The sequence below is a fragment of the Ascidiella aspersa genome, chromosome 6 (assembly GCF_963924565.1).
Source record: "Ascidiella aspersa chromosome 6, kaAscAspe10.2, whole genome shotgun sequence".
Classification (NCBI taxonomy): Eukaryota; Metazoa; Chordata; class Ascidiacea; order Phlebobranchia; family Ascidiidae; genus Ascidiella; species Ascidiella aspersa.
The window spans coordinates 18,403,296-18,475,384 of NC_139452.1; the positions used below are offsets into that span (position 1 = coordinate 18,403,296).

General features: G+C 36.3%; 2 protein-coding genes across 2 annotated transcripts; both read left to right on the forward strand.

Annotated features, from left to right (window-relative positions):
• Positions 1–3,683: 3,683 nt before the first annotated feature.
• LOC146140600 (E3 ubiquitin-protein ligase BRE1A-like) lies at positions 3,684–49,611 on the forward strand. The gene is made up of 22 exons (XM_083392024.1): positions 3,684–3,890; positions 13,793–13,960; positions 18,245–18,341; positions 18,427–18,568; positions 18,728–18,830; positions 23,110–23,249; positions 26,158–26,263; positions 31,849–31,959; positions 32,043–32,216; positions 34,510–34,578; positions 34,655–34,843; positions 38,817–38,958; positions 39,392–39,500; positions 39,609–39,687; positions 39,795–40,043; positions 40,798–40,980; positions 41,150–41,233; positions 41,371–41,496; positions 42,456–42,596; positions 42,797–42,898; positions 48,275–48,369; positions 48,569–49,611. Exons 1-22 carry the CDS (start codon positions 3,777–3,779, stop codon positions 48,648–48,650), a joined length of 2,805 nt encoding a protein of 934 aa, XP_083248150.1. The 5' UTR covers positions 3,684–3,776; the 3' UTR covers positions 48,651–49,611.
• Positions 49,612–61,920: 12,309 nt separating this feature from the next.
• Positions 61,921–62,676, forward strand: LOC146140601 (uncharacterized). The gene has a single exon (XM_083392663.1). The coding sequence runs from the start codon at positions 61,921–61,923 to the stop codon at positions 62,674–62,676; it is 756 nt and encodes a 251-aa protein (XP_083248789.1).
• The last annotated feature ends 9,413 nt before the right edge of the window (positions 62,677–72,089 follow it).

Below are 72,089 nucleotides of genomic sequence, written 5' to 3' on the forward strand. Positions count from 1 at the left end.
AATTTTGTTATGTTACTCTGAAAAAAATGTGTTAGGATTGTAGACAAGTTCCGAAAGAAACTAAGGTGGGCTAAATAATTTTAAAATTGGGTAAGATTCAAACATAAAGGCAATTTCCATGGTTTTGCAGTAAAATTTGCCAGGTGTTGCACCCTAAGGTTGAAAATCACAACCTGGCATGAATTTGACGATCCTGAGATTTTCTAAATGTAATATATCCGGAGGTTATGCCACTACTAAGCTAAAATTCCCATACAAACCTTGTATCCAGCACACACACATTTTTGGCGAAAATATTATTATTCGTAAAGTTTACTGGGGTCAACTTACAGTAAATAGTAAATACCTCTCCTGTGCAAATTGATGGAACAGTTAATTTAACTTTCTGAAATTTTAGCCAACCTTACTACGGCCTTTGGAATTTCAAATTTGTTAATCAGCTTTCCAACTTTATCTAAAAAGGAGTAGTATAATTCTAGATTAGTGCTGTAAACTTGAGCAAAATGTTTTTTTGTAACTAGCTGGTTCACAGAAACAGTAAAAGGCCACTACCCACTAGGGCAGGGATGGCGAACCACTGACCCGCGGGTCACATAGTGACCCACCACTGCCTTCTCAGTGACCCACTTGAGGTTAAAAAAATGTTAACAAATATGTAAGTGAATAAACTTTTGTATTTGTAAATATGTCCAGTTTTAGACGTTTATGAATTCAGAAACATTTTAAACGTTTATGACTTCACAAACGTATTTATGACGTTTTGTGTTTAGTAGCCAGTTTATACCTCATTTAGCACTGAGCACAGTTAAAAATAGTTACTGGTGTTAACCTTTCAGGCAAGTCTAAATTAGATCATAGCATTCAGCTAATTTTTACTGTAAATTATTTTACAAGTAGTGAAACTGGTGGCAAGCAAGAAAATTTGAACCTGAAGTGAGTATTGGTGGCAGGTTGTTTTATGATGAGTGGACTAGTAAATTTGGTGTAATCAAACAGAAAGACAAAGCCTTATGTTATATTTGCAAAAAACTTATTATTGCACGTTTGTACAATATCAACCGTTATTTCGAGAGCAATCATGATAGTTTGTGCTCTATGAAAGAGAATGAAAAGTTTGAAGTGATTCAGAGAGTAGTAAAGCAACATAAACAGCAAACCAGTAGCTTTAAGAAGATCTTCAAGTCAACATCTTTGCTGCTTGTTTCCACGTGTCCCATACTATTGCTTTGCATCGAAAACCACTTTCTGACGGTGCTTACAAGCTTTTTAAATATGTTCAGAGATGCTATTTGAGGATTTTCCAAATAAAACTGATATTATCAAAAGAATTGATGAGCTAACTGTGGCAAGAAACACAGTAAAGGATAGAATAATTGCATTGAACGAAGATGTTACTGACCAGATGTTACTAGATTTAAGGAATGCAGGAATGTTCTCAATTTGTTTGGATGAGAGTACAGATGTTACCTCATCTTCCCGTTTAGCAGTTATCACAAGATTTCGAGCTGGAAATATAATAAAGAAGATCTCATTAAACTAATGACCTTATCTAAGAAAACAAGAGGTCAAGATGTAATGACTGAACTAAAGCAAGAATTTGCTAAGCTAGGGATAGACATGCAAAATATTGTATCGATAAAGAGTGATGGGGCGCCCAGCATGATTGGGAAACATATTGGATTTGTCCAGTTACTAAAACAAGAGTTAAAGCACAGCTTTGTTAAGTTTCACTGCATCATACATTAAGAAGCCCTTTGCGCTAAATCCCTGAAATTTCTTAAAAACGTTATAACTGTTGTAACAAAAATAGTGAACTATATTGCAGCTCATGCTCTTAATAAACGCCAGTTTGCAAATTTGTTAAACTGGTGTGATAGTGAATTTTCTGGATTACTGATGTACAATGATGTAAGGTGGTTGAGTTGTGGCAATGTATTAAGCTGATTTGTTGAGTTGTTGGAAGCAGTAACACTATTTTTAGCTGAAAAAAATCAAAATTATCCCGAATTAAGAGAAACTATGTGGTTGACCGATTTGCATTTCTTTGCTGATTTTACAGTGCATTACAATATTTTAAATACTAAATTGCAAGGTTGTGGAAACACTGCATTGTCGATGTTTGGGCATGTTAAAGCATTTGAAAAGAAACTCGCTGTATTTTCTGCAGACCTTGAACAAAGTAAGCTAAAATATTTTCCACAGCTACAGAAGCACTTTGCCAGCACCGATTTAGCTCACGACCAAACGAAAAGTGCCCTCAACAAGAATGTTTTGCTGACAAAACAGGCCAAAGATGTAATGTCAGAAAGATTTGCCCAGTTCCGAGAGCTAGATTCTACATTGCAGTTTATTCTTTCCCATAATACAATTCAATTTGAAAATCTTCAATTGTCGAAGTTTGAATGGCTTCGTCTGTCCAACTTGGAAATGGAAATGATAGACTGCAATTTGGAAAACAAAAATTATAGATTTGAATTACCACCTACAAAAAACTGAAGCACAAGCGGAATTGGATGGCAGCCGAGTTATTGCAATTGAACGCCGTGCGGAAAATATAATCCTTACGTGGACTTCCCCACCAAACTCGTTTGAAAACATGAAACGATTTGCGGTAGCTTTGTTAACAATTCTCGATTCCACATATTTGTGTGAGTCTTTGTTTTCACACACGAATTTCATAAAATCGAGTACCAGAAATCGTCTCACCTCAGATATAAGTGCTGCACGTGTTAAGTTGAAAACTACACATTACCGGCCTAGGATTACAAGACTTGCAGAGAAGATGCAGCAACAAGTTTCTCATTGATATCATTAAATCTGTTACCCACTTTGCTTTTTTTCAGGATTAAGATCTTGTCTATGCCCCATTCACTTTAAAAGGTTCGCCATCCCTGCACTAGGGGATGCCGATTGAAAAAAGGCTGACATTAAAACCATGATCCTAATCCATTTAAATTACCTGTTGGCCAGCCACCGGTAAATAGCCTACTCGGGAAGTGGTATTCGTCTATTAAATTAGTTATGGAGTTATGGAAAGTTTGGTATCGATGGAAAGGTTTGATGAATGTATTTTTGAAAATATGGGTTTAAACTAAGGCACTAAGCAAAATCTAATCATTTAGGCCAGATGTTGCTAGGATGAAAGTTTGCTAATTTAGGGAACAACTAGGGATGTTCAGAGCAGAATATGGAATTCTTAGATTCAAATTCAAATGAGGTTCGTATTCAATTCTGCCATTTATTTTGGGTAATTGAAACCAATATAATTTGATAAAAATAATTGCGCTAGTTATGAACAATAATATTTGACGTTTAAAACCCTTTTCCCCCAATAAAAGTTTAAATGTCACATATTTTGAAGTTTTAATATCACATATTTTCTTGTGCAACCCTAAGTTTTAGTTAAAATTTTGGATAAATCAATTTTTTTCTTTTAATTGCAAATATTCATTGAATAATTATATCAAAAATATTTTTTTATGTTATTTGTCAATCATAGACTATTTTTAGTATTGTAGTAAAACTTATTTTTGAAAAAATTTAACATAAATTTGTTTATTATAATGCCATTATAAAAAAAAACAGCATATTAAAAAAATTGTGTGCTGTACATACACCCAGGGTCATCGTCATTTATTAATTTTTATACATTAATTTTAAACTTCTTTTTTTGGCAGGTTAAATGACCCTTTCTTCTAAACTTAATTTGTTTGTTAGATATTTTTATATACTGTGGAAAAAAACTGTTGTTAAAAGGCAAGGCATAGAACTACGCAATGACGACGAAGCGTCAACTAGATGCTAGTGGAACTTCAGACCATGATGAACCTCAAGCCAAACGTACAAGTGCAATTTTACCAGCCTTTGCTTTGGGCTCAATATCGTCTTTGGTAACTCAACTTTTTTATATGAAACTAATATTTTTGACTTTGTCAAATCCAGTGCAGAAACTATTTAGCATGGATAGTTATATCCTTTGGGCCGAAAATATATTTTCGGTACATATCTTGTTTTCGCCGTTATACTTTTTTGGTTTGCTTGGTATGTTTCAGACCGATTTTTGTCTGGAGCTTTATAGAAAAAGTGTACATTGTCGAACTTTCAAATTTTCAGACATGACGTAGAATGGTATGTAGGTGCTCTGTAGAGGTTTATGAGGCTGCACCCTCAGGGGCGTTTGATTGGGGGACAAAATTCAATAATGTGATGTCATCGTTTTAGTTCGCTGTAGCTATCGACTCGCCAACTAGCAGTTGAAAAACTTCAATACAGAAGTCCATCCATAATCGCTTGCTTTGTTAAACTCGCGAAGTGACGAAGCCACCTGGCACCATGTTGTGTGTTTTATTGTCTCTTGGGAAATAAGCCGCGCACGCGACTTGCCTTTTAGAAAGAACCTTCTCTTCATATAAAAACTTATTGCTCTTACAACACAACATATTTTGCCCCCGCAAATTTAAATGCGAAATCTGGAGGCAGTGTACGCCTCTCTGTTAGCACCTGTTGTACCTGTTGCTCCAATCAACACCAGGCCTAAATAAGTAAAAATTGTACAAGGGCCGCAAAAAGCAAAATGCTAAATTTGAATGCATATTTAGCGACGACGTTAAGCGTCATAACATGGCTTCATACAAAATTAAATCTTTAAATACACTGCGTTTATTTAGTTTAAATTCGCAAAACTTACGATTTAATAGTTAACAATATTAGGCACATAAAAGTGTTTCGGCATATTTCTCGAAACAACAGATTCAAAGTATGTTTTTAGAGTGATTACACAGACCAAGGCATGGTAAAAATTTGCCAAGTGAAATCTGCAAAAGTATGGAAAACCATAGACGTTAAATTATTTTGAGAGAATGATTATATTTGCTTTTTAAAAATGTCACCTGGCTTAAATTTAATAACATGGCGATACGCATTATCTACGTAAATTCTATATGACGTTCGTGAACTATGTTGCCAGTTTGGATCATAAGGTAAAAAAGCCTGCAAATTTCTCGAAGGTAACCTTTCAGGCGTCAAGTGCCAGTTTGTCACTGTCTCTGGGAATGGGATATTTGTTTTGAAGCGGCAAAAAACAATAAATAAATGAATAAAATATTTTGATTGCAAAACGATTCTAAAATTAATTTTGCATAGTCTTTACCAAACCAACGTATAAGAAAATGAAACCCTGGCAACTACCCCTTCCCATCTAAAGCATAAGTTTTTCGGCCCATATCTGTTTTTGCTTGCAGAAACAAGTTGGGGAAACTATAGAACAGGCAACGTTTATACTAAACCACAAACCAAAGTCAAATAATAATATTTGAAAGCAATCCTAATAAGTAACGCTATTTATAAGAACGGTCCACAACCCCCTCCCACCTCCCCCCCAAAAAATTGAAAATATACACCAAACCAGGGGCGGGCAAATAAGCTAACGAATTTGTTATTACGCTGAAGTTGTGCCAAAATGTGCAATTTGAGCCGAATGTAAAAAAAGCCAACTAGACCTTGCGCAAAGCGCGAAAAAATTGGGACTATATTTGTATGAAAATGCAAACTTCAATTTTAATTTAATAATTTATTACAAAAAAATCGTGTTTTTAAAGCTTTAAGTTATCAATATGTTACTTGCGGTTAGGGATGTTCAAAGTAGAATCCCAAGGTATTCTAGAATAATATAATAGGTTTCGAATCTAGAATAACGAATCCTAGTATATTTTTATTAAATTATCTAACCTTGGTTTTGTTTGGGGAAGGGATTAATCTTAATCTAACCTACAGGTCCTACAATCACAGCAATAAATCGCCCAAACAATTTGCTAACATGTGCACATTATTATAAAAATATCTCTCATATGTTTAACATTCTTAACAACTGTCATTTTGAAGCAGTTCTGTAAACTGTATTATGTCAACTGTCCAGGTTGTTGACTAAACTTACATTTTTGCCAATAGTGGGTACAATGAAACACTGCACACAGAAGTCTTAAGCAATTCGGTCCTGTTTTTTAAAGCATTGTTGGGTTTTAGTGCTTCGGTTTTACTAACGTGATCTGTTATGCAGTCAAAGAATGTACTGCAAAGAATACAAAGTTACTATTGACATAACGAATTCTTGACAATTATGCTGTGCATAACTGCATAACCTCGCTGAATATTGGCCTAAAGTTGACCTTAAGTAACCCTATAGCGCATTTTGTAGACGGCCAGCACGTTTTACAACGTAATATTACTTTTGCAACGCATTTAGGGCAATTGCGAACTCCACACCAGACATTACACGTTAGTCGCTCGCCCAATAACGCTTGATTGACACTTAATTATTAGACGAACGTTATCGCGAGACGCGGTAATTGGTCGCCCGAAAAAACGCTGACACTGCACTACCAGGTTACATTTAAAGCAAGCACTATAAATTGGTCGCCGCAGCGACAGGCCAACTTACCACAAGCGTTACAATTAGGCGCAACAATCCGCGGTAAAACATTTAATTATATCGGTTCCAATTACCCGAAATAAACGGCAGAATTGGATTCGAATCTCATCTGGATTCGAATCCAAGGATTCAATATTCTACTTTGAACATCCCTACTTGCGGTACAACGGTCATATTGCTAAGACGATCTTAAATTTTATTTCATGAATACCTTTAATGGAAAGAGAATTTGAGTAAAAAAAAACATTTTTTATGATTACATTATACTCCGAATTTGCACCTGTTTAAAATATTTTTAGCAACTAATTTCTCCCTGGTAAATTAAAACTGTGCCTTTCAACAGTTAGCACTGGTCATCAGTGGTATTTCTAGGTCCCAGAAGAAGTACCTCAACAACATGAGTTTTTAGATTTGTGGGCCAGTCTGAAGACAACCTGGAATTATTAGCTTTTTCTTATTTTTTATGAAGAAAATTGCTAAGTTGCCTTTATTTCATCCTCATCATTACAAAAAACATTCATATCTCTCCCCTATGTTATGGGACAAGTCTAAAATACTTGCTCAAGTCTACCTCTGTGATCTGCACTTGTTTAGGTTCTGGACCACTTGTTATGTTTACTGAAAATGAAGTTTCTACTTTTTCTACTAGGTAAATTTATAGAAGTTAACATCTCAAGCTAATTGCTTCCTACTGTTAAGGCAAATTTTGATCAATTAACCTGAAGAGAATAACTTTAGAAGTTTCAATTTAATCTATTTTTCCTGTTTGAGCATAATATTACCTTCATGTGGTATTGATTTGGATCGCGATACACTTTGTTGAAAATATCGGGTATCGGTATCAGAATAAAAGTCCCTTTTCATGACTGATTGATTTCTTCAAATGTTTTTTTTTTCTTTTGGCTCTAATGTTACCTGGTATTCATTCATTTTGATGCATAGCTTTAAATTTTCTGAATAAAACTAAAAAGTTTGGTTATTTTACCCAAAGTACATGCCTATTAGTTGTCTACCTTAGTGTTTTTAGCTCATGGTCTACAAATAAGCCTCATTATGTAGCTTTGGTATTGGTACATATTGGCTAGGAATATTTAGTTTACTTAAAAATTACAAAATAAAATTATGGGGTAAAAAAAATTACATTGGGGTAATAAAAAACACTGTTGTTTTTTACCCCGTTACCATAGAATCATTCGGAGTAAAAAAAACAACAAAATATCTGAAAAACTAAAACAGCTAGGAAAGTAAGGTATTTTTTGTTTAATAGATCAATGTTATGACACAACACAGAATAAAGGCCATTGCCACAAACTTGGTTGTATAGGAATTACACAAACGTTTCTAATGGTCTTACAAACCTTTTTAAGATACGAATTTAACAACTGTTGTTTAAACCAGCATAACTTTACTCAGAGAAAAAAAATTAAAATGGTTGAGGGCTTATTGGTTAGTCCAAGAATGTATTTTTTACCTGAAAAAAAAATTATATATACTTTAGGTGTGATGACATTGTTTTTTTTACCCCAGCAAAAATTTTTTTTACCTCAAGTTACTATATTTCGTTCATATTTTAAAGACGGAATACTTTCAACACGCAATAAATATATAAATATCAGACTAAGCTTGTTAAACTTTTGTTGGAGAGAGTGCCACAGTGCAGAGGACTCCATTTGTCTGTAAAATTGAAAAAAATCATGTGGAACATATGAGAAAGACAGAAGAGTTTGCGCGAAGCGTGAAAATTTAGGCCAAAAATCAATTTTGTCGGGGTCTTGAATAGTTTTCACTTAGCCTATGAATTTTAAGGAAAATAAGCCTTGGGCCGGATTAAACTACTTCGCGGGCCGTATGTTGCCCAGGTCTGCACTAAACCCTGAAAATATACCCCCCCCGCAAAAAAAAATACATACAACAGCCACAGACCGATTTTTGTCCGAAGCTTTATAGAAAAAGTAGTCATCGTGGAACTTTCAAATTTTCAGAAATGACGGAAAATGTGTAGGTGTGCTGTAGAGGTTTTAGAGTCTGCACCTCAAAAGAGCCTTTGATTGGGGTACAAAAACCAATAGAAAAAAAGCTCACTAAAAAATAATGATTTATAAAGATCGATTAAAGTCACAGATAAAAACCCTAATCCTCAACATACCAGGATCACTCTCGCTTTCAGTGATCCAAATGTTTAAAGTCGACTTTAAAGGGAGCCATAAGAAATTATCCCAATTTCTGTCAACTTTAACACATTAGAAAGACAACGAAAAACACTGCGAAACGAAAACATCTAAAGTTAACAAATTAGAAGACACCGAAAAACACTGCGAAATGAAAACATCTACAGCACATCCACACGATTTATAGTATATACCGTTACATCATTCAGTTAGGGCGCTCAAAAAGTCTGTACCAACGTTATCCACACCCTTAATACATTTGTATTTAATACGATAATTTTGCAGGAATATTGCCTATCTTATAACGCGATCATTTGCAAATTTTGATCTTTCCAAATGTACCAATGGTTGATGGTCTGTCTGGAGAACAAAGCCAGCACCATGCAGGTTTTTTGTATGTGCAGTGAGAAACTGATGCGTTACCGTGGCTAACAACTCCAATGATTTTGGCGCCTGCTAACGCAAATAAACTTAAAGTTCCTTAGAACAGGATTTTATAAACTGTTATTTTATAAACAAATTGCAAACTTCCTAGCATTTTGTAGAGAAACCAGACATTTCAAACCCATTTTGCAGGTAATTGTGTCCCATGGGTTTACCAGCTTCGGCTAACTTTTTCTTTGCTAATGATCTTTGTCTGTTCGTGCTGAAAAAACTGAAAAGAAGTAATCCCGGAGAAGCCCCCAGTTGTCACGAACACAATAATGTGCCCGTTATAAAGTGCTTGACATCTGTAAGATGAACCAACTATAGAAGCGCTTAATGAAATACCCAGCTTTCCCCACGTTAAATAGATTTTTTAAGTGAAAAAGGACTAATGTATAGTTGTTTACTTGCTATGTAGATAAATTACACCTGCAATATGCGTGATATGATAAGTACAGACAAAAAACGTGATTGCGATGGAAGTTTTGCGTTTAATTGTTTTTCACTGGGATTTCGCGTAGATGAGTGACAGTGTTAGTGAGTGACCAGTCTGTATTAAATAGCATTTTGCCTAGATCTATGCTTGCAGCACCAAATTGTGTGCACATGTACAATCCTGTTTCTGCAAATCTGATGGAAATCTTACTGCATTTGAAATGTATTGGCATTTTGCAACTTCAATGCCACAAATTTGGCATCTGTCAACAAATTCCTTGCCTACTTTTTTTCCTGAATGAGTATTTCCTTTTTAATTTAATTTGCGCTTAACAGTCACCTTTTTAATTTGGTGCTTATAAGTCCATGTTATTTTTTAGAGCAAGATTACTTTTTGTAAAAACTGAAATAATTTCTATCATTTAAGAAAAATATGGTAATGCTTACAGAATTTTCATGCCTAATCCTATGCTTGTTGTTTCCATATAAACAGGACAATGACCTTCTAAGAAATCAATTATGTTAGACCCTATTTTTAATTTGTTATTACCAATTAAATGGTTATTTATCTGCCATAAAAAGTATGTCATAATGAAAAATAAAATGTCATGACTCATGACATACACCATTTAATATGTTGTTACTGCCAGGCATTGTTTCGATTGTAGAATTGTTCTTCCTGCAAATTTTATTATAGTACAAAAGTTTAGACATAGGCAAAACAATATATATACCAGACAAACAACCATGGACCACGTTTCTGAACCACGGCACAACTAAACAAGATAAAACTGTTAACCAGAAAAGGGGAGAAACAAGACTGAAGCTTTCTAAAGCCCGCTACTACACCGAAAATTATTTGCAGGTGCAAGAAAAGTCTCTTGCTGAATGTTTGTTGTGTTGTCATGTTCACATATTGCCCATTATTCCAGAAAGACCCGGTGATTGTAGTCTATCTCTCAAGTCACAATACTTGAACATTAGAAAGCTGCAGCCTTGTTCAATTAGCTATAAACAACAAGAATTGTCCCTATAACTGCATGCAGCATGCAAATCATACTCTGATTGTAAAAATCTAAAAAGGGATAAAAACTGACAGTTGAAATGAGAGCTAAACATAAACTAAACCAGAGGTTCCCAACGGGGGCGGTACCAGCCCCTTGTGGGCATTGGCGAGTTACAAGGGGGTGTTTTGGGTCTTTTTCTCATTTAGGGTGCTGAACTCACATGAGGGGGCGTAACATAAAAGTACGTTTTGCAAAATTTTATAAAAAGTTCACAAAAAAAAAATAGTAACAATATCATCTTTCTACGTCTGTTTTGTTTATGATTTGATGCTGTTCTTGACATAAATCAGCGCTTCTTTAGCGTTGTGCCGTGGAAGGCTGCCAAGTGCTTTGCGGACAAACGGAAAACGTTGGACATAATTTTTAATATTTTTTTTTTGCAGCAATGTTATAAAAACTAGCAAGAAATTTAAAAGAAATGCCAGTATACCCCCCAAAAACTCCCGCTTGCTTTGCTCCCCAGGTGCGCCCGGACTTATAAAGGTTACAAACACTGAACTAGATTAACTATTAAAGTTATCGCGTTTTCTCAAAGTAGTTTTATTACATTTTTCATTAGTAGTATGGATGACTACATGTGGACTCGAATTTTAAACCAAACAACTGTTTTTTTATCGCACTTTGCGCCAACGCTTTGTTACTGCCTCCTTGATTGTAATTAAACATGTTTTTAAGTACAAAAAAAATCCGAGGCATGCCTGATTCACAGTTGTTCTCACATTCAAATAACACAATTCTTAGTTAACATTTTTTGTGGCTCGCAGAGATCTTTCTAAGTTTGGTTGGTGCCCGTGACTAGAAAAGGTTGCCGACTCCTGATTTAAAGTCTTGGTGCAGAAAGTTGATTTTTTCCTTGTAATGACATAACCTTGTTAAATATGTATTTATATTAGGAATAAATCTTTTATGTTGAGCTAACAACAAAACTGGATTTCATTATGAAACACTATGTTGATTCGTCAGATATATTAATTGCAGTAGCGCGAAGTAGTTTGCACCAGTGTGTTTAGTTAGACCCTAACACAACTATGTTTGCTTGTAAATTATATGTTCTGTAACCTACATGCCTTAGTTTTTTAATAGGTACCTACGTCATTAATTTAGTTTACTGTAAAGCAACATGAAGGGGCCTATATGAAATATTATGGAGCAGGGGCACTAGTGTAAAAAAGGTTGGGAAACACTGAACTAAACTATTGACATTTAGTGCAGTGCTTTTCAACCCATGGGATGGTACGCACTTGTGCGGATGAAAAAAATTGTAATGCGTATGACAAACGTCGTGCGGATGAAAATGGTGCATGGTATTATTTTTTTATTATGTGTAATACAGTATTCAAATAACCTGGTGCGTTACAGGAACAGTAGTCTCGTATAGTGGTTCATTGCAGATTAGCTATCTATTTATATCGGTCAAAGCTTAGGCCCACGGTTTTAATACACAAACCCTTTCATTGTTATTTCACAAATAAAACTGAAGGTTTCAAACTTACTGCTTGGGGATGGAAATTGTAAAGGTTGAAAAGCACTAATTTAGTGTAACCTTGGAATGTTGTGGTTAGGTTTGCTATCCACTTTAATCAGTGAGCTTGTATTATGCTGTTTTCACAGTGTAAAATATCCCCTAAGAAAAAATACTAAATAAATCAAATGATTAGTGAGACCCTTTCGATTGTTCAGCAAAACAGGATTGGATAATGGATATGTTGGGCAGCTTGACTCGATGACTGCACTGTATTTTTGCTGTTAATGTGCTATTTTAGTTTTCTTTGTTTTTTCAATATTCTCAAGCTGCACAAAAAACTAAAATAAACTAAAATTGAAACATAAGTTTTTTACCACATGCAATGCATATTGTCAATTTCTAGTTATTGCGCAGGGGTATATTGTAAGCGATAATACAAAATAATTGGCCTTCAGTCAGAAGTTAAACATGATTTGTTACAGATTAATAAATTAGGACCTTCAGTAGGTTGGAAAACCACAACCAATTTGCTTGAGGACACTCACCAGCAGGCAAGTGGGTATGTAAATCAGGGAGCAAATTGCACTGGGATTGGCTTGCAATACAAAATCCCAAACCTGCACATATAAAAATTTTGAGTGCTAAAAATATAGAACAAACTTCAGAGTAAACAGTGCTCCTGAAAGTGACATGATTGACATTATTGCGATGAGGGATGTTGAAAGTAGAACCCTGGGTATTCTAGAATCATAGGTTTTGAATCTAGAATAACGAATCCAGAATATCGAATCCTAGTATATTTTTAATAATTATTGACCTTATATTTTTAGTGCAATATTTATAATATGTATAGCCTTTAGTGACAAAACAGCAATTAATCACAATCCTTTTTCTCACATATCTATATAGTAATCACAAAATTAAATTACAAATGATTTACATTCTAAACATCTGCCATTCAAAGCAGTTGTTTAAATTGTGATGCTTAACTACATGTAGAATAAAACAAGATTCTGAAAAAAAAAAAGAACCAGGTTGTTACCCCAACTTAATATTTTGCTCATATAGTTCAGTTCGTTTGATAAAGTATTATTGTGTTTTAGTTTTTCTTTACTACAAATGCGATCCGTTAATCAGCCTGTCAAATATTATGCTGCAAAGAATACAAAGTTTATATTCCCAATTAAACGTTACTATTATGTAACAGTTATGCTGTGCGTAACCTTGCTTAATATTGGCCTTAAGTTGAACTCAGTAAACCCATAGCGCATTTTGTCCAAGGCCACCACGTTATACCATTGTATGCTACTTTTGTTATCACATTTAGGGAATTGCAAAATCCCTGTATTGTCATTATAATTTAGTTGCTCGTCCAATAACACTTGATTGACAATTAATAATTGTTAGGCAATGATTATCGCAAAGTAATTGGTCGCTCGACAAAAAGAAAAAAAGCTGATGGCTGCACTACATTGCTAGACTTAAAGCAAGTACTATAAATGTGTCGCCACAGCTACAGGTCTTTATCCAAACTTGCCAGTTGCGTTGTACATTTAGGTATAACAATTTGCGGTAAAACATTAAATCATATTGGTTACAATTACCTGATATGAATGACAAAATTGGATAAGAATCCAGTTTGGATTTGAATCTAAGGATCTGATATTCTACTTAATTCATTCCAACTAGTGACATAATTTTTTCTACTTTATAACAGTGCGCCTGAAGTCACATGTTAGATATTCTTCCTATAATATTTTATCTTTGATACTTCATAAATAGACTACATTTTTTTGAATTTTAGGAAGAGATGGACATGAGAACATTGCAGTTTCAAAACAGAAAACTATGGGAGAGAATTGAATTTCGGCAACAAGCTGAGACAGAACTTATGGAACAAATTGAGACATTGCAAGCTAAGCAATCTGCTACTGAAGCTACATTGAGTCTTGTCAACAGATATTGGGACCAGGTGTGTTTATTATTGAAAATGATAAAACTAAATACTTGGCTTTCTCAAGACTAAATAACATATTTATTATTTAAGTTTCAAATGATAAATATTTTTCATAAAACAGGTCTTAAAAATATTTTCAATTTATAGCATTCTGGTGTTTCCAAGGTAGTTGCACTAGGGCCATTCCGTGTCAATCACACAGTCAAGAAATTCAACCTCTCCAATTTTCCTTAAATTTTACACACCTTCACTATCCTATTTAATGAACACCTGCAAAATTTGAGCGTAATTTGTTGAGAAATGCAAGAGTTATAAAGCTTTTAGTTTGGGGGGGTCTGCCGAGGGGGCACAATTTTTCTATTTTGTACCCTTTTTGACGCCCTATTACTGCTAAACTAAATAAGGTAACAACCCAATTTTTTTACAGGGGATAGTACTTCTACCAAATATTTAAAAAACAACATAGTTTACATAGTAACTCTGAAAGGTCAAAGGTCATAGACATCCAAAGTTGGCGTTTTCAAGCACTCGGCTAAAATTTGCCTTAATTTTAAAACCTCGCCAAGACCCCATTTTTTATTGGATTTGGGTAAAAATGGGTTGAAATGTTGTTTATAGGATTCTCTCTGAACTGCGAAAATTTTTATGAATTGCTAATGAAGCAATGGGTCTACAAAGCGAGAAAGGGGTCACACACTGATTTAATAAAGTCATCCAGGATCGAGGCTTTCATATGCTCAGTTGATTTTGTTCTATTAATATGAGCCTATTGCTTAAACTGGATTAACTGTTTATAACATTTAACAATATATTGTATTTCAACTAAAAAATGGACAACCTCTATTTTAGGGGTTCGCAAACTTTTGGTCTGCACACCCATTGGCTTAATTTAGCGAAACTCTTGGCAAATGTAATTATGTCAGCATCTATATCACAATCAAGTTTTATTTTCACAATTGAATTGTATAAAATTGAGTTGTAGTTTACTGCTAGGTTTAAACTCACTGCCAGTTCAGAAAATAAGGTTCTACATATCACAACAAATGAGAAAATAAGGTTTTACATAGCACAACAAATGTGGCAGCGCGCCTGGCGAGAAATGCATGAATTTTTTTTAAATTATACAGTAATCTGGCCAAAAAATAGAAAAATACTCCAGTTATCAAGTTGTTTATTACAGTAACAAGTATAACACTTGTGTTTTGTGAGGTAACAATTGTTAAAAACACAATTACAAATACATTTAAATTTTATTTTCATTTGTAATTTTTTCGCGTTTTTGTCCAAATTTGACACAGAATTTCTATCAGAAAACATTGAGAACCATGAAATGATTTTGCATGGCAGACTTGTCATATCTTAGCAGGGGCGTATCCAGAAATTCAAAAAGGGGGGGTTCAGAATTTTCAACTTAGGGAATTCCCCGTTGTTTTTTCGTCTGACATTAGTGACGTCATAAAATAGTGTCGGATATGACGTCATAAAACAGCTATGGTAATGACGTCATAAACAAGAAAAAATCATCCGAAACAGCCAATTAACGTCCAGCAAAAGCAAACATTTAGATGCAAAGCTAACACATGCGTTATCGACAATCCTGCCAGGCGCCAGCTGCGAAACCGCTTAATGTGCAATCGTTAACTTCTGGCGAAAAAGTAAACCAAGACCGTGAAATATGTGTGATTGATTTTGGTAGATCCATGTACAGGACTAGGCTAAATTACAAGCACGTCTTTCGCCACCTGCAATACTAAACGGAGATCGTTTTTCCCGGGTGTTTTTCGATTAGCGCGACATATAAAACTACTTGGAAGAAACTGTATAACTTTAATAATTAGTTCATCTAGTTCAGCGTTTGATAACCGTAAGTTGGGGCGCATCTGGCGAGCGAAGCGTTCGCAATTTTTTTTTTTTTTGGTATAACGGCATTTCTTTTTTTTTATTACATTGCCGAAAATTAAAAAATGTTAAAAAATATATGTCAAATATTTTTGAATACGTTTTCGATTTGTCCGCGACGCACTTGGCAGCTTTCCACGGCGCAACGGTAAAGAAGCGCTAATCTAGTTCAAAATGCAGCATCAAACCGTTAACAAACCGGACGTAGTAAGATCATTCGCGTAGTTAAAATAGTCAAAAAAGTATTTGAAATGAACCCGTGTATAGTTTGTCAAAGAGGCGACGGGCCCGATGAATTACAGTAGGTTGCCGACCCCAGTGTTACACCGACATCTCATATTAACGCAGACAAAAAACAGCGAGAAACATCAGGACCGTCTAAATCGACGTTTTCAGAGAGAAAAAAGCGGAAACCGCTTGGTTTATATTATTAATTGTCGAACACACACTTGCTGATTAGCCAACCCGAACGAATAACGAAAGGGTCGAAAGAGAAAACTATCTAGCATTTACGGTCCATCAAACAAAAGACGAAAACGGCGTTTTGCGTTTGATTTTGGTTTCGCATTAGCTTAAGACGCGTGACCCAATTTGTAACTATCGGGCATGGCGACTTATCACCCAAAAGTTTTGTACCTGCCGAACCCGGTCCTGGATTACACCACTTCTCATTACCAACAAAACGTAGCAGGTCTCGTAAACAGATTTTCCGATTTTGTATATTATGTTTAAAACAAGAGTTATATCTCCAGTAATTTCGTCAGAATTAGTTGGCTATACCGATATTCAACATTAAAGAGAGTTGTGCGAGAGGAGTTGACATTATTGAACGAGGATTTTTATATTTGTTTGGCGCATGTTCGGAAATATTACGTTTATTTGGCGATTTGAGTGACCAAACGTCCCAGCATATTAAATATTAGGAATTGGGACCCTAGACTAGACGAAGCACTGTGTTACACGGTGTTGAAATACGTTAACACTTGTCTATTTTAGCCTCATTAATTGGCTTGACGCATCTTTTATCACAGAAAGATTTTTTTAAACACAAATTACTCATCAGCTTAAGCTTTACCTACGTTAGCACGACCTGGTATTTCGTATTATCAGCGCCGTTTCCTTTTATAACTAGGTGCGAACGTACACTTTTGCAGATGGTACTTCTCCCCATCTAATTCAGGAAAGTTGCGCATACTGTTAGTGAACCTCGATTGTGCTACTAGCAGTGTATATTGCGCTAGCTTTAATATAGTGTTCACAGAAGTTGAGTACACAATAATTGCAAGCGAAACTTAATCGAATTCCAGGTCGTTTTGACGCCCTGCAAGAAATCTAGGGCGTCAAAAACCGCTCTGCACACCCACGTTCGGTGCCTATGCTTGCACCTAATCATTAAGTGTCAATCAAATGTTATTGGGAGAGCAGCTAATATGTAATGCCGGCCAGTCAGGTGTAGAAATTGTCATTTTTTACTCAAAGGTCAACTAAAGGTTGATATTCATTGAAGTTACCCACGGCCAGTATTCCTGCTAAGTGCATTTTTTTGGGTATTTGAAGTGCCCAAATTAGTTTTATCTCAGCTACGTACGGAACATATAGGCCCAAATTTAATTTATTTTAGCTACGTAAGGACAAAAAGGTGCCTAAATTAGTTTTATTCAAGCTACAGTATTTTACGGACCATAAGGCGCACCCGATTATAAGGCACACTGTCAAAAATGCTGTGATTAGTTTTTTGTTCATACATAAGGCGCACAATCAATTTATCCAAACGCCCAGGCGTCCGCAATCTAAAGCACGCTGAGGCCTCCACAAAAAAGCTGAGTCTTCAGCCGCGTGGTAAACCGCTCCGCTCTTTCTCCTACTCCTCCCACTTTTTCTCCGCGCTCCTCTTTTCGTCTCCTTTTGCAACACAACATTGGTTCGGCGGCCATGCGGTCGCCAGCCGTCGTGTGTCGATTAGACACAACGTTGGGTCGCAAGTTGCTAGTTGCTTTTACCGTAGTTTATTGTGTAAGACGGTGGTTTATTTATATAATAATAGTATCGGTACTGGTTTTGAGTGTAGGCAATAAAGCACTACCATACTTGATCCATACATTAGGTGCACCGGCTTATAAGGCGCACAATCAATTTATGAGGAAAAAAAGGATTTCGATTGCGCCTTATGGCCCGTAAAATACGGTACGTAAGACAAAAAAAGTGCCAAAATTTAGCTACGTACCAACAAAAAGGTGCCAAATTAATTTTACCGAGCTACAGACGGAACAAAATCGACCCAAAAAGTGTCCAAAATAGTTTGCTCTGAAATATACAAGCAAAAAAGTAGTTCTTAACAAGGGAAGGCGCTCCCCCCTAAATAGACCGCCGGCAAATTCTTGGGTATCATCTTGTGTTTAGTTGGATGAGAATATCAAGATAATTCTACAAAGACTTGGTGTGGATGAAATACCTCTAGCATCATTATCGCCCGATGAAGCAGAAACAGAAAGAAAATGTAATGAAATGTCATTGTCCACTTTACTAAACTCTGTTTTATAATAAATATTTATTTCTAATTTATAAACATGCTTGTTTGGTAGCCTTTCTTTGTCTTCTTGGAGATAATGAGTTTCAAGATATTAAAGAAAATGTGTCCCGTCGATTAGAATTTTCACGAACTTCATTTTCTAAAGTTATGGATGAAATTAACCTACAACATGAGAAATCAAAGTCAATTTTTGAGTAAGATTGTATTATATTACTTTGTATATATATGCTTTTTCATTAATTGTTATAATTCTGCAAGTAACTTATTAATGTGTATGATACTTTCATAAATAATTTTATAGTTTTGTTTTGAATTAAAATATTTGTCTTAAAATTGCTAATTGTCTTGAACAGCATGTTAGCAAAAAGTGAATCACTATCTGGTGAAAATGTTTTAAACATCATACAACTGGGTGAAAGAAACAACATCTTGCAAAAACTTACCACCAAACTCCAGGTTGGTAAACATGGGTGCAGTAACCTTAATAGAGACTCTTACATCAGATCCAGGGGGTATCCAGAAATTCAAAAAGGGGGGTTCCGAATTTTCAACTTAGAGAATTCCCCGTTTTTCCGTTTGACGTTAATGACGTCATAAAATAGTGACAGATATGACGTCATAAAATAGCGATTGTAATGACGTTTAAATAAATAAAAAAATCATCAGATACAGCCAATTAACAACAAGGAAAAGCGAACCTTTTGGCGCAAAGCGACCACGTGCGTCGTCAACATGTATTGCGTTATTGAAATGTTAGAACAACTGTAAATCAGGCGGCCCTCGGATCTATTTTGCATTTAAAAATGTGTTTAATTACATTAAAGGAGGCAGGAATTTTTTCTTTTTTTGGTATACTGACATTTCTTTTAAATTCCTTGCAAGTTTTTATTAGATTTTCGAAATAAAAAAAAAGTGTTAAAAATTATATGTCCAATATTTTTGAATCCGTTTTGAGTTTGTCCGTGACACACTTGGGAGCTTTCCACAGTGCAACGGTAGAAAAGTGCTGATCTAGTTCAAAAGACAGCAGCAAAACGTAAACAAACCGGGCACAGAAAGATCATTCGCACGCTAAGCGCTAAAATTTTTCACACAGTTAAAATAGTTAAAAAGTATTTGAAATAGACTCGTGTATAGTTTGTCAAAGAGGCGGCGGGCCCGAAATACAGAGGACTGGTTGTTTTACTGTTATTAATTGTCAAACACACACTTGCTGATCAGCCAACCTGAACGAATAACGAAAGGCGAAAAAAAAAATCCTGCGTTTACGATCGACCAAACGAAAAACGGCTTTTTGCGGTTGATTTTGGTTTCGCATTATCTTAAGACGCGTGACACAATTACACTAAAAAAACCTGGATACACCACTGCTCAGATCTATATAACATAAAAAAGTTTTATAATAAAAAAAACCTACCAATTGTTTGCCAAAAACTTTGTGGCTTGTACATAAATTCAGTGCATAAATGTTTTCTCCTATATTTTTTTTTGTTCTATGTCCCAGGCCTTAATGGCGCCCTACAAATTGGCCGTGCCAAGAGGTTATCTTTCACTAAACTTTAATGCAGTGGTTCTCAAACTGTGCCTGTGCCAGGAGTTTTTCTATTTGTTTTATCATTTAAAATATATATTACTCATACTAGGTTTTGTTAAAAATATTGCAATTTGTATCTAATGGCGCTGTTGATAGAGATTTTTGCTTGGACATAAATCAGTTCAACAAAAAAGGTTGACTTATTAAATCTGCAGTCGATGTGACTTCCGTCAAAACATAATACTTCAGATCTGGTTTAGACTATGGTAAAATGGTGATGTGACTTTTTAGATCTATACTGAACTAGGTTTATTTTGCTTCTTAAAATTTAATCAAAATTCATATTTAAGTCGAAATGCCCTTTGAAGGCATTGTTAAGGTTGCATTGCCCAATATGTGTTGTCTTCTAAATGCTAACTCCAGATTACAGTTTTCCCAGGATTCATAAAATCATTTTCATAATGGGCTAGTTCTGACATTTGTGGCGGGATTAACATTGGTCGGATATAATATTTTATTTACCGTTAAATAAAGAATATGTAAACAGTTTATAACGCAAAAAAATTGTATTGAGCTTTATGCATTGTTGTTCAGACTAAATTTTTTATCAAAGTTTAGTTTTTGAATTGCATTCGACAACATTTCAAATGTATTTCATCTGTATAAGGGCAATATAGGCAAGCCAGCAGAATTAATTTTCAAGGACTTTTTTAGGTTTAGCTTGTACTTTATTTTAGAGTCTTGACACTTTCCTTCCTAGTAAATAATGATGACAAACAACTAAATCTGTGATTGCTGTAATGTTACACTGTCAGCAACATTCTACCTGACATTAAAACTGTGTGGTTGCTTATCTCTCCCACCATCTAATCACCGCTTGGTATTGGTGTTTCCTTAAAAGCAGTTTATCTTTTCCTTATGCAGTTTATCTTTCACTAAGCCAAGTAATCTCAAACAGGCACGATAACAAAAAGTAATTTCATTGGTAACTGACCTGCCAGCAATGTAGAAAACTGGCATGTAATTTTAAACAAAGTTAATATTTTCTTCTTGAATTTTTGATAATAATTTCCATATAATTTTATCCAATTTTATGAAATATTTAACAGCCCGGTATACATTCATTAGGGTTGTTCACGTACGCTACTCTGTTGCAAGTTTTAATTAAGCCTCAATTTCGAAAAAAGAATGTTATGTCGTCGCTGTTTCAACTGGCAATGTCATTGCAAGCAAGGGAAAACTTGAAAGCAAGAACTGAACATACATATCCGTAAATCTTGCCCCATGCTTTAACTATCTCACCCAATCGGTAAAAATGCGAGTATGTTAATTTGTGTATTCCCGAAATGGGCAAGTTTTTACCTTGCTTGAACAAACTACTAAGGCAATGAATTTGCAAGAACATGTAGGTTTTTATCTAACATCCACAGATTCAACAAAAATATTCGCTCTGTTTGACTTGAAACATCACTACTAACAAAATTTCCTTTTAAAAAGCCTGTCTACATGAGCGAGTTAAAAAAACACTAAACCATTTAAAATGTTACAATATGCGCCTAGGAATAATACTGCCCTAGCCATTAATAGTAAGCACAATAGCAAAAGCAAAAGCAAGATAAACTAAATAAGGTTTTGGAAACTAATTTATCAGGGAGCGTTTTTTCATCTGTGTTTTTCTAATTTAGTTTTCCAGTAGAATTTTAAAAGTGCTTTTCTTCAACTGAAATATTTTGCATATTTCTGTTTTTATATATTTAGAAAACACTACACATCTGTGTGTGTGTGTTTTTTTCTTGAGAAGCCATTTTTTTCTTTGAGAAACCTTGAGTTATTTTTATACTTCTACTTTTTTTCAGATGCCCAAACAACAACCCTAAATATATTTTGTTTTAGTTAACTTTTTTAATGTCGGCCCTTCAATGAAACTCCAACCTCCTCAAGTTTTGGAATGGTCTGTTGTGCTATTTTCTGCATGAGAGTGAAAAGCTTCAGTAATTCATTTCAAATAGATTAAATCCCTTGGTTGTTTAATATATCGGGGAGTATTGGATCCTATTCCTTTGTATACAAATCATACAGTTGTTTTATCCAAATTTGAATAAATGCGAACCAGAATGGCAGGATCTTGCCAGGCTTTTGGTTTTACGCATAATAATTGTATAAACCATTTTTAGGCGTTTAAGAGAATAATAGACCAAAATATTTGAATAATTAGCTAGGGAAACAGTTAGCTTCAGAGTTGTGCCAAAGGCGCAAAACTTTGTGACATTTGTAAATGTATAGGTTGGTACAAAGTATAATCTGCGAGTGCACATATACACGTCAGGATGTTTGAGTTGGACACCCCTGGGCTAATGTTTAACGCTCTTGGCTGCCTGCTTTTATATCCGATGTTGGTGTAACAATGGAATTAGGCTAATGTCTCACTTTCTCGCTGTTCGCTGTCTGCGCTAATATCCGGTAACAACGGAATTTTGGTAGCTTAACGCACATTCTCTTAAAAGTTGGTCTAACTGTGAATGTTTAAAGTCGCCTTTTTTATGTAATAATAGTTACTGCAAAATTATTATCTTTAAACATATCTCAAGCCCAAGTGTTTAGTGTGTAAGTGACATGACTTATTCTCCCTTCCTCAAGTTTGACTTTTATTTGAGCTGCCTTGGCACATTGCTTTATTATGTCATACTTGTGACCATTTTATGAAGTCATTATTTAGTAACGTCAGATGGAAAATAGGGTAATCCCTAAGTTAAACATTCAAGACCTCCCGCCCCCCTTTTTAATTTTCTCGATACGCCTGTGCTCCAAAAAACTGTACTAATTATCTGATTTAATAGAAATTGAACGTGGCCAAGCACTATGTTTTTTTCTCGTGATTGAAAACAATTTTTTTGCACCAATATATTTGGTTTGCTTGTTTATTCCTCGGACGACGAAGCCACCAAGTCACCAGCATTCTGACATACTAATGTGGATTCTAAAATCTGTGGTTGAGTGATTGTTAAGCTTAGATAAGTAATTGTCAAAAAAAATATTGTGTTGAAAATTGCAACTGCCTTATAAAGATTTATATGTATTAAATTAGAAATAATGGAAAGTGTTGTTATCAGTTTTGTAGATTGTTTTCATTAAGCACGGGCGGTTTAATTGAGTTGATGGTTAACAAAAAATAACAGTTCTTTACTTGTGTTTAAAATTTAGGCAGAGCATCATAATTTTACCCAAGAAAGACTAAAATTTGAGAGTAAAGTTGAAGAACTTGAAAATAGAGTTGAAGAATTGCAAGAAACTGTTGAAAACGCGCGCTGGGATTTGAAAAAGACTCGACTAAGAGAAGATAGGTTAGTACAGTGTGACTGAATAAAGCCATATTGTGCGGCATTTCATTCCAATAATTTGGTGCCTTTGCAAACACAAGTTTTCATGGCACTTGTTCAGATTAACCACCGTTATGATTAGGGCGATTATTTTATGACCTAAAAAATTTGAAATTTTGACAAATATAAACATATATATTTTTTTTTTTGACAAAGTTTTGACCTATTAATTGTTGTTTGAAGTACAGCATTCTTTTCTTGGCATCGTCAAGCACATGTTTTAGATCAGGGTGGGGCAAATGTATTCAATGAAAAAGCAATTTGCAGAAAATACAAGTACTAGAGAGCCTCAAAATTAATTCAATACAAAAACGACATCAATAATAACAGAATTGTAATATAACAATACGGTAATAACAAAATAACACTTTTGCACCTGAACATGAGTTTAATTACACTTAGGAGTCAGTAAAGTGTTGACGCAAAGCGCAAAAAAGCATTTGTTTGGTTTAAAATTCGAGTCCACATGTTGTCACCCATACTACTAATAAAATTGTAATAAAACTACTTTTTGGAAACCCAATAACCTTAATATTTAATCTAGTTCAGTTTTAAGTCCGGGCGCACCTGGCAAGCGCAACCAGCGCGATTTTATTTTGGCATACCAGCATTTCTTTTAAATTTATTTTTTGTGACGTTGTCGAAAATAAAAAAAGTAAAAAATTTTTTTTAAATATATGTCCAAGATTTATGAATACATTTTCTGTTTGTCCGCGAGACACTTCAAAGCCTTCCACGCCGCAACAGTAAAGAACCTCTGATCTAGTTCGAAAGACAGTATCAAACCGTAAACAAACCGGACGTACAAAGATCATACAAGCGTAATAAAAAACAGCAAAAAAACAGTTTTGAGAGGGGGGCACTAAACTGCATTTTGACCGCTTATATAAATATAGCACTTTGAACCTAGTTAAAAAAAAACATAGGAGAGGTGCGGGACACATGGAACAGATTCGTTTTTTTGGTGATATCTTTCAAATTACAACTCAAAAATACGTTTATTTTCTTTGGAAAGCTAACAACTATGGGTACCTACAAGAAAAACATATTTGAAATCTGACATATCCTTCTAAGTTTTTTTTGATAAAAAACATCACTTTTTGTTCCATTGGTCCCACCCCACAGGACCTATGGAATCGAGCATGAATGTATTTAAAAATACTGCGCTGAGTATTGCTGAAGTACATAACTGCTCAATTAATGTTGTAAAAATAATGGAACAAAATATATTTACAAGAATAAAATAAAAAACACATGGAAAGCACAAAACGCAAAAATGATTTTTTTTATTTCTGGCAGAATTTTCAACCCAGGTTTTATATCAATTATTTTTCTTCTTCAGGAGAACAAATCTACAAAAACAATAATAGTCGAATATTCCATTTTGTCGAGTCCTACTCTGACTCTACAGCTTGCATTCCGTCAATTTACTTAACAAAATACGGTAGATATTCAGCAATCCACTCATGGGGGTGTCCTATAATTCATCCACTGACACTACATGGTTGGAAATTACGCACCATATGCTATCCAGCCTTTACAATTTACAGTTGGCGGCTATATCAATTTCAAAATTTGGTACTGCACACATCAAACTCAACTCTGGTAGTTTTACATGGTCTTACTAGAGTCCGACTCTGGCTCCGCAGCCCTGTTCCTCTATAAACTGTGGTCTTAAAAGTTGACATACTAGTTTCCTTAAAATTTAAGAATATAATCAGAAAATGATCGATGGACCAATGGAACAGACTGTTCCAAAGGCCCTCTAATCACCATTTCTAAGAAAATCACTTGTGGCTAGCCAGTATGCTGAACTAAATGAATCAAATTAACTTTCAACATGAAGCTAGATATCTCCTCTTTCCCCCCCAAAAAATCACTGATTAACAATTTCCTTTTACAATTCACTTTTACCCAGAAAAGTGAAAAATTGTAATAAATAGACCATTTCGCAAAGCACGCTGTAAAACTTTCTAGACTAAGTTATGTACACAAAATCTTATTACCACAACCAACATTTTATTCAGTTTAGCCAATAGGTGGCACAATATTCAAGCGTTCCATTGGTCCCCATGTTTCGTGGGCACCTCCACTAATAAATACTGATAGAATTATAAAAAAAATGTTGCTTTCATAAAAAAAAAAATTTACTTTTGCTTCAAAGCAATACAGTTCAAGGTACAAGGCCTGGTTCGCGCCCCCACCTGGATCCACCCAATATTTGTGACCATTCTTGTAACAAACTGACTGTGTTTACCAACAATAGACATTATGGTGTATCTTTAAGAGTATCCCAAACCATCGGCATCAGGTTTTAGCCAGTTGATCACTTCTCCGCTGACACGTATATTACCAAGTAAAACTCGTAGTTAAAAACATGATTAAAAACAGGATCAGACGATTTGTTTAGAAGGAAAATATATTTTTCCAAGTGGCATCGTCATGTTCCTTAATTTGAATCAATAGACTACCATGTGTACTCTGCTTGGCTAAAATTCTTCAAAACGTTATTCCACAGCTGTGACTATAGATAACATTTTAAAATGCATCCCCACGCTGAAAAGTTTCCCCACCCCTGAATTGGTCTACTCGTAAACCATTATTTGCTTGCTGTCATTTCAACTTATATATATGACTAACCTATGCGCTTTGTTGTTTTTACCAATTGCTATGGTAATTATGTGTTTGCACAACATACAAGCGAGTCACACTTAATCAAAATAGAAATAGTATACTGAAAAATATTATTCTTCCCTTATCTGCATGCGGGTCGCATTAAAAAGCTGGACCATATGTTGTGCAGCCCTGTGTTAATAGGGGGTATACTATTATAATTATTGTATTTATTATGCTGTTTTTAAACATTGGATAGGTTAACTCGTCATTTGGCTGAAGCGTTAGACAAGTTAAAAAAAGGAGAAAACAATGAAACTACTTCCACCACCTCAGCCACTGCCTCACAAGATGTTACCAATAAGGTAAGTTATATTTTGGAATTAATTGTAGACTGTCTAGGTATCTCTGATTATTAGGTTTCCCATCTAGAATAACAAATATAGGATAGATCAGGGGTCGGCAACCCCTGGCATGCGTGCCACAAGTGGCGATGATTTTGCATGGCATGCCAATTGATTTAACGCGCACGTTATATCACCTTAAGAAAGTGCAACCATTACATCACTACCACATCATTAACAATAGTATTACATCACTAACACTAGCGCTAACTAAATGGTTGCACACATTGCTTTTGTGGGCGTTATACTTGTTGTTTACCACTTACTGTTTGTATTACGTCACAATGTCCCAAACTTGGCGTAACGTTTACAACGTTAAAGCAGGGCATTCTACATCAGTGGTTCTTAACCGCCGGTCCACGTCAACTTTCCTGCCGGTGCGCAAAATATACTACAAATTTATAACTCAATTGCAAAAAGCAAAATGTTAAAGGCGGCTTGTCCATCAAATTTAGAACTTAATTTGCAGTTAATGGTGTACTTTGGACTTTATCGTACATCACGATGCTGCAAGTGTTGTGCCCAACTGTTTAAATGTAGGCTACAACTTGTTTAAGTCACTTTAAGACCAGTTGAACGCGAAATACTTCAATAGCACGTATGATTTTAAAAAGACAGCAGCAAATTTCTCATTACATTTAAGTTTTCGTTATTTGCTTTTAAGTTGCATACTTTTGTCATAATTACATTTTGGATTGATTTTAATTTTTGAAGGTCCACCTGTCCGCGAAAATTGTTTTGAAATTTTTCCAGTCCGTAAGCTAAAAAGGTTGAGAAACTCTTCTACATTAAAATTAAGCAGGTGTGTTTTTGTGCGACTGAGAAACCAACAAAACGCGAAACTGATAGTTATAACCCTTCTAGGTATCGGCTTACAAGCATCGAAGTACACTCGGGACTCGAGTAAGACCAGGTAAAACTACCGACGAGTACCAAATTTTGAAACTGATAAGGCAGCAAACTGTCAAAAAAGTGGAATAGCATAAGGTCGTGGAATATTTTCCATGACCCTATGAGTGGATTGCGGAATATTCACCTTAATTTAGTTACGTAAATTGGTGAAATACAAAGGCTGAGTCGGACTCGGGACGCGATGAAATCTCATATTCGGCCGCAGTCGGACTCTGGTTGTTTTTAACCAACCAACTCCGCAGCCCTGATTGCCATTACGAAACCAAACATAGAAAAATGTTTGGCATGCGAGTTGTTAATATTTTGACATTATTCATAAACTGGCACACTGGGTATGAAAGGTTGCCGACCCCTGGGATAGATGATATCTGAATATATTTTTATTTAGTGTGATTTTTAAGTGTGTTAAGTACTATTTTTTTAAGGTGTGGCTTCAATATAACACGCATTCGTGATAAAAAATTAATCGCCAAAAATTGCAAAATAATTTTCCTACCATATTTGTATGCAATCACTAAGGCAGTTGAGATTTTCAAAAATGGGAAACTTTAGCTTTTTATATGGTTTATACACCTTTAAAATGAAATTTAAAAAAATTAATGACTTTGGGTCGGCATTCTTATTTAATAACACCTCTAAAATTTAGCACTCAATTCCCAAAATAGTGCCCAAAATAAACTTTAACATAAAAGACTTTTGTTTTTTTATTTGACGTCATTACTACAATTGAACTTCTTAAATTTTATAAATGTTAACAAACGCCAGAGTATAACATGCCATTTTAATCAAAGCGCAAACACATTAAAAAGTACACAGAAAGTTAAATGAAGATCTCTTTAGAATGTCGTAGAGGGTTCTTTTTGACAATACCATTTCTTGTAATAAAATTGGTTCTTTTTTTCTTCAGTCCTAACTAGGGATGTTCAAAGTACAATTCAAAGGTATTCTAGAACAATAGGTTTTAAACCTAGAATAACGAATCTAGAATATTGAATCCCTTTTTTTTGGCGTTATATTCATAATATATATACCTTTTAGTGCTGTTTTGTCACTAAAGGGTGTATATTAAAGTATGATTAAATGCCAAATGACTAACATTCTCAACAACTGCTATTTGAAACAGTTATTTACATACTTGTGCACAACTATATAAAAACACTTGAAACATGATAAACACAATAAACTCTTCACAAATCCTATAAGCCGGTCAAAAAATATGCTGCAAAAAATGCAAAGTTAGTACTGCCAGCAGTGTTCCCGCTAAGCGCATTTTTTTGCGAATTTTGGGCACTTGCGCACATTTTTTCACGGAATTGCGCAAGCCAAAAAAAAAATTAAAAGTTGTTTTTTTACTTAAATTCGACCTCCAGTCGTCTCCTGAAGCCAACATTATCACTATTTTGCAAAGATTATTACATATAATACTTTGTGTACCCCATTTTTGCTTCACGAAAGTTTTGAAAAAGTGCCCAAATTAGTTTTCTTTAAGCTACGTACAGAACAAAAAAGTGCCCAAATTAGTTTATTCGAGCTACGTTCGGAACAAAAAAGTGCCCAAATTAGTTTATTCGAGCTACGTACAACTAAAAAAGTGCCCAAATTAGTTTTATTCGAGCTACGTACGGAACAAAAAGTGCTCAAATCCGTTTTATTTAAGCTCTACGTACGGACAAAAAAGTCCCCAAATTTTCTATGCACGAACAAAAAAGTGCATGCATTAGTTTTATTCGAGCTACGTACGGACAAACAAAAGGGCCCAAATTAGTTTTATTTGAGCCTGGTACGACCAAAAAAGTGTCCTAATTAGTTTGCTTTGAGATATACGTGCAAAAAAAGTGGTTCTTAACTAGGGAAGGCGCTCCCCCCTAAATAGAGCGCCGGCAAATTCTGCTATAAATATTTTATATTTTGTGCAGTAATTTTTATGGTTACATGTTACGCCTGGTGTGATTTCTGCCTATATTCGGTGTCTTGTGCTTTACTTTGAAATTACACTCATGTGTAGTTTCAGCCGATCTGTCAGAAATTAGTGAAGTTTTATGCAAAAAGGTCTACGACAATTAGGGCATCCAAAGGCAGGAGAGTCTGACTTTTAAACCTTGAGGTAGCGGCAATTTGCACTAATTGGATCTTAAGGTAAACTTCCGGCAGATATAAATACAAAATATTGGCTGAAAACTCACAAAAAACTATGAAATAGATTTAATAATACTTGACCAACCCGAACCCAAACGATAACCAGTTCCCTAATTCAAATAATGTGCATTAATTTAATAATTATTTAAACGCTGGGAAAAAGCCCAAACTCGGGTGGGCATAAGATAATTTCTAGTCCAGGTTATATAGGATTGTTACGTCACACATTGATGTATTCGGACCGAAAGTGTTTATATTATTACTAAATCAATGCACATTATTTGGGTTGTGCTCGTTAGCGTTTGGGTCCGGCTGGCAGGTATTATTAAATTTATTCTTCTTAAGCAGATTTGTTAAGTCAAATTAGTACATTGGCCCAAGACTTCAAAGTCTAAAAGTTGAAGACTTTTCCATCCTTTGGATGCCCTAATTGCTGTATACCTTTGCTTAGAACTGCACTAATTCGTGACGGATCGGGTGGAAGTTCTGTAAAATTTGGTTCGTGGTTTTGTGATTGGCAAGTTTTTAAACTACTAATTTTGATTAGTTTTCGGTGTCTCTAATAGGCTCACTTAACTAACATTTAAATCTTTTACGACGGATTCGGGCTTAGTTTGTCTAAACAAGGTAGAGCAGATGACTGGAATCTAAGTTTTGCATAGAGGTTAGAGTTAGACCCAAGGCCATGGTTCTCAGTAACTGGAATTTTATTGCGATACGTGCGAATCTTTCGTTTTACAACTTTATTTATTCCTAATTTGGAGATATTTTTAGCTCAAGATATCTGTGTTTTGCACTGTATGTTTTGTGTTATGGGAAAGTACTTGCTTTATATAAAAAATCTCGCGTCGTAATAGCTTTAAACTTTTTTAAACAAAATTATTACAATTACCTGCGATATGCTTTTATTAATTGGTAAAACAGTGTGCAATACAAAATACAATCTACCCCGAAAAAGCGAAGTTGCATGTTGTGTCAACTAAAGGAGTAGGTTAAATTTATGTCAATATGAGCAGGAAAGACGTGAAGGCCAAATTTGTGTCTAATTCAAGTTAACACTAGAAATGCATAACCCGTTTAAAAGTTAAAAATGCTTTCTGCTAAAACCGCTGCACTATGCGCCATAATTACCTCAACCATTAGGCGGTTACTCAGCGCTACGCTTGACTAAGTCACACAAACTACCAAGCGAAATCGTGTCTCAAGCGAGTGCAATTTTCCAAATGAAGAGAGTCATTTTTATCTCTGGGAGAAATTAATTAAGATTATTGCGACGCCTCTCGTGCTCTCCCGCGCATATTGCTCCGCCGCCTGCCCATTGTGCAACATTATTTTATATTTAAGAACTGAAAAAACGGAAGTTCAAAATTAAGGATTTGCAAAAATAGTGAAGACCAAAAAAAAAGGTCTCCCGTGTATTCAATTTGGGCACTTTTTTTGTTGAAAATTTTGGGCACTTTGTGCACTTATTTTCGGCTTGTGCGCAAAATTTTGGGCACCTCACACATGGTAAAAAATTAGCGGGAACACTGACTGCCAGTAATGCGTTACTATTACTTACAATTACGGTGTGTGTAACCTCGCTGAATATCTCCTTAAAGTTGACCTTGAGTAACCTGGTAGCGTATTTTGTTCGAGGAAAGCACTTTTTCCGATTGAACTTTTGCATATTAACGCTTTTAAAAAAAAAGTTCGCCGCTCTCCCAATAACATTAGATTGAAACCTAATGATTAGGCGAGGGTAATGGTAATTAATTGGTTGTCTGAAAACACGCTGATGTTGCGCTTCTTGAAAACCCTATAAAATGTTTTGCCACACCAACGGGCCTAAACTTAAACTTTTCACTTGCAAATGTGCACTGTGCGTAACTCTATGCTGTGGCATAAATTCACTGAACATTGACTCAAAGTTGACCTTGAGTAACCTCGTAGAGCATGTTGTACATTTATCAATAGGATGTTACTTTTGTAACTTAACGCCTTTAAGGTAATTGTATAATCTCTGCACCTGCCCAAAATTTTGGCACAAAAGCCTAAATTAAGTACCTTAAATTAGCAAAGGTAAAACTGCCCAAGCGGGTGGAATTTTTTTGATTGTCTTGCTTGTTTAGATATGACACCTATCTTTTCTTTGATGACACAAAAAACTGGCAAATTCAATGTAAATACTTTTAAGTTAAAATAAAGGTAATAAATTGTGATGTCTCCCATAGGTTTAAAGAGCTTATAGCATGTTCCTTGAACCCATTTTTGCCTAAAGCTAGCATTGAGAAATGGCCTAAATAAAGGCATTTTTTCATCTTAATCAGATTAAAAAAAAAACAGTTGTTTCTTCTCACTGCTTTAATTGTAATGTTGTTACTTTTGTTGTATTATTTATTTATCTACTGTTAGTAAAAAACATTGCTGTTAAACAATTGTTTCAACCCTGGTAATTACCCAGTGTAAGGTAAGAAAACACATAATAAATCAGTTTAAAACTATTTTTTTTAAAACAGAATGGCTCTGATGAAGACAAAATATTGGCAGAAAATCGTTTGATTGAACTTGAAAAGATGAAATCACAACTTCAGGAAGCTTTAAAGGATTTGGAGAAAACAAAATTGGATGTAATGCCTAGTATTATTCGATGCACATATCTACACTCTTTTTTCTTATGCAAGTATTAAATGTATAATTTCTTTTTGAGCAGCTGCAAAATATTCCTGAAGACCGAATAACACAATCTGCTGAGTACAGGACACTGAAATCTCAGTTTTCTGTTCTTTATCATGAAAGTGTACAGATGAAGACGATGTTAGAAGAGTCAAGAAATCTTCTTCAACAATCCAGAGCAACTCATCTTCGTCGAATTGAACAAATGGAGGTGTGTATTGAATATTTAATAATCTTACTTTTGTAGTAACAAGTTTTGTGGGTAACTATTTTTTTAAATGTACAGTGACAGTTTACCAACTTCAGAAACTAATCGTACACAATAGAATATAACATTTTGGCACAATAAGTGCTGCTAGTGCTCTGTATGGTGGTTTACACTTAGTGCAAACTTTTTATTTAGTTTTTGACAAAAACATAATGCTTTCATCATGATAAATGCCATTACATTGAACAGTGTGAGAATCTTTAGTTGTGTGCCAAATGCGCTCATTCTAAATTAAAAGTTTTGCCAATTTGAACCTAAAATGTATTTTGTTTTGTGCAACACTTGCAATGAAAGTTTAGGCATATTTTTTAGTGTTGCATTATTTGCTAGTGTGGCAAAGGTATATTTGTTAGTGTGGCTCTTTGCGGTTATGTAAGAAACCTGGCTTTTTTTTCTCTGACTGGTTGGTCTAATCAAGTGGTTCTCAACCTTTTTTCTGTTGTGGCTCATTCTTGTTGCAAAAAAGTTCTTTGGCCAATACATTTTTACAAAAACAAAACTATAAAATAGTTTAGAACAAAAAACAGCACAACGTATTTCAAAACAGATTATTATTTATTCAACCGTGTATTAGTAAGATACTTTTTGCTAAACAATAAATTTACATTTCATTTATATTCCTCCTTAATTCCTCCCCAAGCCATTATTCCTGTAATTATTAAGTATAGTGAGTAAAACAAAAGAAAACTAAGTTCTTCAAAAAATCTAGCTTTATTAATTTGGTTGTGGCCCACCTCAAAATGTTTTTATGGCCCATGAGAACCGCTGGTCTAATCGATCTTCAAACGTAAAATTATAAATAATGGTCATTTGAAACAATTTTGCTAGGAATTGTTGTGCATAGCTACACCAAACAAACATAATCAATATACAGAGTATTGGAAAACTCCTATTTTTTACATAGTGATTGCAATTAGGGATGTAAGATGAACTATTTGGTTATCCTTCTATGGTAAAACATTGAGAATTAAAATAAATTTTAGGATTACAATTACTCATTATTATTAGCCGAATATAATTCACATACCTTGGGATTTGAATCCTAAGGATCTAATATACTACTTTAAACATGTCTACCAAAATGTATTTTCCGTGCACAACTGCACAAGGATAATATGAATTATAAATTCATTTACTGACATTGTAACTGATTTGACCCATGATTCAACATGGTAACCTTAGTTGGTTTGCTTACTTTACTTGTATTGACTATATTTTACAATTGCATAGGTCAACCAACGTATCAGTTGTATATGAAAATTACCTTGACCCTTGCAAGATAAATATCGACCTTAATTCCTGATCAGTAACAGCAGAATACTATAGTAAGGCTGGCAATTTAGGTTGGACACAATTAAAATTTCATAAAAGATTATATATATATGTATAGATATTTGGTCAGAAAAGGCTTTGTTAGTTTATCTGAATAAATCAATGAAACAGTATAAATTTTCCACCCCTTGATACCTTGTGTTTGCTACACGAAATTGGCTAAATACAATTCAAGCTATTATTATTATACAAAAAATAGTATTGCCCCAAATTGAGTAGAGTTTACATGCTTTTAGCGTTTTCTTGCACCTCTGCTCCATTTTTGTTTATGCTTTGTAGTTTTTGTGCCGTTTTGCGTTGCCGGTCTCTCAACTGGTGTTTGTTGTTTTTGGACAGGGGTTCTGCATGTTGTATGTTACAACAATTTTATGAATTTTTCGTTTTATTCGTTTTTTTACTTTGTTTTATTTATCTTTTAATGTAACTGACTAATGCATAAAAAAATATATATCTTTTAAGATTTTTTTAATAGTGTTTCATCTGAATTGCTTGCTTCAATATATCAGTTAACAATAATTTCAGCCAATTTTTAGCCTGTGATTACTTAAACACAGGCTACAATTTTGGGCTACCATTTTATCATATTTACTTAAAAAATATTTTTAACTAAAAGATGTATACTTTGTTAATCATTATGATGTAAACAGAATGGTAGAATTTTCCTAAGAAAGTGCTCTGTTCATCATTGTTAGTAAAGACACATTTTTAGTTGCAAGTGTCACTAAAACTGTTTTTATTGATGATTAATGCTAAGTGAGAAGGTAACCTAGTGTCGCCATGTCTACATTTAACTGGTCATATTTAAATTGATTTAAGCTTGTTTATATATCAGCTGTTGAACCATAGTCTTTTTTTACCATTCGATATTACATAAGAAAATTATTCATTGATAAAAGTGTTTTAGTGTGAGGAACTCCAGATGCAAAGAAAACTTCGTAATGAGTTGATACAATTAGAAGACACTTTGGCCAAGGTTAGTTTTACCAAAACTTTAATGTTGATGTAAATTTAATTTAACAGAAAACTTTTACGGTTTGGTATTTCTTAAGGTTCGCCATGACTATGAAGCTCTGCACACAGAATTGGAACAAAATCTTGCCGCTAATGAACAAGCAGGGCCAGTTAATCGTGAAATGCGTCATTTAATTAACAGTCTACAAAATCATAATCGTCAGTTAAAAGGCGAAATTCAGCGTTACAAAAAAAAAGTTAAAGACTTGCAAGCAGACTTGTCAAAGGTAAAAGTTGAATTTTGTTAACTCTATTTGTTTACTTAGTACACCGTCAGAAATCCGCTGATAAATTACACCTGGTGTTATTTTCAACCTTGTAATTACAGTTTACAACCTACCCCAAATCAGTAATCTTCTTACTTTTGTTTTGTTGGTGCCATTCAAGTGTCAACAGATCTCCTAAAGTCTAATAGTTTAGTTCATTGTGACAGAACTTAATGTTTTATAATCGAGAAATAACACTGGTCAACAGCAAAAATTGAATGTGGATGTAATTAACTAATTTTTAAAGGGATTTTGGTGCTGATACTGAAAATGACTTCAACTGTTTTTAAATCTCTTTTTTGAGTTATTTTAAATTTGTAATGTTCTGCTATATGTAGCAGATTTTGCACTGCTGTTATGTTATTTAATAGTGAGGTAATTAGGAATGTACAAAGTAGAATATCAGATCCTTTAATTCGAATTCAATTCTGCAGTGAACTGATATAATTTATATGTTTTAATGTGGATGGTTGCGCCTAGTTGTACATATGCGAACGACAGGTTTGGGCCAATTACTTCGCGATAACTTTTCGCCCAATTATTAAGTGTTATTGTAAGAGAGGCTTTTTGGCCCAAAATTGTATTTTGGCTGTAAAAACGAGTGACAACATAGTGTATTACATTTTTAGTGACTATAAGGGTAATGCTTTGTAAAAGTGTTTTGTTGAACGGCAGCCATTGTAATCCACTCATAATTCAGCTTGGTAATGGTAAGTTTGATCTAGTCCAAATATTTCCTGTGGATGGACACAGGGGCATTTCCAAAAATCCAAAAAGAGGGGGTCCCGAATTTTCAACTAACGGAATTCCTGTTTTTCGGTCTGACGTCAATGACGTCATAAAATAGTGACAAGTATAACGTCATAAAATAGCGATTCTAATGACGTCAACATAATTAAAAGACTAATCAGAAAGAGCCAATTAACGTACAGCAAAAGCAAACCTTAAGACGCAAAGCGAATACGTGCGTCGACTCCTGCCAGCGCCAGATGCGAACCCGCTTGGTGTGCAATCGTTAACTTAAGAAAGCAAGATCGCGAAATAGATGTGATTGATTTTGGTAGAACCATGTACGGAACTACGCTAAATTACAAGCACGTTTCTCGCCACCTGCAATACTAAACGAAGATCGTTTTTCCCGGGGTTTATTTGATTAGGCAACATCTGCGCCGATCTGTGCTGTGTGCCAAGTCAGCTAAAATACAAGCACGTCTTACACCAACATGGGATATCAGCAGCGGGGAACATCAGCACCGTCTAACTCGACGTTTTGAGCAAGAAAAAACGTAGGCCGCTTGATTTATTGTTGTTAATTGTCGAACACACACTTGCTGATCACCCAACCCGAACAAATAACGAAAGACGCAAGAGAAAAAAAATATCCTGTGTTTATAGTCGACCAAACAAGAAACGAAAAACGGCGTTTTGTGTTTGATTTTGGTTTCGCATTAGCTTAATAGCCAGGACGTAATTACATTTAAAACATTGCCGCTTCGGACGGCTAGTTAAACTATGACAAAAACGAAAAACGAACAAAAAACGATAATGTCACTTACAATAAGGGAAGTGGTCTGAACCCCAACCCCCTGGATACGCCACTGGATACGCCACTGGATGGATAACAGCATGTCGACAGCTGCTTCTTTTATTTCGTTTTTCGACAAGCTGTCATCCTACAGCCTTTATTTTACATTTACGTAAATAAATTGAGGTGGATTTTCAGGAATCCCCTCATATGGGTGTCATATGATTCATCCACTCACAATACATGGTTGTAAAATATCCACCCTATGTTATTCCGCCTTTACAATTGAGTTCTAAATGTGGTACTGCGCAGTTGGCCTTGGGACTCGGGTAGTTTTACCTGATCTTACTCGAGTCCGGAGTCTGACTCCAGCAAAACAAATAGACTCTATTGAGTCCCGAGTCCGACTCCACATCCCTGCTAAAAAGTATGCTGTGCTCTAATAAGCCGAAAAAGAAGAAAAAATAGGCGTTTAATATTGTAAATTATAAAAACACACAGTATGTTAGTTGGAGCTGGATGGAAACACACAATAAGACCCACTCGGCAACCACTTCTAACTCGAAATAAGTCCTAAATTTAAACTATTTAAGTGTTGAAATATGTCATTTAAATATTTTAACTTCGTTTTTCAGAATTGACCAACATCCTTATAAAACCCAATATATATATTCGGTATAAGATCTAAGTGGCCTAAATAACATCCAAATCTGCAGGCAATGGGTAAAAAACGATTAGGCGCCGCCGCCAAATATGTACCGTTTGGACACCAGACTGTTTTCCCTTATAAGGGATTTGGGTAGGTTAACTTTTGGTCCTCTTGTGATCTTATTCCGAACGGCGTTTTCTTTTGACATTGATGTTATTCTAGTTTGGTCTTATTGCTGAAATCGACTTTCAGTCGAAAATTCTAAAAAATAATAGAGAATTTAACAAAGTGAGAAATGCAACTCTTGGTGGTTGTCTGGATAATGCTTATAAAAGTTAAATAATTCTGCCGTATTTTTTTCTATAATAGAGTCGAAAATCCGACGCATCATCAGAAATGTACACCTCCCCCGTTCTTGCAATTTAGCATGACGTGCTTGCAATTTAGCATACTCTCTTACGTGAATCTACCAAAATCAATCACACATATTTCACGATCTTGGTTTAGTTTTTTTGCCTAAAGTTAACGATTGCATACGAAGCGGTTTTGCAGCTGCCGCCTGGCAGAATTGTTGACGACGCGCGTGTTCGCTTTGCGTCTAGAGTTTCACATTTGCTGGACAATAATGGACGGTTTCTGATTAGTTTTTTATTAATGTATGACGTCATTACAATCACTATTTTATGACGTCATACCCGTCACTATTTTACGACGTCATTAACGTCAGACAGAAAAAACGGGGAATTCCTTAAGTTGAAAATTCATAACCCCACCTTTTGGAATTCTTGATACGCCCCTGTAAACACCCCACGATTGTTGGGTGATATCCTTGCAAAACTATTTAGTTATTTATGGTGTCACCTTGTGTCATTTCTTCAAATAAACAGTTAACATTACCAAATGATGAATAATGTAATAGCAACATCAAATATAAAAAGGTTTTTCCCCATCTATGAAGGTCCCTGGGTAGGGTAGTTCCCTAATCGCCTAAAAGAACATCCACATAACACCCTGTCCCTGTCATATCTAAAAATATAATAGTTTCAACCATTTTCACTTTTTCTATTAACTCTTTGACCTAATCAAAAAGTTTGAGAATGTGATTGTTGAAAACTCTCTGTTAATTTTATACTCAGCTTTTTGTGACTTTGTTTGGCAATTCTGACAATGGTTTATCATGTTTTTGAAATAAGTCGGCATAATGTATCAAAAATTGTAGATGGCGATCTGCCCACAGTTAAGTGTGTAACAAAAATGCCCCTAATGGTTTGCGAAGCTGTATTGCAGTTTATTAACTTTAAGCTGATACATGTATTTTGAGGAGGACAATCATTCCAAAAATGCTTTATGGCCTAGCCCATCTGGGTTGCTAGTTGGGCAATTTCCTATTGAATTTCTGAGGTTTTAACGTCCTATAGATTTATGTGGTGTAATGTTACATTGCCTGATGATGACAACCTGTACAGGACGCTGGAACGTTAAAGTTAAATAAGAGATGTTCAGAAGAGCATCTGACTGGTATCTTTCTAAGTTGTAAACCTAAATAAATTTTATCTGTTATAAACTTCTTTATACAGCATTACAGGTTGAATAGCACTAATGTAGACAAATTTCTTTCAACACATTTGTTACTTTGTTGAATATGAAAATTGGAAGCATTTTATCCACAGCTTTTCCTTGCACGAATTTAAAATACCTCCTGTAGTGTGCCAAGTGGCAACCACTGATCTTAAGTTTTAACAAAGTTGTGTTTGAAACAGGTTAAACAGGAAGAAATACACAAACTACAGGAGGGTATCAAACACGATGTGGATAAATGCTTGTCTGAAAACATTAAAACCGAACCTGAATATATGGTAGAAAACGTTTTCCAAAACAAAAATTACGAGGATGTAAAACCAGGTGTGGTTGATAGCATAAACAGAAAATTGATAGCATAAACAGAAAATTGAACTAAAATATATAGTTTAATATAGAAATTGCTGTCCTTTTGCCGATTATTTTCTAAAGTTGAAGTGTTTTTTTATTCCTTGTGTGTATGAATGTTTTTTATAGGTTTTATATTTTTCCAAATTAGTAAAAACTCAGTGGAAACCAAGTTATAGCAAATATTTATTTTTAAAGATTTAGCGTAACCAAACTCACGTGATTCAGAAATTATGTTATGTAGGTACTTGCAGGAGACAATACTTGTTTTACCTAATTGATGTGTTCGTTAATTTTTACTTTTGATAAATATAAACAACAAACAATAGTTGTTAAATTAACCTTGTTTTGTTAACAAAGTCGGTTTACTAACCATGTGGTAAATCTGTGTGTATGATCATGTTTATAGAAAATGAAAAGAATTTTCATGACGAAGCTGCAGAACCAAACGATGTAAAATTGTCAGGAAAACTTGAAGACAAAGATTTAACATGCAATGAAGCTAGTGAACAGTTAAAGTAAAGTTTTATATAAATAGCAGTTTTGTAAGATGTAATCTACCATAGTTTTTTTTTTAATACCTAATGTTTTTCTTTTACTACTAAGTAAACTTAATTTATTTCTAGAAAAAGTCAAGATCAAGTTAAAGAGTTAAAATTGCTGCTTGACATGTACAAGGGTTTGTCCAGGGAACAAAGGGAAAAGGTAGATTTGTTTAAAAGCAAACAAGAGAATATCTTTTATAAACTTTCTTGTGTTTTTTCAAACAAAAATTCGTTTCTACCAAGTATTATTTCTAAATGTCTTAACAGGCGGAGATTATGGCCAGTGAAAAAAGTGCAAGAATAAATTTTCAAGATCTCAATAATCAATGTTCTGCATATAAAGAGCAAATAGACGTTCTCAATGATGATATGAAGAAAATCAAAGAGCATCTTATAACTAAGAACGAAGAGCTGGCGAAAACTTTAAATCGATTAGAAGAGCAAACAGAAAGAGCTGAACGTGCAGAGCTAAAGTTACCTCAAGGCCCAGCTCCAGATACATTGAGAAAAATGACGGTAAACACTTATTGGTTGTAATATACCTTAGCACCAATTTTTTTTTACAAATTTGGATCTCCAGTCGTCCCCTGGAGCCCATGCGATCACCAATTTACAAGGTTTTGTTTCAGGGTGGAATTTTAGAGGAAAAATTGATAAAAAAATATTTTTAATACGCATTAAAAAGCTTCTTTAAAGTTTAATGACTGGTATTGTAAAGACTGTTAGGTCCATAATCGTTTATTTATTTTCCACAATAACAGCCATTGTGGCAATTCACATGTTGTGTGAGTTTTCTAAGATTATTGGCAGCAGCAAAACAATATAAAACTGACAACTAAATGTTGTGCTAACCCGTTCTGGCTAATCGGTGTTGGAATAAAATATGTATCGGGCTTCCCTAGACTGGGATAAACTAATTCTCCCTTTTTTTCTATTTGGAGTAGCAATGCCGCTCAATATTGGCCGCGATAAACTCTTAATAAAGCTGGATGCACACTGCGAAACGGCGCTCTGAACGGACGCCGGTTAAACAGAACGTCAGTCATCAGAATTATTTTAGATATACAGAGTGTATATGGACTTAACACTGTAAAACCGTGGCATAGCATCCTAGTCGTAGGGAATTACTATAAATGCACCAACTTTTGTGTTAAATAGTTTTATTCTACTTTTTTTTTTTAACGAATCCCATCGTGTCAAAGCTTGTCAATAATGTGATTTTTATTCAACAATATTGAAATGTTTTATGGGCCTTTATTATTAAATTAAGGTGTTAGAGGAAACTATATCAGAACTGCGTCGTAATTTTGCTGCCACAAAGCAAGAAGAGGAAGCTCTACTTTCTGACATGGACGTCACGGGTCAAGCATTTGAGGATATGCAGGAGCAGAACATGAGGTTGCTACAACAACTTCGGGAGAAAGATGATGCAAATTTTAAGCTCATGTCCGAGGTCAAAATGCATTTCTTTTAAACGATTATGAAAGATATTATATAACCTTTTTTCTGTTAACTCTGAACACCAAAAATCATGTCGTGAACATAAACTTTTGATGGTATGTGTGTTAATAATTTGTTTGGTGAAATTGGGCACTTATCTTTTATCATTTTCGATTTTTTAGCGTATTAAAGCAAATCAACTTCAAAGATTGCTGCAAGAAGAGAAAGACGTTCTGCATGACCAGGCTATAACATTACACACGCAGGTAATTTGCCAATGCTCAAATATTATACATGTGTTTGTGCATAAGCCGCATTTAAAGGCTGTTCTTATTTAGTTGGAAACATATTACAGACAAAAGTTCTTCTGCGCAACTCGTTAATATTGCAATACTTAATGCAGGTTGAAGCCCAGAACCAAGTGGTCCGTCGACTTGAGGAAAAGGAACGAGCTTTACAAAATAGCCTTGTAACCATGGAAAAAGAAGTTATGTTAAGGGCACAAGCAATGGATCTCCACAAAAGAAAGGTACACACTTCTGGTTTTAACCTGTCCGAAATTCCTGAGTTATTGAACTCCTATATGGCCGTTTATCTCGGGTAATTGAAACTGATAAGATTCTTGTTTTACCGTCGTAGGCTAGGCCTAATTGTTCACATGCGAGTGACAAGACTGGATTAAAGCTTATCACTGCGGCGATGGTGCTTATAGTTTCAGTGTAGCCATTTAGTTTAGTTCGGCGTCAGCGGTTTGTGGGGCGACCAATTACTTGTTATTAATTGTCAGTTTAAAACTAGCGGCTAATGTGTGATTGGCAAAGTAATGGTAGCGCATTTACTGCCAGTAGTAACCAGTATTCTCTGCCGAATACTATTTGACTGCTCAACACAACATGATTGTAGTAGAGTAGAGTTAAACTCACCTATGTTATATAAAATGTACATTTATAACCTGGACTTTGAACAATGTTTTAGTTTGTTTTTACGTTTATAGTTATGCCTGCACCATAACTCCCTGCGAAATGGCTTCGAACAGCCTTTATTTACAATTATAAGCTTTTCTAATTTTATATTTTATTACAATATAAATATGTACGTAAATCGTTTTGTAATAATTTCCGGTTTAAAATTAAACAACATATTATATTGATGCCCCCCACCCCCCAAAAAACAACAAATGCTTATAACTTATTATATCGCAGTTGTTGTACTTTCATGGCATTGTTAAGACCACGGCTTACATGACGACACTGTGGTTGTTCCTAATTAATACTCTAAATAATGTATCAGTACTAAATATTCCTCTTAAATAGCAGTAGCAAATAGGGTATTGTAGACGTCCGTCGTATGATACACTTCGAATAATAGTTCTATTGGTGAACGTCACTCTCCCAAAAATTAATCAGAGGCGAAAATACGCTTGGACGAAAATACGCTTGGATATGTGTATACAGTTGTACTTGGTTGAAAAAGGATGCTATTTTTCAGGCAGTTGAGATGGCACAGGTCACAGAGGATACACGAAGGCAGTTGGAGAAGCAGAAACATCGCTTGAACATCCTTGAGGACTCGGTGGATAGAAAAGTTGAGAGTTTGGAGGAAGAACATTTTAAGCTCAGTCGTCTTCAGGTTACACTTGCAAATAGGCTTTGTGTTATGGATATTGCCATTAGATGTCGATATATAAACCGACAATACTTTTGGTAGTTTTAATCTGACTAACTGCATATTGTAAGTATTTCTGCAAGAAACATGTTTCAAGCGCTTTTTAGCTATAATGGGGCTCGATCTATTGATCAATAGTAGCATTTTATGTTTATTTATTGCAGGAGGGTGGGGCCCGACTTCGCCGAAAACTTGCAAAACACAAAAAGACGGAAGGTCTTTACAGCGCCGATGAGGTCCTCATGGAGGAGATAAAAGAATACAAGGTAGTGAACATCCTTTCCAGCATGTTGTTTTTTCACTAATTAGGGATGTCCAATAATATCGGATCGAAGCCGATACCCGCAGTCAGGTGGTAGTATATGTACTCGTGTGATACAAAGGTGTTATCGGTGCCGACCCGAATTAATATGGGAAGTTAGTAATGATTTGCGATTAAACCCAGCGATATCCAGTGCCACCGCGGGCAACGTCAAAAAAACGTAGCTGTGAATATACCCAGCTCCCACAAACAATATTTGCATAAAATAACGGGCCGTTCGATATAATATTTCCTGACTTTCCGAAAATACCCTAGCCCCGGGGCACTTGTAACTTTTTTATTTTTTGTCAGATAAGACCTCTTTGTTTTTTTTGCCAGATTAGTCCTCTTTTGTTTTCCGTTTCAATATAGCCTATAAAAGGCATGACGTCCCAGACAGTGATTTTTTGTTTGATCTTCTTACAATATCTTTCTGTATTATTGCCAAAACTGGTACGATTAAATTTGATCTGCGTATCACATTTCCTAAAAAGCGATTCCTGGTCCCTTGACATCGTTTAAAACTCACACCTCCCTTTGTGCTTTCACTAGAGGTGTTAACGTACAATCATGTGCGTTATCCAGCCCAGTGGTTCTTTTTTTTAATTACTCCCTTACAACGCTAAACACCGCTAATTCCATCCCCAAAAAACTCTTAGAAGTATTTAGGCTTTTTAGTTTCTACTTTAATGTAAATTAGCGAAACAAATATTTAATACAGCAATATTATACACATGTGTGCAAACTACCAATTCAACTGAGATCGAAGAATAAAATATTTAAACTATTTTTAGGTTTTCCGTTCTTCACCTTATAATTCTGCTTGAATAAAACAAAAGTGTCAAGCCCATTGAAACAGTACTCCGAAGCCTCTTCTACTTGCGACACACTAATGAGGTTTAAAACTATTTGCGATACAATTAAAAAATATATTAAAAACGTTTAGTCAGCCAACAGCCGAACGCCACCCAAAAATATATATATATTTTTTATTCCCTTTACGGTTTTACTAGTTTTCTGAAAGACCCTTAAACCAAGGGTCGGCAAACTGTGGACCGCTGCCCAAATGTCAAAAAAGCAATATTCTATGATTTTTTGCGTCGTGCGACTCCTAACTGTTCATTACAAGTAACAAGTGTACAGTCCATTTTTCAAATTATTATCTTTTAAACGTTCAAATTCTACAATATTTTTATGATTTTTGAACAGTCCTAACTTTTAGTCTGTGAGGGCATCCAAACTATTCACCATTGGTTTTCTGTCTTCATACCAAAGCGAAATCCTGGAGACATGTTTCAAACCAATGCAATATTCTTAAAAATAAATATATTATGCATTCTCTCCTTAACATCACTTCGGTTCGCAATGTGTAATTTTTTCACAGTTGGTGTTCCAAACTAAAATTACACTACCAACACTGGTCAACAAATTTTCACTTTTTTTCTAAACGAGAATGTAAGTATTTCATCTTAGATGTATTTTTCGCGCTGATTTTGAATATAACTTTAGTTGTTCTCTAGCACATCACATTTATAAAATATCGTTAAATTTCAATTTTCCAAAAAAACGCAAAAAAATGTCTGCCATATAACTTTTTTATACACATAACTCAAGTCATCACCATAGAACTTTCATGATGGAAATTTGAACTCTTCTCCCCTTCTAAAATTATAGGTGATGGGGTTTCATTGCATAAAATGTCGTTTTTGTTCGTTACTAAATAAACAAAGATTTTCTGTAAAAAAGTCGAACACAGTGTGCAGAAAATACACTTTATACATAACCATCACCATCATCTATATGCTGAGCTGAGCAGATCATCAACACCGAACAGAAAAGAATGCTATTTGCATTTTCTAAAAAGTTAGCACGCAATCACTAAATGCCAGCCAAGCGCGTAATTCTACCTTTTTACAATGTGCATCCTTTGGAATCCTACTAATATTTTGTTTCAGTAAGATTCCTTTCGTTTTTATTAGCTTAGTAGTGAAACATAGAACTCCACTTTTGTATTCCTCGAACGTTTCTAAGAGCCGTAGGCTATAACGTTTGTGATATCAGCCACTTACTATTTTCTTATTGGCTTATAGTCTCGTAGTAATGTAGTTTTTAGCACGGCTGTTGTAGCAAAAAGGACCATCTAATGTAGGTTGTCTACGTTACATTTCCGTTATGTCTTATTACCACATCAATCTCAACCAAGTTGTTTTCTTTCAATCCTAATACAAGCAGCTCTGACTTTTCTTGTGAAAAAAACACGCATGTACAGTAAGGCTGTTTAAATCTATCTGGAAAACAGAAGTGGATTTGAACTTTCGTTTTGTTCTTATTACCTTCATTCAATGTTCAACTTTATCAGGGACAATTCAAGACTTTCATGAGGAGGAAGTGAAACACGCATTGGGGCATTATGTGGCATACGTCTCCTTGCTAAATCTAAAAACTTAAAATACAATTGTCCAACTAAATGATATCTGAAGTGATTCATTGCTTGTCGTTGGTCACTCAAATTTAAAAAGGATATGTAAAGACATTACTGATTAAAATCTGGCATTACCAAACATTTATTCATTGTGATTTTACTACTGTAGTGCTACGACATGTATACTCAGCTCGGATGCTGTTTTTATATTTGGAAATTAACTACTTAATTACAAAAATCGTTAATATAAGGTCTTTCCTATATTGTTTTTTAGAGATATCAGTAGAAAACAGATAGAATGGTGTGTGAGTCACATTATAGTTGGATAAGGTCGCAGTGCGCAATGCGCCTATATTAATAATACAGCACATCGAAAAAAATAAAATACGCATATTTAAAAAAACTGATGTGCTAGAAAAAAAAAGGGCATTTTCAGAATCAGCGCCGAAAACACATTAAGAATCAATTTATCACATGTCCGTTTAAAATTTGCTGTTGACCAGTGAAATTTGCAAATTTAATGTTTACTAATTCAAATGCCATAAGTAAGAAGCACTTAATGCACGGTGTATGGCGTAGGAATATGAAATAAAATTGAACCACCAAGTTAACCAAATATTTCCCCATAGACAAAAAGTATCTCTTGTATGTATGCGGCCGGTGTTTATCAGCAAGCATAAAATGCGCTTGATGCGGCACGCAATGAGCATCTTGAATTTATATCTTTATACACGTGGAAGAAGCAAGCGTACACGGTCCAATTTTAATCAAATCCATCAACCTGTGACCTTCTGATCCCCATTACATATAATGTTGTACCATCACCATCCCCGTGTTAGTTTGCTGAAGCCATGTGTTATAGCCGATCATTTCAAAAATGCGTAATAAGAATATCAATGCCCATACAGAAGTAGGTATCATGTTGAACATTTCGAATAACTCTTTATTCATTTTCAACATCCTACTGATACCTACTTCTGTATGGGCTTTGATATTCTTATTACGTCTTACTACAACCTCCAACCATTATGCTCCAAAATTTCAAAAGTGATTATAGCAATTACCATGTAACCAAAAAGCACGATATTACTATGTCAACTTAGTTTTATTTTACTATGTCTTTTCAATCTAATACGCGAATGTTTAAAGGTAGATCTGTTTTAAATCTAACTAAACTTTTAAATCTAACTAACTTTGCACTAAAATCTAACTAACTTTGCACGCAATTCGGGGCTTATTAATCCGTAAAAAACTATACGCGTTTTCTGATCTGACAACCGTCATAATAATAATCGATCAATAACAACAGTTTTAAAATAAAATCTACTTGAGTTTTGAGCGGTTAAACAAAATTAACAAGGCATAACGCTGTGGCCTTGAGTCACTATCAGTATGTTGTGCCCAACTTTACGTGTAATTGTCCGATTGTCCGTGTAAGTTTTCTGAAGCTTCTTATTATAGCCGAGATTAAACAAAACCATTGTGACCATTTAGTATGTAACTAAGAATAAATGTTACAAGTGGATTAACATTTTAGTGAGAGGTCTAAATATTGCGAAAACATTGTTGCCTTAAATTTTGACGTTTGCCTAAAACATAGCACTACGTGGCGCTACATGTTCGGTGTTTTTTTTAATTGTACTGTTCTTGTGGTCTCCCTTGCTGTTTACCACTCAATGTGTCTGCGATTGTGTGGAAGCGTCATTTAATCGACTGGCGTGGTATAAAGTATCGCAGCTATCTGTGTGATCGTAAAAAAAATCTAAGCTCTCTGTTTTGTTGAAACGTTGTACAATTCACAATTAAGGTATACTCACAAAAAGTGTGTTGTGTCTGAAACGAATCGACTGGCTAGAGCGTTCCGGCTAACCACCTCACAAACCAAGGGATACCTCGTGAAATTTTTTTCTAGGATAAACCTTTCGTTTTATATTATTTTGAAGCAAGAGAATCCTCTGCATATGGCTTACTCATCCTGGTTTCTTGTGACGCGCAAACAACCCGACCGATCGTCAAATCTCGACAAATATTTCATGAAAATGCACTAACGCGCTATTCTCTTGTGTAGTTTGCTTTTTAGGAGGTTTTCTCTTGAAATGTATAAAATGAAAGTCGACTACGACCTATGTACATTAGGGCGTGCCTTTTTTTATATGTACATGGGGGATATGTATATATCTGTGTATGCCGAAAAAACACCTACTTCCTATAATGTTTTACTTACAGTACTCCTAATTCTTTAAAAAGTCTCAAAAAAAAGTACTAAAGCATACGATGACCCCCAAAAAATAGAAGTTTATTTTGTAAGTATATACATATAGTACAGTGGTTCTCTACGTTTTTCATTCCGTGGACACCTTAAGCCGCTATTCAAACCAGGGCTGCGGAGTCGGACTAGGGACTCGAGTTAGACCACGTAAAACTACCCTAGTCCGACATGCGCATGCGCAGTACAAATTTTTTAAACTGTTATGGCCGCAATCTTGAAATTGTAAAGGTAGAATAGCATATGTTGGAATATTTTCTAACAATGTATTGTAAGTGAATGAATTCTACAACATCCCTATAAGTCCATTGCTGAATATCTACATTATTTTAGTTACGTAAATTGGCGGAATACAGGCTGTAGGGTCAGGGCCGGACTGGGGACCCGACAAAAACGTACATTTGACCGGAGTCGGACTCGGGACTCAGGAGTCGGACTCCCAAGAAATGTTGTAAAAACTTATTCTATAAAACTTAGTTGGTTCTGCTGAAAGCATCATTCATTCGTGAAACAAACACAATTTTTATGAAAAGCTTTTCCCAACCCATTTTCTCTGGCATTTATTGGGATTTTATGACATGCTTTCCCGTAACGATTTGCTTGTTCGTTGAAAGTGGTGCCCGTTTCCAATCACTACTTTCATTCATTTGCAGACGAAATTGCGCTGTCCATGTTGTAATGTAAACAATAAAGATGCAGTTCTTACAAAATGCTTCCACGTATTCTGCATCAAATGCATTAAAACCAGGTAATTATTGGCTGAACATGTTAATAGTTTTTTAATACCTAACTATTGTACAGAATATTGTAGCGTTTTTCAATAGTATGATAGTATGGTATTATGCTTGACGATTTTATTCGTAAAATGTTTAAAATTTAATTTGCGAAAAAAATAATTTGTAAGCTTGTCATAGTGTAACACAACTGCGTTACAATTAAAATTACAGGTATGAAACCCGACAAAGAAAGTGTCCGAAGTGTAACGCAGGCTTTGGTGACAACGACTTTCATCGAATATACATCGAGTGATAGTAAAATTACTCGATATGTGCTTAAGGCTTTCTTGCATGATAAGCTGTAGCAAGCTTGTAGAAAACCAACGTTTGTATTATTCTAGATTTTATTAAAATAAAAAGGTAAATAGAAGTACACTTCCGTATGTAATTTGTTAAACATTGGTCATAAAATATATCTTCTTGCTCCATTTTGAAGTTTTGTAGTGTGAATGAAATAATTTAATAAAAAATTCTGCTTCCTTTCAAATAAAGACTGCATTGTCTGCTTTTATTCTAACAAGAGTAAAATTCCCAAAGTTGTTTTCTCAGCAGGGGCGGATCCACGATTTTTTGTTGGGCCGTGGCAATTTTCTAAGATTACTTTCTGAAACATTAAATCGTAAGACGCTTATGTTTTTGGTCTAATTATTTCGCAAATATGAAAAATTTAAGGGGATGACGGCAAAGCGTTCAACCCAAGCGCGAAAATTGTATATTGGATAGACCCCTTATATTCTCTATAATTCAGTATAGTTTTTAAACTCTGCATTTTGAACCCAATATGATCGTAGTTCAATAAATTTACTGGTTAAGTAGCCCAAGTTACTCTTTCAAATGCGGCCCGCGGAACCAAAATATGTGACCGCGGTGTGCTTTGGTTTTTGACGCGCACCACAAAACATTCAGTTGCAGGTTTTAAAAATTTGACTCAAGGCATTGTTGCAACCATATTTTGCTCTAACTAAGAGTTCGCAAACTTTTAATTCAGGTATTCATAAGTTACTATTTTGTGCTGGCAAACCTTAAACGTGTACAGCCAAAAATCCAGATGCTTACTTTAACAACATCGTTTATATCGAATAGCTTACAAAGTCGCGTCAAAAAAACTTTTACTACAGGTCAAACTGGTCGCACGATAATATAATATTGTAGGAATATTACCTCACACTGGTCAGTGAGAGGCGGCGAAGTAACGCAACTGCTATCAGATAACTAGCCATCCGCGTATTGTCATGCGTTATCTGGTACACCCTTAAAAAATAATGGTGCACCCTGGGGTGTACAATCCACCCGGTTGAAAAGCACTGTCATAGGATAAAGGAAAACAGTTAGAAGAAGAAGCTCAACATGTGCGGCGTTCGCACATTGTGAAAAAAATTTGAACTGATTATTAGACAAACAAAAAAAGACATTTATAGTTTGATTTAACAGAATTGCAGATTGAGCAGCTTATGAGTTCACTCTGGACAACATGTCCTAGTTTTCGTGGCAAAAAAAGAATTTACATAGTAAAAGTCGAACAAATATATAGGTTGGGGAGCATGGCCTGGTGAAAGCCCAGTTGATTGCACCAAGTCCTAGCCCAAGTGGACGATCGGCCACAAAAGGGTCTTACTGCATGGACAAATCAAAATACCTGTTGGCAACAAACAGTTTCACACTAAAATATGTTCGAGATTCGGTGATTAAAAAACTACGTAAATATGGCACCACTTACGAGGTGCTCACACTTGAGGTAAGCGCCATAAAAAGTTTTGAGGCCAATTAACGTAAAATCGTGAATTGGGTTTCATGGCACCATTTTGCATAACATGCAGCCATGAGCTCAGCCTTAGGCCAGTCATTCATTGCCTTCGACCCACTACACTCGCATTTGCGTCGGTCTACGTAGTCGTATTGACAAATATAACGCTGGCAACATTTTATCGCCTTTGAACCACGGATAAAAGTAGAATAATTTCGTTATCAAAACGATGAAAAATATTCTTAGCGGGACGTATGGAAATTTTCAGGGGGGACTTCACAATTTACTTTATAACTGGATGTCTAAAAACGCCGTTCCGGCCTACGTTCACACGGAGCGCGAACACACAATAAGCCCCAACGAGGTGGCAAGGGGGTGCACTTGTCCCCCCCCTGGAATTTCAATATGCGATTATTTGGTAAAACGGACCCCTTAAGGCAGTGGGTCGCGAGGCATTTTTAAATGTTACAGTTTTCCATTAGATCGGGAAATTATTGCATTACCATTACGTAACATTTATGCAACAATGTAACAAATACGTAACAATAAGATGTGTTGTGTTGCATTAATTATTTTAAGACGTAGGGGAGATGTGGGACCAGATTCAACGCCATCTTTGTCTACGAGTTTTTGAAGCAGACGGAAATCTGTGTTTGATTTAAAACAATATAACGATTTTTGAGACAGAAAAGTAAAATTTTCACATCTAATAGAATTTGTATTTTGTACTAGAGCAAAGTGATAATTGATTGTGGTTTAATAGGAAATATTCTTATTGCGTTTTAGCTAGCTGATGGCAAATAGTACACCTGAAAAGTTAGTCCAAGTTTCAACTCAGGCCATGCCAAGTGCAAATGGCCGCCATGGGGACCAGTGGTTCACAACCCGGTGAGGATCAGTGAACCATTGGTCCCCATGCCTTCAACTTGTTATTATTTTTAGACAACATGCCTACGTTTAAGTTATCAAAGCAAAAGCATAGTCAATACTCTGATTAGAGCGTGTGGAATGCTGTAAAGGAAGGAATGTCGTCGGCAAGGTTCCAAAACATATGGTGTGCCGTTTACAACAATTTATCGGTATGAAAAAACAGCCTCAATCACCACTTTGCATAGATTATCAAAACGTTCCAAAGTAACCAAACAGGTAGGCTAATTACCATGCAGAAACCATTAAATTAATCCTAACAATTCAAAACATTTTGTAATAACTTGATAATGATAGAAAAAAACTTGTACTTTAAATCAGAATAATTTATAAAACCTCCAATCTATTATCCTTCGATACTGTCAGATTAATAGCCTGAATTAGCTTACTTTTAGCTATATTAATATCTTTGTTTCATAGGTTTTTACATTTGAAGAAGAAAAGGTTTTGTCTGAATATAGCAAGGATGTTTTATGGTCTTAGAAAAGAGCAAACACGAAAATTAGCATACGAATTTGCTGTAGGCCTAATGAAGCACTGCACAATACCGGAATCTTGGACAAAAACCAAATGGCTGGCGAGGACTGGCTTCGCGGTTTAAGGAAAAGGTCCGGCAACCTCAGTCTGCGTCATCCAAAAGCCACAGGTATGGCACCAGCTATGGAATTCAATCAACAAGCTGTAGGCTCCTTCTTCACGAATCTAAAGAAAGTTCATAGCAGAAACGGAGCTATACCTCCACAAAACATGTTCGATTTAGATGAGACTGGGTTGTCTACGGTAAGTAAACCTAATCAAATTATTGCTGAAAAGGGCGTGAAGCAAATTGGAAGAAACTCTTCTGCTGAACGTGGTGTGCTCGTAGCCATGTGTGGCTGCATTAGCGGTATAGGTAGTACACTTCCTCCAGTATTGATATTCCCCCGAGTGCACTTCAAAGATCACATGCTAAGTGGCGCACCACCTGAAAGCTTAGGCTTGGCATGTCAGTCTGGTTACATGAACAGTGAACTGTTCCCACAAGTCTTATGTCACTTTGTTAAGTTCATGAATGTTTCAAAGTCTATTCCTGGCATACGGTACTGTTCCTTGATAACCACATCAGCCATCTATCAACTGCAGCCGAACCTTCGAGATGTGTTGCTAAGCAATCTTAGAGTCGGGATGTGTTTTGCATATAATCGGTAAGCATATCCGCAAATGAGTAGTAGCTGCAACGCTTGTGAATTTAGCGCCTAGATCAGGTTGCAGCATTTCAAACGCGTAGTCCACTGGACCAGCTGTCGCATTACAAATGTTCGAATACGGTACTTCTGAAAAACAAACAATGTTCGCAAATTTTAGAAAAAACGTATATCATAAGAAGATCAATAGTGGAATAAACATTAACATATATGGCGTATAAACGAGTTACTCTGTAATTTAACAGCAAAATAAATCAACAGATTTAAAGCTTTTAAAAATTAACACAAATTCCTTTTAAACAAAAGGTATTGTTTGTGTGTTTGTTTTACACACAACAATACGGAAAACTTTACATCATCAAATATGATATTATGTAACTGAAGAACATATTTGGCAAACGAAAGCTGAAACGCATAATTTAAAACCCTAATTATCACATCGTAAAATAACTTAATGTTAATATGAACTCTAGGATTTTGCTTGTGGCAATTAATTAATTTGGGTGTTTAAGTGTTGATAAACACGTAACAGTACCTCAGCAACAAAACGAGGAAAGTGTTCCATCCATGATAATAATGACGTCACAGGATGAAAAATTCAATCCCAGCTTGCATTGTGTGTCTGACCAAACACCACACTTGGATCAATCTTTATCTTCTGAAGATTCGGCTGCTCTTGTCTCACTGAGTAGCATCCACCGCCAAACGTTCTAACACAGGGGTTCCCAACCTTTTTACGATCTTGTATCACTTGGACGCTCTGTAGTGTTACGCGTACCACTTCAGCAGAAAAATAATTTAATTGAATCATATTTTTATCCATTTTTAGCTTACAACTAGCATTATTCAACGGTATTTGTAGCTTAAGGCTTAAGCTATAAAACAGTAGATTATATCTATCAAGAGCAATCATTTAGCATAATTAACGCCCACAGTCTCACAGCGTTGTACAATTTACAAATCAACTGTGCTCCTTGACAACAATTGACATGGCCTGTAATTTGAAGATTGCGTTTCGAAACAACAGGAATAGTTACGTAACAATAAGAATGGGCTTCGGGGAATTTTTTTTTATTGAAATAAAACCAGAAAACAAAATATAAAGTTGTGAATCCAGGGTTATGTGAAAAAAAGTATGCTTCTCGCGTACCACCTGAAAAACCTTCGCGTACCACAGGTTGGGAACCCCTGTTCTAACAGAGGAAGATCATCCATAATTACAGACACTCCTGATAAGCAAAATATTGCAATTTTTTGCAAACCAAACCGGTCTAAAAAACTTCAAACAGCACCACCAAGCAGCAGCAGTGAAGATCACATGATGTTTATTTATAATGATTCAGAGAGTGGTGAGGAAAATTTTAGCAGCAGTGACGATGATGAATCTGTCGAGGTTAGCATTCAACATCGTATATCTATTAGTATCCTTATTTTCGGGAAAAAAAGTACCAATCTTGGAAAAAATTAGAAACAAGTGTTTCTCAACCGCATTTTGTATCATTTGGGGTCTACATATCAACCAAAAAAACGTTCCAGCTCATCCGGCCTGGGGAAAGTCCCCATTTTGGATTTTCAAAATGGCCGCCATAAAATACAGGTTTTTGCTCATATCTCAGCTTCTATATCAGTTATGAAAGAGATTATGGCATTAAAATAAATGTTTTGAGGGTTAGGAAACCCAAATAGAGCATTTTAAACATTAGTTAGCCGTGAAGACTATAGATTGGGTGTGGGGGTGCGAGGATTCGCCGTCAGGTGGAATTCAGTATTTATTTATTTAGATTTCAGATCGTCGGTGTTTGTAATATCTGTATTTAAAACTAGCTATTTAGGCCAAATTTGTTTTCCATTTAGTACAATTAAAATAAAGGATTTTTATGCACGTGTTGTTTCGCTTGACCTTTTTCATGCTTTAAATATGGCTGCGAAACATGGCCTACTTTCAGTTAGGTATATTCCAATCAAACAAATTATAGATATGAGAAAGGAGATTCCATTTAAAACAACAAATCTTGTATGGCGGAATTTTTAACTAATATACTTGAGGCCAGCACAAGTAATCCTAACTGGTCTGGATTTATGCACAAGTATCATACCCAATCGGTGGAGAAGTCGACGATTGTGTTATATCATTATTATTGATCCAAATGACATGTCAACAGTTTATTCTACACTCAGCAGATTTATATCTAGCTGTTCGCATAATATTCGCGTAATAATAACCTTCGATCAGCAATTGTGGATTAAAGCAATCCAGATAGTTAAAGAAAGGCAACTGCCAGTTGTCGTCAGACTCGGAGGATTTCATCTCCTGAAGAGCTTTTTGGCTTGCATTGGACTTATAATGGCGGATTCAGGTTTGAAAGATGCACTTGCCCTTTTATATGGCCCGCATACTGTCACTCGTATTTTAAAGAGAGCTGCATATTCGAAAGCTCTCCGAGTCCATTTGTCCATTTTCAGTGGATGCAGCTGTTTATCGTACAATGATGACCCAAGGTGAAAATGTTTTAGTCTAAGCATATCGATCAAAGACTTAAAAAAATGCGTCTACAGAAAGACCATGGATGTTTTATTACGATGGTTGAATGGTTTACGTCTCACAATCTTTTTATACCAGGAAGCGATCCTCTAGCTTCACTCTCATCAACAGGACTGACTACATTAACCGAAACAAATTCTGTTAATTGTAAATAAACATGGCATATTGGTCAAAACATCCAAGAAAGCTTGGACCATGCTACACACCTCAAGCCTATTAAAACTTCTATGAAAGTAAAATCATCAAGTTGTCTTAAAAAACATAGAAAAGTTGGACCTTAAAAGGTTTACGGTTCTCTTTAACCGACTTATTGTTTTTGCTGATAGAGATGAAGACATCGAAAGAGCATTTGATTATGAGCTGACACCTGTTCCAACAGGTTTGTTTAAGATTGACAAGTTAATGAGAAAAACAGAAAAATCAAAATTTGGTCGAATGTTGAAGGAGAACGTCGCCAAAATTAGCACAGAAGATGAGTTATATCTATTTACGTTGTAGACGGTGGTTGGTTTTTACACCACATATCGTGGAACAAGGGTGTTTATTTTTTTGATACCGGCATTGTGATTTCCTACTATAGGATGTATTGCAGAGGAAATATTACGGTGGTATAGTTGTTTGGGATAGCATGACACCATCAAAGGACATTTCAAAAACAAGCAAGTGCTAATGTGAGTGTTACTCTGGAGACAAAGGTTTTATCCGAACAAGAGCAATTCCTTCGCAATCGCAGTAACAAATCATCACAAAGATGCTACTGTCTGAAGAGGGAGCTCTTTTTCTCGCTAAAAACGAGTTAAGCGCAGCTAGTGTTTTCGCTGACGGCTGTCTGCGAAAACATCTGATGTTGATGTTACAACGAAATTTTTGCCACTGAAGCAGATTTTCTTAAAAAGGTGGTCCAACTGTGACTGTTCAAAGTCGCCATTTTATGTAATGATAAAGTTATTCTCTATAAGCATATCGTATATCCTAAGACCACGTGTTTATTGTATAATTGACACTTATTTTCTTTCAACCGCAGCTTATATTTTAGCTGACTTACTACTGCTCGGCGCAGATGTTACGCTGATGGTGGCATAATATCACCCGGGGAAAACGATCTTTGTTTAGTGAAAGACGTGCTTGTAATTAAGCCTAGTCCCGTAAATTCAATTTAGGAAACTACGCTGCTGATAGTTGAAATACGATTCTACCAAAATAAATCACACATATTTCACGGTCTTGGTTTAGTCTTTCGCCTGAGGTTAATTTGAACACTAAGTGGTTTCGACCCACGTGTTCGTTTTGCGTCTTATAGGATCGCTTTTGCTGGACTTTAATTGGCTGTGTCTGAATATTTTCATGGCGTCATTACAATAACTATTTTATGACGTCATATACGAAACTATTTTTGGCGTCATTATTGATTGACGTCAGACGGATAGGGAAATTCCCTAAGTTGAAAATCCAGGACCCCCATTTTCGATTTTCTGGATACGTCCCTGTACAGGATAATATTAATCCACTGACGGCATGACCGTTTGTGAAAATATTTGTTTAGAAATAATGCATTTGTAATTCTTACTCCTCTCCAAATAAATATCAGAAATGTTGAAAAACGTATATTTTATAAAGGTCAATTTGAAAAACACAATGGAAACCATTGAATGAACTTATTAATGCTCTATTTCGGTTCCCTAACCCTTAAAACATATACTTCAACACCATAATATATTTCATAAATTATGTAGAAGCTGAGATATGAGCAAAAACCTGTATTTTGTGGCGGCCATTTTAAAAATTCAAAATGAGGACTTCTCCCAGGCCGAAAGAGCTGGAACTTTTTTTGGTTAATATGTAGACCCCAAACGATACAAATCGGTTGAGAAACACTTGTTTCTATTTTTTCCAAAATAAAATGAAAAATGGCGATACTATATGTGAAGATTAGGCCGACATAAGCGGCCATGAAGCATAGGAATTTTATCGCCCAGATTACTGATAGACCAGACGACGAAGAGGATTACGAAGTAACGTTTCTTAAAAAATCTGATAAAATCAATCAAGGCTATTCATTTGCGGAAGTAGAAGACTTGGCCTCTGTTGGCAAGAGTGACATCATAGCTATTCTACCGCCACCAATGCCAGTTGCAACCACAAAAAGACTATCTGGTATTCTGGAATTTGAAACTGCCTTGTTGAGCCATGGTCTGTAATTTCGCCTATCGCCTCGGCATCCCTATGCGGGATTTGTAAATATGACTGTTTTATTGTTTAAACGTACTGCATCCTGCTGCTTTACTCAGTAGTAGCCTAGTAATATGTCAAAGGCAAAGTGTATATTGGAATCCATTGCGACATCATCACTGTCGAGTTTATGCATGCATGGTGGTCTGTCCTTAGGTTTTGAGCCTAAGCACCAACTTTGAAGGCCAGAAATGATTTAGTTGTTAAGAAACTGGACATTCTACGGCAGCTCTAAACCCTTTAACCTAATAACAGAGAACCATGCAATAATTAACACGATAGTAATGACGTCAACATTTATTCTAAGGTACATAGTAGGCTACTTTCATTTCCTAATATACTTTGGTTGCTATATGTATAAATTTAACTGCAAGACCATGTAAGTAGCAATAAAAATAAGCAGGCAAATAATGCAGGTGAAAATTGCAAATGTATTGGACGGTGCTTGAGTTCTTCTTCAACAAGATGTTTTGAACCAATGTTCCCCACCCCGTGAACCAATGGTCCCCATGGGTAGGGACCAATGGTTCACTTGAGTAGCTTTTTTGCATGCAAAATAAACTACTTTTCTATTCTTATATTTTTATTTAATGTTGAAGGAAAGATTGAAGTTTATGTTGAGACTAAATTCTATTTTACTAGGCAAATAAAACCTACAGATTCAAAAACGTAAAAAGTGAACCACTGGTCCCACATATCCCCTACGGTACGCCAGTAGTAAAGATGCAGGTTTTATGTAACTTTATTTGTTTGGTCATATCTCATTGTGGGTCGCACAATAAAACTTGCATTAAAAGTGGGTCGCGAACTGAAAAAGTTTGGGAAGCACTGCTTTAAGGGATAAATGTCATTTTCCTAGTTTTACAAAATATTTTTGATCAGTAGGGTAGCAACCGAAGGGTCTTGTGGTAAGTTACTCCTTTGCCAAAAAAAATAAAAGAATCATATATCTTCTGAATAAATTAAACTTGTTTGTCGATTTTTGCACGGTGCAAAACAAACCCCACCAATGAAAGATAATTTTATTGCCTTGTGTAAATGCCAGATCAAAGATTTTGGTTTAAGGAGCGCATGAATATTTTCAGAGATATTTTCACAAGTTGCGTCAGAACGTGACGTCATAATTCAAGTAATGGTGTACATGGCGCCTTATAAGTTTAAAATATTTTACAAAAGAAGGACAAAACAAACAACATAGGACTATGCGTAGCCTAAGTAGTATTGCATCAATATAAAATGTAAATAGTTATATAGGCCGTAGGCCTGCATAAACTGCCTTATACTTACTAAAAAAAATTTCAATCGATCTTTTTATGACCTATCTTGTTAAAATTTTTGATTGTTTGGTCTGCTTGCAAAATTTATCTAGACATAAAATAAAGATACATACTTTCACCCCTCCATGGTCTGTCTAAAATCGAATCAGCCTGATTTTTGTCGAAAAACGTTTTTTCGACGATAGTCACTGTTCAGTAAAGAAATATGAAACGCTGGCAATTTTTGTTCATGAGAGAAGTGAGGGATCCGTTTTGCCCCGACTTCCAATATTTATATAGGGGGGTGCAAGCTCTACTCGAATATTTAACTTTTCATTGTGGCGACCCTATGCACGCAGTCTCCTTTTAGCATAATTGCTGGCGTGTAACAGTTCGAGGGTGACCTAAGTATTGTCACACTCGAGTTACCACACTGCAGATGACGAAGCGTACAATTGCCTTTTTTCTTTGCGTACGTTTTTTTTTCTTTGCGTGCTGGTGACCCCTACAAGTCCAGAAACGACATTTCTGGACAACAAAAGAATATGACGGAGGAAAATCAACCAAGAATGCAAAACGCCGTTGCTCTCAAACTGCCTTCGTTCTGGTCTGCGCAGCCACGTGTATGGTTCCAACAAGCAGAAGCGCAATTCGCATTGCGCAATGTATCGATTGACACTACGAAATATTACCACGTGGTTGCAGCCCTAGATCAAGACACCGTAAAACGTCTTATCGATCTATTAGAGAATCCACCGCAAGACGGAAAATACAACGCCATTAAGTAAAGGCTCTTGAGCACTTTCAGACTTTGACTCCAGGAACGAGCTTCTCAGCTGCTTAACATGCCCGATTTAGGAGACCGTAAGCCTTCTGAGTTAATGGATGACATGCCTGCGCTTCTGGGCTCACACGAGGCGTGTTTTCTTTTTCAACATTTGTTCCTACAGCGCATGCCCGAGGATGTCCGCGTTATTTTAGCAAGCGAGGAATTGACCTATCCACGCCATTTAGCTCAGCGGGCAGACAGCACGCTTTGGCAAGCAAGCAGCAGACAAGAATTACTGTTTTAAAGGTTGGTTCATCAACGCCTTCACGCAACCACGAAACCCATTCAGCTAATATCAACGACCAGGGTCTATGCTTCTTTCACCGCCGTTTTCGAGAGAAGGCGCGCAAATGTGTTCCTCCATGCAACTATCGGGGAAACGACCGAGCCGGTCGTTGATACTGTCAACGGCCGGCTTTAAAACCTGTCTTTTCTTTACTTGGGACCGCACATCTGGTATCAATTATTTAGTCGACTCTGGTGCCGAAGTAAGCGTTATTCCGCCAACCGGACGTGACCGCACAACAACCATTCCCAGCAAGAAACTCTTGGCTGCCAACGGAAGCAATATACGCACCTATGGAACTAAGGTACTTCGCCTCAACTTGTCCGCAGGCCAATTTACATGGAAGTTTTTTATTGCCGAGGTTTCCCGTCCCCTATACTTGGCGCAGATTTTCTACGGGCTCATTCGCTTATGGTCGACTTCAAACACTATCGTCTAGTTTAGTAGATGCAAAGTCGGTCTACGGCACTCCACGCAGCAAAACAGCGCAGGAAGCATCCCAGGTCATTGCTTCGACTGTTGAAACTTCGTACTCCAAGTTATTAGCCGCATTTTCGCAACTCACTACTCCCCAGTTTACACACGCGATGCCAAAACACGGCGTGCACCACTACATTTCTACCAGCGGCCCTCCAGTCCATTCGCGCGCACGTAGGCTTCCGCCGGAAAAGCTCGCAATAGCAAAAGCGGAGTTTCGCAAAATGCTTGACATGGGAATCATTCAACGGTCGTCCAGTCCATGGTCATCTCCACTCCACATGGTACCGAAATCGTCAGGCGGGTGGAGACCATGTGGAGACTATCGACGCCTAAACGCCTGCACCGCAGCAGACCGTTACAACATTCCGCACTTACAAGATTTCACGGCACGCCTAGCAGGTGCTCAATTGTTTTCTAAAATCGATTTAATTCGTGGCTACCGTCAAGTTTCTGTGGCTCCAGAGGATGTTCCCAAGACAGCTGTAATTACTCCCTTCGTGCTTTACGAGTTTCTTCGCATGCCATTCGGCCTAAAAAATGCAGCTCAGGCATTTCAGAGGCTAATGGACACAATTTGTCAAACCCTTGACTTTGTGTTTGTTTATCTGGACGACATCCTGGTTGCCAGTCACTCGGTAGAAGAGCATCACGATCATTTGAACAAGCTTTTTCAACAGTTGTCGAATCACGGCCTTGTCATCAATCCAGCGAAAGGTCAGTTCGGAAAATCGCGCATCGATTTTCTCGGTCATCGCGTGGATAAAAACGGTGCCATCCCTCTGCCCAACAAGGTTTCACCAATTACACGGTTTCCACAACCTACAACAATAAAAGGTCTACAGAAGTTTACAGGTTTGATTAATTTCTATAACCGCTTTATTCCCGCTGCAGCCCGCATTATGAGGCCGATTTGTCAAGCGCTTGCTGGTAAACCAAAAACGCTGGTATGGACAAATGGTTTGGATATGGCTTTTAAACCAGCTAAATTGGCATTGGCTAATTCTACCTTACTTACTCATCCTCAACAGCATGCGAAAACGGCTATAACGGTCGACGCTTCGGAAACTTCAATCGGTGGGGTGCTGGAGCAGTTCATTGGGGGCATATGGCGACCCTTAGCGTTTTTTAGTAAACAATTAAGACCACCCGAAATTAAATATAGCGCTTTCGACCGTGAACTGTTAGCTTTGCACTTAGCTATCAGACACTTTCGTTACTTCCTTGAAGGCCGTATCTTCCCCGCATTCACGGTTCACAAACCTTTAACTTTTGCATTTGCAAAGATTTTAGATCCATGGTCCAGTCGTCAACAACGCGATCTTACCGCCAGAGTTTACGACGGACGTGCAGCACATCAAAGGAAAGTTCAATTATGTTGCAGATGCACTTTCTCGCGCTACAATCAGCAATGTACACAGCGCCACTGTCGACCTGGACTACAGCGAGCTTGCGAAGGCGCAACAGGTACAAGTGGTTCAGGTTTATCGAACCGCAGTTTCTAACCTAAAACTAGAGGATGTCGCCATCGGCCCAAATGGCCTTACGCTTCTTTGCGACACCTCAATGGGCAACCCACGACCAATAGTACCACAATCTTGGCGCCGAAAGGTTTTTGACGTCGTCCACGGATTGTCTCACCCCTCAATCCGGACAACCCGACGACTCGTGGCTTCCAAATTTGTATGGCACGGTCTCAATAAAGATGTTGGCTTGTGGACCAAACAATGCACATCTTGCCAAAAAGCGAAGGTCCACCAACATGTACGCACACCCTTACAGCATTACGCGTTGTCGAACGTCTGGTTTGCCGATGTGAATATCGACATAGTCGGCCCGCTTCCACCTTCTCAAGGAAATGTTTATCTTTTAACTATGGTTGACAGATACACGAGGTGGCCTGAAGCAATTCCGATGAAAGATGCAACAACCATCACCTGCACGAGGGCATTTGTTTGCAACTGGGTGGCACGATTTGGCATCCCGATAAATGTTGCATAAGATCGCGGCCCGCAGTTTACATCGGAGCTATGGTCATCGGTAAACAAAATGCTCGGCATCAACCTGCACCGCACCACCGCTTTTCACCCACAAGCCAACGGCCTCGTGGAAAGGTTTCATCGCTATTTAAAAAGCTCCTTAATGTCGCGTTTAACAGGTCACAACTGGGTTGACGAGCTACCGTGGGTTCTTTTAGGAATACGAATAGCTCCAAAGGAAGACTTGCAAACATCTTCATCAGAGTTGGTTTATGGCTCGCAAATCACGGTCCCAAGAGATGTTCCAGTTCGGCAGGCGGCACCCCCTCCTTTAGATTTCCTCAAACACCTTCAGGAGGCTATTCGAACGTTTACCCTGGTTCCAATGTCACGCCATTCCACCCACAGGCCATCAATACCTCGCGGTTTCGAGGACTCGCTCTATGTTTTTGTACGCAGAGACTCGCACCGCCCTCCACTAACGCCTCCCTACGATGGGCCATTTAGGGCAATCGAACACGGCCCAAACACATGCAAGCTGGACATCGGCGGAAAGGAGCAGCTGGTGTCGGTCGATCGCCTTAAACCGGCGCACTTGGACACGACGCATCCGGTTCGAGTGGCGCAACCGCCCCGACGAGGACGACCTCCAAACAAAGCAACAACAGTCCGGCCTCCAACAACGCAAACACAGCATGCGTTTACGCACACACCGGCTGGAATGCAGGTTCAGCTACCGGCAACTTCAGCCCAATCGCTGTGTGGCGACCCAATGCACGCGGTCTCCCTTCAGCATAATTGCTGGCGTGTAACAACTCGAGGGTGACCTAATTAATGTCACACTCGAGTTACCATACTGCAGATGACGAAGCGTACAATTGCCTTTTTTCTTGCGTACGTTTTCATCGTGGTTACGCGGTACATGCTTTGGCCACTTCTTTGAGCGCCTCATACAAGAATCATCGCTACATCATTATGATTTTCACAAATTTTCATTTTACCTTTTCATATTCTACTCCAATATATTTAAAGTTTTTATAACATCAAAAATTTTTTTTTATTTTTTTATTTTGGGCTACTATATTTTAATAGTGTCTCGTTTTTTGGACAATATTTGCTACTTATTATGGTCGATTTGGGTTGTGTTTAGTAGGAACAGTACGATATTGTCGAAGGGGATCTAAGTTGTGCACAGGGTTTAGGCACCATATGCTATCCTCTCCACAAATTGTGTTTTTGTCAACTTTAACAACAAAACTGCGAAACATTTTTGTGGTTCGTACGAACCTGTCATTCATGTCGCCAGGGAACTTTCTGCGCGAATTTTTAATGTTATTTTCAGTATGGTCATTGTATTGTGTTGTCATACCTTTTAAAACACGAGTAGGCTACCGCAAGTTTCAAGTTCTGCGCTTCGGGCAACATTTTCACGTGTTTTTTATGCAGACTTACAACTGTGGAGTCAGTGCCCTAACAACATGTTTGTCGAAATCAGCTCGATGAAAGCCAATATTTCGCGCCCGAGGAGCACTTTATTGTGTGCCTAATGTGTCAGGTCTGCTACCAAATTCAAACAAAATAAACAAAATGTTTTCGCGCTTCGCGCAATTAATGATCAACTTCCGTATGTTGGTGTTGTCTTACTGATATGTAATCAAAAAATAACGAATTGCTTTTGGTATGACAATTATTTAAAATCTGAGGGGGCGCAAGGCGCAAAGAGTTTACCAAAGGCGGGCGCGGTAGCAAAATCTTAAGAACCACTGGCCTAGATTGCCCTAAAGGTCCGTACAACTACAAAATTAAAAGACAACGGAGACTTTAAAAAGCTAATTACCGATGAGTTTTTTTTATTTGTGTGGCGCCAATTTTTTTACCTCGTTAATGTGACGCAAATGTAACGAGATTGCGAATTACTGGTTTATAAAAGGACCACATGGCAACCAGCGCCCCAACTATACTGGTTACCTAATCTTTTGTTATGATCTTTTCCATGGTAACGTTTCGTGGGTACACCATGACTGAAGTGGCGAAAGCGCCCATACCAGTAGTTAATTTTTGTTTAAAATCCACTTAACACCTCACCTGTGTTGGTTTATTAAACCTCCTAAGCTACGTTACTATTCACGCAGCTGATAAGGAAATTACATACTATGGGTGTTTTATTTAGAGCAGTCTTAGGTTTGTATAAGTACGTGTGTTTTAAGTGTTAAGGTACAACTTAGATTTAAAAAATGTTTTGCAATAAACCAGCTAATAGGCGATGAGCGCAAGGCTATTAATTTAATAACTTATCATTTTTTTCTGCATTTCGCGGTGATCGAAGAAAATTCAGCCTACATTGTAAAACAGAAATGGTGATCATTGTCCCTTGACTGTTTTCGCTGGTTGTGTCTGGAAGGGTTTAACTAAATGCTTCCCAAAATAAGAAAAACAATTATAAGGATGCTGTAGATTTTGTAGAAGACTGTAGAGTACTGATTCTTAACTTTGGCAACCTGTCGAACCCCTATGTTATTGTAAAAGCTTTCGTTGAAACCCAAATTTTCGCTCAGTATTCATTTCTTCCTCCTAGCAACTTAAACTGGGCATAATCAAATTATAAACTTGCATTATATAGGTTAAATTGGCCAAACTTTCAATTTATAACGTTACATGACACCTTGGCGTATAAAAGAGATTTCATTTTAGCTTGAAATAACAGCATTTATGTTTCAGAGGACGTTCTCGCCGAACCCTTTATACAGCTGCGTAACCAGCTAGTCAAATTGCTTCCGTACTTACGTGCTATGATGACGGTATTATTTTGCAATTGCGTGCTGTGGCAGATTTATTTATTATAGGCATTCTGCTTCGAAGCAATGTCAATATCACCCTTGGCCTATAGTGTTACATGTTAATAAGCGTTTTCTCGTGATCATCTCTTTGTTACCAGACGTTGAGCTTGTTTATTTACCATAAGCTATCCGCGTAAAAACTACCTTCTTAATTATCGACTTGAGTACTATAAACTGCGCTGACATATTGGCATCTGCTTTATGCTAACTTGCTCCGCAGATCTTTAGTTCGAAACTGGTCGTTCGTTCATCAATTAATACAAATATGACCAGTGACCACCTTCATATTTTGTGGTGGTTCGCGAGTTAGTCACGGAACCTGAGATTTAAGTCTAAAAAAAGCGTCAATTAGAACAGCGCTCCGCAACCGGTGTCCCGCGAGACCATTCCAGGTGAACCGCGACGTTCCCGAAGGTGTCAGGAGTGTAAATATACAGCAAATATTTTTAACCTCTACACCAAAGTGGACCACGGAAGATTGTATTTTTGTCATTTTTTGTGTTTGGTTAAATTAATCTTGGATGGTTAGAAAAAAATTAGGCAAAAACGTACAATGGTCAGGATATTTTTCGAATTTGCCAGTTTATGATGTCATCATAAAGCACGCTATATTATCAAATAATTGAGCATAACTTAAGACAATAGTGATGACAAATAATGTTTAAAATGGGAAAGGAGCACAACTAAAGCAGAAAAATCAATAAAACAATACTGTTAGGACCAACGACAAAATAAAGCCAAATACGCAGTAATATATCGAAATCGTCTGAATAAGATTTAAATCTGTCGGAATACGTCCTAAATTCATCGGAATAAGGCCTGAATGTCGTTTTTATTGTCGACGTTTGGACGCTCTAGTTCGACCGGCGCCGATAGCGCTGCTGTTTTGGCATTGAATTTTGGGCTCTTTTTGGGGTTATTAGTGGGTAATGGGTGGGGTTAGAAAATGGGTTAGGATTGAAATTAATTGGGGAATTAGTGATGTACTTAGGGCTGGGGTTTAGGGTTAGGTTAAATGTTGTATAGGCATGATTCTGGCCATTTTGGTCTTATTTCGACGAGTTTTAGGACTTAGTCCAATTTAGACGGTACTACGACTATTAGGCATTAGTCCCATTTTGGTTTAATTCTGAACTGTGTTTTATTTCGACGTTGATGTTATTCTTACCACGCTATTAGGTCTGGAATCCGTTTGAAACATAGACTAATGTTTAAAAACATTCAGTACAACCTAATGTTGACAAAACTTACGACTAATTCTCCTTGTGGGCCCTCTGAAACTGCTGTACGGACCCCATGGGAACCGCTTATTTAGATAATGAACAAAAATTTAAACAATAAATATTTAAATAGTAATTGTAGTCTTGTGGTGTCACTTTTATTTTTGTCAATAAGTATTTCTATATATTTTTTCCATTCGTGTTGAATTGTCACGATGCACGCTCAGCATACATAAGCCAGAGAGTCGATCATCTGACATAGTCACTTAACCATGTCTTGACTCTTCTTAATGTACTAAATGATCTTTCTACAGTACATGTAGTTGTTGGTTGAGTCAACAGAAATAATAAAGCATCGCGAACAGCGGAAAAAATTTAGTACGTGCCAAGGGCAGCGAATTCATCATTACATTCAGGGGCGCCCGCAGAATATTTCCAGGGAGGGGCATTATGAATATATAGGAAAGGCGGGGCAAAACCGATCCCTCACTTTTCTCGTGAACGAAAATTGCCAGCGTCAAAATTGTTTACTTAACAGCGACTATCGTTGAAAAAACGTTTATGGACAAAAATCAGGCCGAATTAATTTTGAACAAACCAGGAAGGGGGAGAGAATGTATTTGCGGGATACTGATATAGTACAGTAAAATTATGTGTTTGCTACTAAAGTTCAAGTAAAGTTACTTTTTTGCTAAAATAATTTGTAGATAAGGGTCTGTTTATTAATCCGAGACAGTTGGACTTTTTTAAGTTTAAAGATTTAAAAAAATGAGGTTTTTATGCAAACAATCAGAAATTTTAACAAGATCTGTTGTAAAAACGAAGTTCCCCCCTTTTCCCCTTCGTGGGGGCGCCCATGGTAGTAGTATCTGATCGACTTGTGTGATATTAAACCAAACACGTAATCCTGGTCCCCAAAATCACCAGCGTTTTGATTTTATTTGGCATTTTTATAGGTATTCGTCGTTTCGCTATGCCCAAATTGCAACTAACCATTTGTAAGAGTTTTGCATCTTTTGTAATAAACTGCAAAGTTTGACCGCCGAACGGAAACGCGGACGATTGTCGACGGTCGACACCACATGTTCGTCCAGTCGGTCGCTGGCATGTGATCTTAAATAGGCAGACAGAGCAACGTCATCGTCGCCAAACAAAAGGAGCGGTGACGTCACACTGTGCGCTCGCTTCTCCACAGGCGCGCGCGCGACTCATCCTATAACCGCGTTTCGAATGTTTATTGCAGTGGTTCTCAACCTTTTATGCTTCGTGGCCCCCTTTAAAAGGCTCTCAACCCTCGCGCGCCCCCCCCCCCCCTGCTTAAAAAATACCTAGCATTGTATTTACGTGTTTTCACTTGTTTTAGGCTACTTCTCGACGTTAGTAACAAATACAGCCATTAAAAGAAGTCCAAGACTAAATGCACTTAGTCGATTTGTGGATTCGTTTTATGCACGCAAGATCAGAAAATCCAACTTCGCAAAGTTATAGTTGCGGATTAAGCGCACATTAATTACGACGACCTTCTTGTAGAGTAGTGAGTACAAATCTTGAATAGACATAAGTAAACTGGAGCCATCACTTTTGTTATCATCTGGCAGCTTGATTGCAGTCGTAAAAGTAAAAGTCTGTGTTTCATAAACCCTGACGTTTGTACGCTAATCGATGGTTTGTACTTTTCCGCGATAAGCTACTCATAATACTCGTAGAAATAATTTTCTAGAAAGTTTAACTGTCGAGCATAAGGATCTGTAAAGTATAATCCAAAGGCATTTTTACAAAAAGTTTACAATAAGGTTTCGAATCTAGAATCAGATTTCGAAATCTGTACTAACGATTCCAGAAAAGCGAATCCTTGTAAGTTGAAATAATTACTTACCTTTTATGTTGGGGGAGACCGTAATTAATTGTTAATCTAATTGCTAACATATGTTTATTGTAATCGACAAATATAATTATTAGTATTATTACTTGACAATAATTAGTATTACTTGACAATAACGTTTTGCATACCCTCGCTGAATATTGGCCTAAAGTTGACTTTGAGTAACACCGCAGCGAACTTTGCGCTTTTGAGGAAAATTTGAGGAAATCTCTGTACCTGCCATTACACGTTAGTTGTTCGACCAAAAGCATTTGACGAACACTTAATAGTAAGACGAAGGTTAGCGGTAAGTGGCCGCACAAAAAACGATAACGACGCATATATGGCTCCATTTGAAGCAGCACAGTAATTGTTTCACCACAGCGATATGTGTCGTCAATCCAAACTTTCCGCGTTAAATCGAATAATTATATTGTGTAATACAATGACCTAGCTCGAGAGTTATGCCCGTGGCCCCCAGGGGGGGTTACCGCGCAAAAATTGTCGTATGTTACCGCGCAAAAATTGTCGCAATATATTTTAAACCATCGGCTGTAACATGCGGCTTCAGCAAACTTTTATACCACGCCAGTCTAGAAAGCATTCAGTTAAACCCTTTCAGACACAATCAGCGGTCAACAGTCAAGAGGCAATCTTTCCTTTTTCTGTTTTGCAATGTAGGTTACATGTTCTCCCTTTACAATAGAGATTAGGGGCCCACATCATAATGAATTGCTTTTCTATGTATAGGCTAACCACGCACAATTTAGATAGATTACGCAAACTATTGCGGTTATTGCAGCTGTAGTTGGTATACATCGACGGACGAACGCAAGTGGTCCTTTACCAGGTAGAATTAAACGGGCAAATACTGCGTTTATTGCGGCTATTTTTAACAGAGAGCTATTTTTGTGATTTTTACAGTCACGCATATTAGAGCGATAAAAAGAATTTATATCACACCAGTCGATTCGATGTAGCCTCCATAGAAACAATATCCTTATAAGGCAGCGGCGGCAAACTATGGGCCGCGGCCCAAATGTGGAAGAATTAGAAATTCTATTTGAATAAGGAACTGATGATGTCACTTGGCGAAATATATTTTCCCTTTAAAAAAACGTCTGATCCTGTTTTTACTCATGTTTTTAACTATGAGTTTTACTTGTTAATATACGCGTCAGCGGAGCAGTGATCGACTGGCTAAAACCTGCCGCCGATGGTTTTGGATTCTATAAAGATACACCCTAATGTTCTTTGTTTTATAGTATGTTTTACATTATAGTATTACAGTACTTTCGGCATCAAAGAACCGTGTTGCATTTCACCTTTAGGCTAACGCTGTGTGAACTTAGACTCGAAAAAAAATGCAATTTCTACCAAAATATATCTATAGTTAAATATAGTTTTCTATTCAACTTTGCAATATGGCTATTGTATCATGAGTAATATTTACCGACATTTTAAAACAGGATTAACGTAATGGATTTATTTTACGTGTTTCGTGCAATAGTTTTACTTGATTGCGGGTGCCGCCATTCAGCCGTGGAGATGATATAGTGTTTTTCTTTTATGCATTAAGTCTAAGTTAAGGTAAGCAATTCGCCAACTAAAACCAAATAGACGCATTTTTTTAGATGCATAATACCCCAGCGGCTGGTTCGACCACACTATACGTTTATTAAATTAATTGAACTACGGCGTTACTTGCGACGTCAAATGAAAGGATTTTTATGTACTGTTATAAGTTTTATACTTGAATCTATTCAGTCCAAAGGCAATTTTCTATAATTTCTTGCGTTATGTGACCCATAACTTTACAGTCCCATTTCTATTAAATTATACTATAAATTCCGTTATTTCGAACAATATTCGAATTATTTAATGTGCCGTAATGCAACACATATCCTTTTAATTGAAGTTTAGTCAATTTAAAACTAATCAACCCATTTTTATACTCTCCTTTTTGCGCACGAGCTCGTTCGAGAAAAACAAGTGTTTCTAAGTTGGTGACATCATTGTAATGCTTTCAACTTAAAACATTTATCCTGACACTGTTTTCGTAGTGGTTTTATATAGTGGGTCTCAATAGCTTTGAAGAGTTCTTTGGGCCGACGAAAAAGTTGGCGACCACTGATATAACGTAATCGACTGATCGTCTTAGGAAGGCACTAAGGTAACCTGTTTCAGACACAACCAACGGCAAACAGTTAAGGGACGACCAGTGCCTGTACTGTTTTACAACGCTACACGTAAAAGCAAAAAACACATCACACGATATGAAAATTATTGTTACCAAACGTGTGCAACGTTACAAGTAAAAAAATATGTTTAAAACTTCTTGCATATGTTTAACCACGCACAAATTAGGCAGAGTTCGCAAAGTATTGCGTTTGTTGCCGCAGTTTTAACAGTAAGCAATTTATATTTGCACAGTATAGCAATTTATATGAACAGTATAGCAAAGTATGAACAGTATAGCAAAGTATATGTGTATTATGGTGTTTAGTGCAGAGGTACCAGGTTTACGGGTTTGCTTGAATATCACACAAGTCGAACAAACAATGCTACCACTTATGCTAAACAGTAAACATACTTTGATTAAACATGAGCAAACCTACACGGATATCGTACAACAAACCGACCCAAATATATCATTTGATAGCGATTGAGGCTAAACAAAGCCAAATGGCGGGCCGTTCGAAAACGCAATATAATAAATTGCAATAACAGCGGGGAATGGTTTGTCTCGAAGTTAAAGCAGCGGGAGGCCATTCTTTCTTTTCACAGGAAACCGCGTGAATAGCGATGTGTACGAAGTACTTTTCCATGCGATTTATTTGATGTTGAGGCAACAGAACCTTCACTTATGGGATATCTTTAATTACACACATCATTCTTATCATATCTATCTATCTTCTTTAATTTGGCTAAATAGATAGCCAAAATCAGAAAAAAAAAGAAAAAGGAAAACAACAAGCTTACACAATGCTGGTACCACGTGAATTATTGATTAAATGGTCGCAGCGCGTTCGCGCCTTCCTTTAGTAACCTATTTCGGACAAAAAAACAGATAAGCCAGATAATTAAACACGTCACTCCATTAATGCCGCTTTCACACGTGCTGTAAGGTGTTACTCTGATTGTGGGAAAGCATTAGGTTAACCGACGGCAGACACACGATGTGTTTTTATGTTTCACGCATATAACATGATTGAATTTCTTATTCAGTGCCACGTACTGCAAACGTTTAAGCATAAGTAAATTGTATGCCATTTGAAAAAATATTTTTACATTTTTCATGCATCTAATGAAGATATTACGCTATCTGTAACATTCCTTTTTGGTTATATGCTGATTACCACATTTATCTTTCATAACCATAGGCTATAGTAACCTGAGGCTAAAAGTTTAACATGTTACAACGTGGTGTGCAATAGTGATGAAGAGCCCTCAGCATAATAGGTTGTTTAATTTTGTTTATTAGTAACAAAGTACAAGTCCTGAGTTACACAAGTCATTGCCATAGAAAGTCGGTTGCAAGTCCAGTCATTGTCATGACAAAGGTGAAACTATTCAATTTAGTAAAATCACATTAATCCAACCAATATTTCGCGCAGCAAATACTAAAAACGAAACAAATAACAATCGCTTTTCATCGTTTTTTTTTAGGACAAATATGTTCAAACACTTGAGATTGATTCAAATTTTCCTTGATGAATTTAACCCAAGTCGAGCCATTTTGCCCGAAAGCTTTTAGTCAACTTATTTAGAAACACAGTGACTTTCAGCCAAAGACACACCCCCTACAAAATCACATCATTTCTGCCGCACCCCTAAAACACCCAAATTGCACAACATCTCCTATACATGAAAACAAATTTCGTAATATTTAATGACCTTGTTAAAAACCTATCCTTTGCCAAATGCCTATGTTAACTTATTTTTGTCCTGCCTTCCATAACCTGCACCTCTTTCTCCTGGCCCTTATACTCCAAAATGTGTAACTCTACTTTTCCAAATTTATTTAAAATAGTTGTAATAAACCATCAACATTTTTTCCAAGTAGCAGATTTTATTTAAATAGGCTGTTAAAATAGCCTTACTTATGGGGTTTTACAATAAAAAAACAACCAATGACTTTATGGTGCCACCTTGTAAAAGTACCGTATTATGAAATTAATATTATAACAACTATGTTTTTAATTTTTTTAGGGTTGTTGCCCCCCAACCTTAAGACTCTGCAAAAAGACTAGTCCGAATAGCACTTCTACTAGTCCGAATAGCACTCTAACTAGACAGAGTTGCAGTAAATTTTGACGTG

Coding starts and splice junctions, on each gene's coding strand:
- LOC146140600 (XM_083392024.1), top strand. CDS start 3,777: ATGACGACGAAGCGTCAACTAGATGCTAGTGGAACTTCAGACCATGAT. Junction 13,961..18,244: donor TCAACAGATATTGGGACCAG/GTGTGTTTATTA, acceptor TCTTGTGTTTAG/TTGGATGAGAATATCAAGAT. Junction 32,217..34,509: donor GTCGAATTGAACAAATGGAG/GTGTGTATTGAA, acceptor AAAGTGTTTTAG/TGTGAGGAACTCCAGATGCA.
- LOC146140601 (XM_083392663.1), top strand. CDS start 61,921: ATGCTCGGCATCAACCTGCACCGCACCACCGCTTTTCACCCACAAGCC.